This window comes from Camarhynchus parvulus, chromosome 4, assembly GCF_901933205.1.
Source record: "Camarhynchus parvulus chromosome 4, STF_HiC, whole genome shotgun sequence".
Classification (NCBI taxonomy): domain Eukaryota; kingdom Metazoa; phylum Chordata; class Aves; order Passeriformes; family Thraupidae; genus Camarhynchus; species Camarhynchus parvulus.
The window spans coordinates 27362654-27423601 of NC_044574.1; the positions used below are offsets into that span (position 1 = coordinate 27362654).

At 44.3% G+C, this 60948-nt stretch overlaps 1 protein-coding gene across 3 annotated transcripts; it reads left to right on the plus strand.

The window, feature by feature from the left end:
- The first annotated feature begins 10383 nt into the window (after positions 1 to 10383).
- PDGFRA (platelet derived growth factor receptor alpha) lies at positions 10384 to 46552 on the plus strand. Of its 3 annotated transcripts, none has more exons than XM_030946847.1 (23): positions 10384 to 10532; positions 19689 to 19749; positions 21054 to 21368; positions 24126 to 24389; positions 25063 to 25193; positions 26478 to 26649; positions 26752 to 26941; positions 27436 to 27551; positions 28024 to 28150; positions 28652 to 28845; positions 29297 to 29391; positions 29501 to 29633; positions 33692 to 33796; positions 34468 to 34578; positions 35316 to 35469; positions 36474 to 36640; positions 37796 to 37911; positions 38439 to 38561; positions 39141 to 39252; positions 40824 to 40923; positions 41045 to 41150; positions 41861 to 42096; positions 43169 to 46552. In XM_030946847.1, exons 2-23 carry the CDS (start codon positions 19701 to 19703, stop codon positions 43314 to 43316), a joined length of 3264 nt encoding a protein of 1087 aa, XP_030802707.1. In that variant the 5' UTR covers positions 10384 to 10532; positions 19689 to 19700; the 3' UTR covers positions 43317 to 46552. The 3 variants fall into 3 exon arrangements, with proteins under 3 accessions (XP_030802707.1, XP_030802706.1, XP_030802705.1); XM_030946846.1 differs by lacking the exon at positions 10384 to 10532 and adding an exon at positions 12219 to 12429; XM_030946845.1 differs by lacking the exon at positions 10384 to 10532 and adding an exon at positions 12219 to 12422.
- The last annotated feature ends 14396 nt before the right edge of the window (positions 46553 to 60948 follow it).

The following is a 60948-nucleotide window of genomic DNA, read 5'->3' on the forward strand; positions in this document are numbered from 1 at the left end:
AACAAGCTCAACTGGAGTATGGAGCTGAGATAACCTCAATGTTCAGTGTCAGCTCTCAAGCTGGGGAGAGTCACCATGCCACAGGGATGTTTCTCATTCTTGTGTCTCTTTCTCTCTCTTTTTTTCCCCCCTATATTCTTTGAGAGAAAAAAAAAAGACAAACTCAAAGAAATGTGGAAGATGGGAGCCTGGTACTGTTTTAAATATTTTTTCCCTAGGCTATGATTTGAATCTTCTTAATTTTGTCTAAAATGAAGAGATTTCTCAGAGAAAAAGAAAAAACTTCCATGAGAGTCTATTAAAAATTTCCAGCAAAAAGCAGTGATCTGTTTTGGCTTATTGAAGCTTTTTAATTTATGTTAACAACTGCCAGAAGCCCATTTGGAGGAGTGATTTTGCACTGTTCGCCAGAGAGGGATTTGGGATGGAAGATATCCTACTTGATGATAGAATATTTATCCTGTCCTGACAAACTACATTCAATGTTCTGAATTTCTTCCATAGTGATGCTGAAAAAGAGCCCCTGACATGAGGAGGTGTACATTTTGGTACAGGTTGTTGAGGTTTTTTAACCACCTTATAGTGAGCCCTAACCTTAACTAAGGTTTCAGGTACTGTGGCCAAGCAGAAAAACTTTTTATATACAATATGCCAAGGTATGGGTTATAGAGTCCCTGATTAGTTCTTATGTAGTTATTATAACAACATATTTTTTATGTTAGGGAAAGTGCAATGCTTGCAAAAATATTCTGTTGTATCTAATAAATTACATTTCAAGATGAAAAGCTACTATACTACCTCTGAGTAATGTTGCTCATTACTTAAATCCCTCAGCAACTTCAGAAAGTATTTAGTAAAATATTCAGTATGCTACAGCACATTTTTTACATTTTTTAAACTACTTTATACCAGAGTGGGCACTACTTTGTGAGAGGAGAGGGAAGCAGGAGGGCGATGGTTTACCTGTCTATAGCAGGCATAGGCATCCCAACAAATTTAAGACTTTTATTGACCGTGTTGTCCTCAAGATCAGGACCTCTACATTTTAATAGCTGTCTGGTGGCTACAGAAGCCTCTTTATCTGCACCCTTCCTCTACATGATAGCAGCAGATCCAGTGACTCCACCAGATGCAGTGCACAGCCTCTCTGAAGAGTGTCAGATGTTGCTAGCACAGTGCACTTCAAACCCAGAGAGCACCAGCCCAGCTGATCTGCAGGGAGTGAAGGACTGGCTTGGAAATATCTGCCAGGTCAGAAGCCAGAGCCAGAGAATTTCTGCACATTTTTGGGAGTATGTGTGCAAAGCAAATAGGTTGCCTGCTGCCTGTGAACAGAAAGCAGAACAATGAAAGACGCTATGAAGAGGAAGGAAAGAAGCAAAATCTGAAAGCAGCCCTTACAGGGCTATGGAATGATTTTAAAAAAACCCCTCTGAATCTGCTTTATGAAATCCACTCCCCTGCAGGATTGTGAGCTGTCATGTTAGTCTGGCTGCAGATAGGAGAGGATCTCCTGGCCCCATCACTCTGTGCACTGCCACCACAGGGCCTTGGGGCCCTTCTGTCCCACCAGCTCTGCACACACTGGAATCCTGTTGTGCTTCTTCCAGAGGCGCCTCTAAATCCCCAGGGGCAGGAGTCAATGTTGGATGGCATGCAAGAGCGCCTGCAATGCGTGTGCAGAGCCTGCTCCTCTGCTCTGAGAGCCTGAGGAATCTAAGTGAACGGTCAGCTTCTTGAGATTTAGGAAACAGTCTGGTATTTAGGCTAGAGTAAAAACAAATGTTGCCTGCAAGAGCAGATGAGGATGCTGTGTCTCACTTCCTGGAATTTAGGGCTGGCAAAGGCAGAATCCTTTTAATTCATATCATATCAAGGTCTTCTGCACATTCTTTCTGAATGGGAGATGCTGGAAGTGGAAAGTTGGCTCTGGTTTTTATTGTTTCCAAAACAAAATCTTTTTGGTGATATTCCTGACAGAAACACTAAAAACTTTTCCTAGAACCCCACCTCCAATATACTGATTTTCTGAGAGACGTCTAACAGATCCCTGTAGGTACAGCCTGTTACATAAGATGTCATCCTTACAGATTTTCTGATTTACCATTTCAGTTTTCTAAAAGTGAAAAACATCGCGGAGGATGACTACAAGTTCAAAGGAAAAAGACATCCTCTTGGTCCCATTCTTTTCTCACAGTAACTTTATGGATTTCAACCATTATCCCTCTGTTACATTAGTGAAGTTGCTGTAATCAGTGGGAAGTGACTGGTCTTTCTCCCTGTCCAACTAGCACTAACATGAGCTGATCCATTTCATTTACTTGGTTGAACCCAGTTGTCTGGACCATAACTCCAAAGGGTATTTCATGTGTTGGTACACATGGGCCCAAAGTTTTCTAAGCTAATATGAGCAGAAATAGTGGGTGGTCTGAACTTTCACCTTGGTAGCCTTGTAGCTGCTTTAGCGAATGCTAAGTGGATAATTAACATAAAATGCCAGCATGAGGGCACAGGCCTCTGCCTATGCTTTCTCCACAGGCCTAGCTGCCCTGTCTGCCCTGGATTTTCCCTGCTGGAGACATACTCGTGCCACTAATGTGGACCTAATCATCCAATCATCAGCAAAACCACTCTCCATCCAAATGGAGGATTTGAGGAGTGGCAGCAATGCATTTCAATATGCCTGGAGACCAGCACCTTAAAGACCAGGAGGTACCCTGCCTGTACCCTCTGCATGTGGCTGTACCCTCTTGCACTGTGGTCCTGATTCCAGGTCTCAGCATAATCCCTGACCTCAGGAGACCACAGACTGCATCCAGGTCTTTTCCAACAGAAAGCCTGCCCTCCGGTTTGTTACCCTCCTGTCCCTCTGGCCACATCTATGGGCTCAGATGTGGTGGGATGGATCCTTGGGTCTCCTCAGCAAATGTAGAGACACAGGTCCACAGGAGTTAGTCATTATGTTGCCATACCAATGAGACACATCCAAACTGACATCAGGATGACATCCTATTTCTCAGCACAGACTCCTTACCAATGCCACAGGGCTGCCATATTTTGCATTGATTACCTGCTCTCATAATGAAAGGGTTATTTTTTAATCCAAACAGGTTCAAAACCATCACCTCTGGCACTTTTTAACCTCTGTAGAGATCGGAAAGGTTTTCTCCCTGAAAGGCCACCTCACCACAAGACTACTTTTGGGTTTGACTTTTGTGGTGTGTCCTTTCTGTTGTGGTTTCTGGAGATGCTGCAGGAGTTGCAGAGCTGGTGAGGCCATGGAGCTGGGTAGAGGGAGCCCATGGTGCCTGTGCTTACAGACTATGCTAATTTTATTTTTGCTTCTGGGTGGGAAGCCAGCAGTTTGTTTCAATCCCAATTTGAATGTGTCTTTCTCAGAGTCTGGCTCTCTTCTTGTGTAACACTGCGACGCTGAGATATTCTGGGACACTTTTACTAACCATGGCAGAGATGCATTCCTGGAGACTAGAGTGAGGGTGTTTTTCAGTGCAGGGCCACATGTTTGAGTGATTCCAGCTGGGAAAACCACTCTCTCTGGTGGTCTGATGGAGCAGAGGTTTACTGACCTTCATAAAACTGTGCCACCCACTGCAGTGTGACTGCCTCCCCCCTGTCATACACATTCCCCTCGCACTGCACACCCCTGTGACCCGGGGCTTCACCCTTGCTTCTCCTGGGCTTGGGCAGGCAGAGCTGTTCAGAAACAATGATGGCAGAGACAAGGGAGGAAACAAAGCTACCCAAGAATGACAGCAGGTTTTACTCAGGCTCCAGTGGATGCTTTGAGGGATCCAACATAGTTTTTTGAAAGATGGTTTGTTACATCCTTAATTCCAAATAATCCTCACTGTTGAAATGGGAAGAAAACATCCTCCACTGTGATCCCGCTTCTCTCCTGCTCTTCAAAATAATTGAGGAATGATACTTACACAAGGTGACTGCCTACCCTAGCTCCTCTTGTCCCTTTATCTTCATTCAGATGCTAATGATGGTTTAAACCAACGTTTGTGATTCACAGGCCTAAAGCAAAGCTAGGCAGAAGGTCTGTAGACAGTAGGGGAGCCAGCTATTTTTAACTCTCCTCCTTCCCTAAGTCAATATTAGGATAAGCAGCAATGAAAAAGGCCAACACACGGAGAAAGAATTTGAAGCCAGGAGAGCTGCAGGAGCTGTCAGAGCAAGCAGCCTCACAGGGCAAAGGGCAGCAGAGGGACACTGGCAGGTGCTAAGTGGACTGGGGGACCATTTGTCTCCCCAAAAAAAAAAAAAAGCACTAGACTCCTCAGATATTTACAATGGCTTCTGTCCACTCCAACTGTCTAACTACCTATATATTTTAACCTCCCCTAAATAGAGTTGCGTGCCTCCAGCATCCCTGTTAATGGCAGAGGCTATGGTTATAGTTCTGAGTGCTGGTTTGATCAGCCCCCAGCTGTACAGCTGCTAATGTTTCTGGAGTAAAGAATTTCCTCAACCCTTCATCTTGTCAAGTTGACTAAATCCTACAATGTTTTGGAAAGGGATAATCTGAACAGGCTTCACAGATTCTTTCAGCCTACCAGAGACTCTGCTTGAAGCTTGCTTAGCAAGAGATTCCCAACCAAGTTTCATAGAGATGTGGATTTCAAGAATACCTTTTTCCTACAGTAGTATATAATGCATTGGGAGGAAAATAACTAAGAAAAGAAAAATATAAGTTTAGTGATGGAAATGATGGAAAGGAATTGTAACAATTTATTTGGATTTATGTTGGCTTTACAAATGTTTTCTCCTATGGCAAAGAGAGGGAGAGAATATTCTGTACTCTCTTGACAATAAGAGCATGCTTGTATTTCCTTAGACTATGAAATAAAAAACAGAGATGAAGTGACCTGTGCCTATTCCCTGTTCTTGGTGTCTGTGACTGATGGACAAAGAGAACTGTTCTGAACTGGGCATTTCTTTGTATCCTAACTGCTATTCCTTCAGCACTTGGCCTGTTAACAAGGCACAAAGGAAGCAATAAATGGATGGGAATAGGGGCCAGGTTGGTGAGGGGTTACCCCACAATTCCCTTTCTCTGAAAGAAATCTCAAATGTGTAAAATCAGAATGGGCTCCATCTTCCTGGCTCTTCCAGTGCGTGTTCTTTCACAGCTGCAGTCTGAGCTCTCCTCCTGTGTTTGCTTCCTGCAACCTCCCAAGGCACCCATGCAGGGCAGAGAAAGGATGGTGGATAAGCTCATTGCTACAGGAGGCTGTGTGACATGATGTGTTAGGGTGCTTCCTAATTCTACAAACTTGCTCAACAGGGAGATTAAAAGATTGCTCTGTGAAAGAGTCAACTTCACCATGGTGTCTTTGTTCACTGATTCAGCAAAAAAAGAAAGATGGCAAGGCCTGACATTCAGGTACTTGTGAAATAACAAAATAGATTTGACTCCTCCTACATGCCAACTCCACTTAAAAAGAGCAAAATACATTTTCCAAATATATATTCTTCATACCCTACAAGGAATAAAAGATAAATGACTCTTTCCCCTTCACCCCTTCTTTTCTACACACGCCAAAGAGAGATCTGATTAATCCATGTTCAAAAATCTGGGGCCAGTCAAGAGAATGACAAATGTCCTTGTGATTTCATTGGGACTGAAAGCCAGACCTACCAGAAATTGATCAGCATCTTCTCACCAATCAAATTATGGTGACATTTTCTGTGATGGGCATGGGCCTAACAAATACAGTGACAATGGACATAGAAACTGTTAAATGTCATCTCATTTTCTTACAGAAAATTGCGTAGCAATTTGTAGTATTTCAGCATTCCTCTAGGAACTCCTTGCAGAGGTTGCTTTCCAGAGATACTAAGGAACTAGACAATTGCTCCTTCTCAATATGTTGAGTTTAGCAGTCAGATAACAAGGTTTGCACCATAAAAAAAAACCCATGTTGATTAGGGTATAAATTCAGAATTATTTCAGTGCTTGTGTTGTGGCTAGAGCAGTGAAATTCATTACTTAACAGCAAGCAGAAACTTGCAACTGCCACAGCAGCATTTGTATCCTTTTAATGGAATTTGGTTTTGTTTGGACAATTTCCTGCAAAATTAAGTTTCTGTACATAACATTTTAGCACAGTTGCTTGTCAAGGGTTAACTTGGTCAGTGGAACCTAAGTGAAAGTTTAAAAATACTGCTGTCATAGAGAACAAATGCCTTCAAAGTGTCTATAGCATATGTTATTTAAAAGAGCACTGAAATAAAGTCCTGGTTTTAATTATTTTTCTTTGCAGAACTTCTCTAACTTTATTGCCAAAGAAAAGACTTCCAGAGCCAATTTTTAATCTTAATTATACCAGATTCAATCTGGAATATTTCCCTTGAAGTTAGAGTTACACCAGGTTTACACAAAGCAGAATCTGTCCCAGTTTCCACATTAGATTCTTTCTCAAAAGATAATGTAGATTAAGAAGCAAAATATCTGACTAAAAAAAAACCAGCAGTCTAAGGATCATAATGTAACTAAAATGCTGCTGTATCCTCTGTTCTTGAGCCACATCAGAGCTTTCCTGTCAAAGTCTGAAATGTAGCTTCACATGCATGGTTACGGGAACCTTTAGCTGCATTTCCCTCTCATCTCACTCTCTCATTTCTCTCTCCACAACCACCTTGCTCAAGAGAAGTGCATATAACTGAGTTCTCTGAAGGACTGTCGGCAACAAACAGGCAAGTGATCATGTAACTGAGGTAGAAAGTGCTCTCTGCAGAATTACATGAGGTACAGACTAAAACAAAGTGATCTTGGAGAAAAAGGCCAAATAGTCTTTTGGAGAAGTAAAAAAAGAGAGGAACTGTTTCCCTTGACATTTCAATGTTTCAGACTCTCCTGTGCCTGAACTAAAGAAAGGAAAATGAAGACATGGGCATTGGCCACTTCCTGGAATGGCTTGAGGTGTGATTGGTGCCTGTTTGATTTCTTCCGTCGCTGATTAGGGCCGTAGAACCTTGAGTACAGGAGACGTGCAGTGCTGCAAGAAGAATGATTTGTGCCTCCTGCTGGCATACCTCCAGCATAATCTTGGTAAATATGAGTAAAATGAGTGAACAAATTCAATGACTAAGAGGAATGGCTGCGTTCATTTCCAGGTCTGGAACATTTTGCTGATTGCGACAACTCCTTGCAGCTCTTGCAACTCCTAGTGGTGGCTCCACACAAACTTCAATTCTGCAAGCTCTTAGGAAGCATTAATGCATTTCCATCTTCTCAGTCCTTGGAATGGGGAAGATCCAAGTTCAGAAACACTCCATGCCATGGAAATAGAGGGGCAATATTTTGTTTGCAGGGGTATTTTGGAGCATGAAAGATCAGGCGAGGAGAAGGATCCTTTTAGAAACCTAATTGCAATTCATAAACCTTGGCTGTAGCTCCAGTATTTCCACAGCAAATCACCCCAAAGGTGTGTGTTAATCACTAAGTGTCAGAAGAAAACCTGTTGTGGGATGAAGCAGAAAAATGCCATCCCCTGCCTGCAGCATGGGCGGCTCCGGGTACTCAGTGAACAGAGACGTTTCTCTCCTGAGTCTGACACTTTATGATGCTCAGCCTGTCTTAGCTCTTCCATGGTAGGAATGTAGGGTGGACATGATCAGCCCAGGAGTACGTGGGCACCGACATTGACACAGATGCTGGCACATGCCCACTGTGTCACAGTGAGCATGGCTGCGACATCCAGGGTGGCCTCCACACCATCCAGCCCCCCGTGCAGAACTCAGGGCTGGGCTCCCAAGCACAGCAGCCCGAGGGGAGCAAAGCTGGTACTAATAGTGAATAGCTGCAGAAGGAAAGCAGCTTGGTCTGGCTGTGGTTTTGTCCTGCTGTAATCCATTAATTGCTGCAGCTCGAAAGAACAAAGGCAGGGATAACGGTCTCGGGAGTTACGAACCGAAGTCAAACCTGGGCTGAATCAGCAGACGATCCTTTGATTTCAGAGGGAAAACATCATTTGTGGCACGGGAGGAATTTATCGCTCTGCTTTGCTCGCAACACGCCACATCCCCCGAGCTGCGGAGCCGGGTGCGGGCTGGACCTGCGGGGCTGGACCTACAGGGCCGGAGCCATTGGGTTCCGGACGGCCCCTCTTGGCCATATTCTCCAGAGCCGGCCGGTCTCTGATGGAGCCCCGAGGCAGCCGCGGTGCCCCTGCCGGGCTCGGCGGCTGCTCCGGCGGGCTCCGGTGCCCTCTAGTGTCGCGGGGGCGGTGGCACTGCCCGGCGCCCTCGGCGGGCGGTGAAGGCGCCCCGGAGGTGCCCGCGGTGCGGCGGCGCTGCCTCCCCGCCCGTCGGTGCCGCGGCGGGGCCGGGGCTCTCTGCCCGGGGCCCGGGGCCCGGAGAGCGGAGCGCGGAGCCAGGCGGCGGCGAGGGGCCAGGCGGGGAGCAGCCCCTTTCCCCCTTGCTTTGCCTCGCCCCTAAATTTCGTTCAGGCTGCTTCTGGACCAGAGCGGGCTGTTTATCCTGTCGCAGTCAAAAAAGTCAGGGCGGGAGCAAAGGAAAAACAAAGTCTGTTTTTCAAAGAGTAAGGCTTCCACGGCTGTTTTGGCATCTTTTAACGTCGAGAGCCAAACGCAACAATGAAAGCAAAACAGCTCGACGTCGTGGCAGCAGCGGCCTCGGTGGGAAAACGACGGGCGCGGGGAGGGAGAACGACGGGTGCGGGGAACTACCTCAAACAGCCATGTGGCGAATAAAAATAAAGGCTAGGGAGGGCAGGCTGGGCAAAGTTAATTTCTTTTGTCTGGCTGCCTGTCCTCCCAGTGACACGGGATCCCTGCTATTCAGCGCCAAATTCTGTTGAACAAACAAAATGAGGGAATCTGTACTCGTGGAAAGATGGAAAGAAATAAAAATCTGAAAATCTGGTAGGACTGTAAACGTACACAAGACCCTCCCGCCGCCAGAACATTTTTCCCGGAGGGGTTCTGGCCCTTGGAGTTCCCGTGCTTAGCTCTCCTTCCAGGTGAGGCAGCCCTCACCGCTGTATTCCCTCCCTAGGCGATGGATGTGAACACAGATGTGAGGCCGCTCTGCTTTCTCCCTCTCTCGGGGGTTTGAGGGGTCTCTGCTAAGGGGTGCAGCTGCTCTTCACGCAGAGGTTCCTGCTTCAAAAGGTAAAAAGGGTGACTACCGCTCCGTGCTCCGCGGAACGTGGGTAACGATAATCAAACCCAGACAAGCCTTCCCATCCAGTCAAAAGGCTGCGGCCCCTCAGCGGGGGCTCCCGCGGAGCCCGGGCCGGGGCACCCCCTCTCCCGGGCCGGCCCGGTCCCGCCGGTGGCCACACAAGCCACCTATTATCTCGTTCAATAGGCTTATCCAGTTATCCGCTCCCCGGCTCACCCTTGGGAGAGAGCCGCAGGAAAGGATTTATTACTTGAAACAAATTGTGATTTCCCCAGGGATGGGGATGCTGAGCGGGGGGGGGGTGTGAAATGGCCTCGAAGGCTCCCAGCCCCCCTGGAAGCGTCCGAGAGCGGAGAGACCCGCCCCGCAATAAGCCGAGCCGTCGGTGCTCCCGCTGCCGGACTCTGAGGGCACCGCGGGCCCGGGGAGGGGGGCACACACCCCCGCCCAGCCCGGGGGGCAGGCTGGGAGCATAACCAGGCGAGAGCGGCTCTAGCCCGGGCGCCGCACTTTGTTTGAGACGTGCAGCTTCCATCTGTTACCACATAAACACAGCTAACGGGATGCTTTATGCTCCAGCCCTTCAGGGGAGGGGAAGGCGGGAGGACAGGGGAGAGGTAAAAAATCCCCCCACCCCCAGCCTGTCCTCTCGCTAACCCCACGTCCCCCTCGCCTCCCTGGACGGGACCCCCTGCACCACACGGGGCGGGAGGCAGAGCTCAGCAGCCATCCTGGAGAGTTTATTTTAACTACCACCTCCTCTGCGCGGGACCAATCCATAGGCACAGCGCAGAGGGATCGGCCCAGCGCCCAGAGCGGGCAGAGCCCAGCTCCCGCCGGCTCGGTGCTCCGGCCCTTAGTGTGGGCAAGGGAAAGCTACGTCGGGGAAAGCGCCACCGTTCCCCAGAAGGGTCCTTAAGCCGCGGAACACCTCCGTCCCTGTCTCCACAGAGCCGTCGGGCCCCCGCCAGGAGGGCCAGACTGGCCTAGCAGGCAGCCTCGCCAGTCGCCCAGTTCACAATTTTTATTTTTGGCTGGGTCTTGTGAGTTCCCACGTGGAAGCCGTTAACGACCTCTCGATAATGATCGTGACAAAGGCATTATTCAAATGAGGCAGGTAATTGCAACCAGAAGGCATCTCCTCCCCTTTCCTTTTGCTCCTTTCTTTTCGAAAGAGTAACTCTCGCATTACATCCCATCCTGATGATATTTCGCCAGGAATCACCCCGCACGTCGAACCACACACGCTCACGCCGGTACATCGCGGCCCGTGTCCTGCAGGATCGCCCCGGTGCACAGGCAGCTGATGCTCTTCTTCGAGGGGTTTAAATTTGCGAGAGCCCGCAGCTCTGATCCAAGTAATGATAAAGCATTTCCCTCCGCAAATTAAGGGGTTCAGGATGCTGGGTGCGCTCGCCCTCTCAGATGGAGAGTTCCAGGGTGCGGTGTGGGGGTTTTTTCTCCTGTGTTGTTTGTTTGTTTGGTTTAGTTTTTTGGGTTTTTTCTCTCCATGTTTTTTTGACTCACTGGGAGCCTGTTGTTTATTCACCAGCATTACGGTATCCTGTTAGCATTCCGACCAGGGGCTGCTCATAGATCTGACTCCGATGATTTCCTGGTGGAACATGTGGAAGCAATAGCGGGGTTGTGCACTCACCCGAGTCGAGGACGCGCTAGTGGAGGGCGTGCAAAGGGCCGGGAGCACCGCCGGGAGCCCTGAGAGCCCAGGCAGGGCTACCTCAGCCCGGAGCGCGCGTCCTTGGGAGTTGGTTCTCCTTTCTGCCTCTGTTCTCTTCGGGGCATCTTCGTTTCAGAGGTTGAACTCTCCCTCGCTTAGGAAAGGAAAAAAAAACACTGGGTCCTGGCTCTTGACTTCGAGAACAAACTTTTGTTTAATACTAAATGGGAGAAAGAGGTGCGGGTGGTGGTGATGCTGGGGAAGGAAGGAAAAGGGAGAAGCCCCGACCCAGGGGCAGCTGGGGGCCCGTGCCCTGCCCAGAAGGCAGGCGGCGGGCAGGGACCCGCTCGGCTCCGCTCGGCTCCGTTCCTGGGGCTGCAGTGCCCCCTCTCCCGCGGCCGCCGCATCGCCGCGCCCCGCTCGCCGCGCTCCGCACGAAGCCTGCAGCGAAAGGGCGGCGGGGGCAGCTCCCCGGCAGCCCCTCGGCCGCCCCTTATCGCCAGCGATAGCGACGGCCAACAAAGCAGAGATAGCCAGCGCTGGTTCCCCGGCGGGGATCAAAGCTCCGTCTGGAGCTGTTCAAACAGGACAGGCTCGGACGTGCGCTGCCCGCGCCTCCGCCGGCACCTCCGGCCCTGGCCGTGTCCCTGCCTTGGTTATTACTGGGCTCTGTTCGAGCAGGGCAAAGCGAAGGCAGAGACGAAGAGAATAGTGTTCTCGGTCCCGTCGGAGCTGCGGGTTTTGGGGAGGCTGACTCCTGGCGAAGGTTACCTTTCGTTGTGTCTTTCATTCATAAATGTTAGTGATTCGTCTCTCCCCCCGTCTCTCTGTGCCTCCTGGTCCTGGCTGGCTCACGGCCGTCCGTCCAGCTTTCTAGCCCGAACCCGAGCGCAGCGGTGTACAAAGGACACGAGGAAGTCGCGAATTCGTTTCCAAATCAAACTCCCCATCCATAAACCCACACTGTAAGCGTGGACATCGAGCCCGGCGCCCGAGCCACTGTCCTGGAGGGTCTGAGGAGGGAAGACTCATTCATGAAATTTGGGAGCACTCTGAGTTTTCATGAAAGTTTTTTGGGTCTTTTTTTTTTTTCTCCCTTTTTTTTTTTTTTAAATTTTCTCCCCCTGCAGTGCAAAACTCCCCGCTTCCCCCTTTCCTCCCCCTCGCCCCTGCCATATGGCCAGCCTCCCCCTTCCCTGCGAGGCTCCTGAAATCTGGAGGCAGAGACTGGCCCCCCTGCCTGCGTAAGAGCCTCCCGCCGGCGCGCCCGCCTCCGGCCGCGGGGCTGGGGGCGCCGGGCGAGCCAGCAGCTCTTATTCTGAAGGGAACGGAGGGGGGCTTCATTTCCTGACAGCTATTTACTTAAAGCAAATGATTAGTTTTGGAAGGATGGTCTATAACATTGAATCAATTACGGGACGCGGTTTGTGAGACCATTACAGTCGGATCGGGAGAGAGGGCGAGCGAGAGGGAAAGAGCGCGGCTGAGCAGGGAAAGTCACAAAAGACGTGGACATATTTTGGATGTTTTACAATCTGCAGGATTGGGGTTGCGGGTTGTAAAGGAGAAGGTAAGAGGTGCTGGGCATTTTCCCCACCTTTTTCTTCTTTTTTTTGTACCTTTTCTCCCGCGGTTTTTTCCTCGTTTATTTTATCAGGTTTTCTTTATTTATTTGTTGGGGGTTTTCTTATGTTGGTTTTTTTCTTTTTTTTTTTTTTTTTTCTTTTTTTTCTTTTCCCCCGATACTCTGAGCGGAGCAGAGGGGTTCCTCTCGCGGGGCGCAGGCGGCGGGCGCTGGTGACCCCGCGGAGGGGAGCGGGGGAGCAGCGCCGGCCGTCGGGGTGCGGCGGCGAGCAGCGCGGGCAGCGCTAATGACAAACACATTGGGACGGCGGCGGCCACCGCGCCGCATTCCTGCCGCGGGGGCGGGAGAGACCCGCCGGGGCTCCGCGGGCAGCGGCAGCGCCCGCCCCAGGGGGGGAAAGCGGGGACGCGCACCGACCAAGTAAGCGGCTCCGTCTCTTCTCGCATCCCTCTCTTCCTTCAGCCCGCTGCTCTCCCGTCCCTTCCCCCACCCTTTGTTTTTCACCACCTTCCCTCCTTTAGATCCCCTTTCTCACCTCGCTCCCCCTAACCCGGTAGCCTAAAATGCCCCGAGATCCCGAGCGGAGGCACGCACGCAACCCCCGAAAGGCGACCCGACCTCCATCCCTGTGCGCCCCGTCTTTTTTTTTATTTTATTTAAGTGTCTCGGTGAAAGGGAAGATGCTGAATTTAGACAGGCTGGTACCTGGAGCCTTTCCAGCCTGCAGCCCCTCTCTCGACGGGAATGCCAGCCCTGCCATATGCCCTGCCGGACTGTTGGACCCCACTGTCTCCTACCCCGGGAAGGGCAAAGTCTTCGCGGCCACCTTTTGGATTTTGTCAAGCGCAGAGTTGCTAACTTTCCAGCCTCTGCCAGGCTGGAGTCCCCTGGAAAAGTCCTAGGAGCAAGTAGGAAATGGCTTTTTGGCTGTCCGCGGCATTGCTCAACATTTTTGGACGCGGATCCCATAGTTCAGGAACCGTTCCAGAGAACAGGACTTGGACAGCTTTTTCTGGAGCCAGCAGCGACAGATCTAGCAAGGCAGCAGCAGTCCCAGGGCACAGCAGCCAGCCCCGGGGCTCGTCCGCACCCCGTCGGGGAGGCGGCTGCGGACCAGAGGCGGGAGCGATGCCCTGGCCCCCACCAGTGCTGGGGGCACGTTCCCAGCGCCCCTCGACGGTATTTTCGACGCGTCTCTTGCCAATGTTCGAGGTCCCTAGCGCTCCTGCGGGGCCCAAGTCCGCACGCCCGGAGAAGGCGGCGCATCGCCTCGGCCCTGATGGGAACCTACGAGCCCGTTCCCGGGCCTGCGGGCGCGTCGCTCCCTCTTGGTCCCACACCCACAGCTCCCGGGGGGCACAACCTCTGTCCCCCGGCGGGACTCCCGCCCTTCTCCAGACCCTGTGCCCTGGGGCTTTCATACTTCGCCTGACGGAGAGGGCTGGAGAAGAAGCGTCGTCTGGTAGCCCCAGCTCCGCAGGGAAACACGTCCGTCCTCCGCTCCTGTCCGTCTCCCCTGCCCCGCTTTTTCTTTTCCCCGGCCACCCCGCATTAAGAAAAAAAGAGTAGTCTCTCCAGCTTGGCAAAGGCTTTCCTATTGTTTCCCAGACAAACAGTGAAGTGGCTGGGAGCTGCCATCTCCGCTAGGTTTGCTCGGTGTCCCGGGCAGCCTTTGATGTGCAGCGGCTCCGGCCGTCGGGCTGCGCCGGGGGTGGGCGGACCGCGGGCAGCCGCGACAGCGCCTCTGTCCCGCTCCCCGGGGGCTGCGCCCGGGCTCCCCACGGGCCAGCAGGGTCTGTCGGGCGCCTGCAGCCTGATGGAGGCTGGAGGGTGTGAACGGAACTTCCCACCACCATCCATACCCCAGACCCGACCGGCTGCAGGCGGCCGCTCTCTCCCCGACGGGGCGCACCGGGGGAAGCGGGATGGCTTGTTACGTCTCGGCGTCTCCCAGGGCCGATGTAGGGCCCAGCTGGAGCCCCAGCTCGGCTGACTAAGCTCTGTGTCCTTAGATGGGACAAGACACAGGATCAAAGCAAGGAGACAGGCATCAAAGATTTCTCTGTCATCGTCTTATCAAAATCTGAGCTGTGGAGATCCGACTTTTAACTCTGTGTGTAGAAACGCTAGGAAAAGATCTCCCAGCAAGGGACTCCGGGTTTAGCTTCTAGTTAACAATGAGTGTTTTAGAATGGCCCTCAGCTAAACAGCGCTTTAGCCAACCTCAAAGCTTGAGGGAAAAAAAGTTTGCAGAAAAATGAGACCTCACAAAACACTGGGATTTAGGAGTCCACAAGCAAACCAGCTCTCTCAGCCTGCAGGCATTCTGCTGCTACTTTTAAATGAGATCCCTTGTTCTGGTACTCCTCTTCAGGCACTGAGGGCAGGAGGTGTGCCAGTCCAGCTGCCGTCGGGTGCTGGGGCCATCTTTGCTGTTACTAGTTTGTTGATGTATGGGAAATCTTCATGTGGCTCTGAGCGTAATACATAGGTATTAGGTTTCAAGAAAGCAGGAAGTAATAAATATTTGAATAAAATACCTCTCTTCTCTACTACAGCATTGGTCTAGGATTGAAGTAAAGTATATATAGACAGAAAGTCTTGCCTAGCCCAGACCTCACAGATTATTTCCAGCTATACTCGTTGGTCAAAAAAGGAGGCTGAAATCTGTAACTTTATATAATTCTTACCTTGCTTGCTTCTTCATTTCATCGTGACTACAATCGTACCTACTTTTGTACATGAACTCTAAAATTTTTAATAGAAGATGTTTCCTTTTTTTACCTTTGAAGACTTAAGGACAAAGGAATGACTTCTGAGAGGTGATTTTTCCCAGTGGTGGTGAGAATTGCTGATAATTTAAAAAAAAACCGAACAAGAAAGCAAATGATCCTTTCTCTCCCTGATGCCTTGCCCTCCTGCTTGACTCATCTCTTTCAAGCCTATGAAGCTTTGTGTGGGTGCCCAAGGGAAAAGCTTGCACTAGCTAGACTTCCTAGCTCTTGTGGTCAACTGAGATGGATATTTTTTTCCACACAATGCTCCTCAGCACTTAAGCTGTGATTTGAGGTGTTCTTTGATTTGATTCTGAGAACCTAAGGAAGATGTATTACTTGGAAGTGTTAGCTGGTTTGTTTGTTTGTTTGTTTGTTTGTTTTCCCCCTGTTTTCTGGGACAGTCTGGAAAACCCTCCTTAGATCAAATGGAAAATTTAGGCTTTGCAATTCCCCCACCACCCTTAGCTCCTAGACTGAGGGACTCTGTCCTGGAGGGTTAGGCTGAAGAATTGGTATTGACTAGAAGGCTCATTGGGAGGCAGCCTCACTGTGTCCTGCAGAGCACTAAGTACTCAGCAGGAGACCAGCACTGGGCTACCCTTGGTGCATGGCTATTCCTTGGGTTTTTCTTGAGGCATAGTTTTTCTATGTACAGGCTATGCTGGATTCAAGTATTTGTAAAGGGCCATGGAACAAGCCTCATTTTGGGAGAATATTTATGCCAGTCTTTTTCATTGAAGAGGTTTGAGCCTCTCCCCAGCAAAACCATCAGACCCACATGTTAGCGCTGCAGGGCAGCACTGCTCTTGTGGAGAGCTGAGTTTGCAGTTTGGGAACTGAGGACCAAGAAATGTTTCAGAAGGTCCTGTCTGAACATTTACATTCAGCTGGTGACATATACCACAAGAAAGAAATATCTTTTCTTGGGCTGGCCTTAGCTCTTCCTGGAAAAGATCAACTTTCCCAGAAGGACAGACTGCCACTCTGACAAAATCACGACTGAAATTACCCAGCCCTCTCACAACAAGGATAATCATATCATTACGTGCCAAGATTTACAATCCAAATACTCTCCTATCACTTATGTAAATACAGAGAAAATGGGACCAGTGTTGGTGTGTTGTTGGGGTTTGGATTTTTTTGTTGTTTGTTTGTTTGTTTGTTTGTTTGCGTTTTTGTTTCTGGTTGTTGTTGTTGGGTTTTTGTTTTGTTGGTTTTGTTTCATTTCGTTTTGGGTTTTTAATCACGTGAAATTAAAAACGCAGGGATTTTGAATTTTGAGTTGATCGGGGAGACCCAGTTTAGGCGGCTCAGCTGGAGACCAGCGCAGCCTTTTGCGGACCAGGGATGTGTCCGGCTAGCGCGGATCAACATTGCCATCCTGCGGCCGCCACTGCGAACTTCAGTGGCTGGGCGGGAATCAGCCCTGCAGTCCCCGGCTCTCGGGAGATGATGGGCTGTTCTCTGTCTTGAAAGAGATCTTCGGTTGATTCACATCAGTATGAAAATAACATTTACCCTTGGCTCTTCTCGGTGCCGCTCCGTTCTTTCTCTTTAGGTCGTGTAGAGCACTCATCTAGGAATATCGTAATTTTCTAAGCATGTATTTCCATTGAGTTTCTGAACATTGATTTTACCTTGTCTTTTGTGGCACAGTCAATGAAACCTTTCTTTATAGGAAGCCAGTGCTTGGAAGTTAGTGTTTGGAAAATTGACTCCTGACTGATAACAGCTCTTCAGAATTAGTTTTCTGATTTTTTTTTTTTAACCACAAAAGTGACAAGAGAGATGCCAGAATTTCAGTCAGAACCTTTCAAAATCCATGTAAATTCAATGACTGTCCAACCCAGGGCAAACCCCTGCAAAGAGTTTGGCAAATCTGCCAGGGCATTACCTTGCTTTTACTATACACACCCGTGCTTCTATTTTAGCTAGCAATGTCCTAAGTATGCGAGAAAACAAGGTTTGCTCAAACTCACATTGTATGGGTCATGCTAATACTGGGTTTCAGCTTGCATAAACCTACTGGCTTCAGCAAGGCTGCACCAAGTTATGGATTGATAGACCAGTGTTAGGAACTGAACCTGAGGTATTTATCCAGGGCTGAGATTTGGATAACTGGGGACAAAGACAACTGGTCTGCCATAAGGAAGGTAAAGGAGCTAAAAAGGTGTATGTGATTGTAAATATAGAAACCCAGGATAGGTGTACCTGCTTGGTGTTGGGAATGAGTAAACTCTCTTGCCCATAAGTGTGAAATGGTGCCTGTGTTAAACCTTGAGCCCGGCATGGATGAGTGAGGGTATGCTGGTGATGGCACCGGCATTCTTAAGTCAAATGCGTGATGTAACTGAATCCAAACAGGTTTTGAGTATGAGTGATGTGAATCCTTAGTACATTATCCTGTCTTTCACATCGAAGAAGTGTTGCTCTGGGTCTTGATGAGATTAACGGGTCATTGGGTAAAGATCAAAGCTCTGGGTTGCGAAAGAAGAGCCAGATGGAGAAAGCAAATTTAGTTAAGTCCTTGTGTTTTCAAACTGCAATGCTACATTGAGACACTCATTGATTTCCGTGTCAGCCCAGCCAAGACAGCAAGTTCAAAGCAGCACTTTGGAAATGCCATCACCTGTATTTCTGTTGTTGGGCTTCAGTCCTCACTTGCACACACAACTCTGCAACAAATCCACTTCAGCAGAGCTTCTGGTGTGCAAGAGATGAACTAGCTTTGTTTTTCCTCCTCCTTTGCTGCATCACTTGCACTGAATAGTCTGGCAAAACAACACAGGAGGGGGGAGAGAGTTGCCTTTCAGTCAGAAAAGGGAGGGAACTTGGCAGAAGTGGGGCAACATTGTCTTGTGGAGTCAGATCAATAAAGCAGACCATGGTGAGTCTTTAAAGAGTTACAGAGCATTACTTTATTAGAAAAAAATGCAGGGTATAAATGTGATAAAAATGAGTAAAAAGGCTGAAATTGAGGGAACTATTTGATATCCAAGAGTCTGTTATTGATGGGAGACAGACACATAAACACATGGCAATTATTGCTAATTGAAGAAGCAGACAAGATGCCTTGTCTCTGCTGGAACATTGTTAGCTGGATTTCTGAAGGTGTTTGTACATGTTTTTGAGGCAGGTACTCTTCTAATCCTTCTTCTGAGACTTTTATGTTTGAATATAAAATTCTTTTGCTCTACAAAGGGGTGCTGCCTGCTCCACCCATTGCAGGAGAAAAGCAGGACTAGATCAGAAACACTCCTTGGCGTGTTGTAAGAATTTAGTTCCCATATGGCACTGCCACAGTTGTAATAACTAGATGCACCTATGTGCTTTCATATCTCAGCAGCAGGAACTGAATACCAGAGGATTAATAGAAACTCCCCAGAACCTTTGAAAAACAGTCCCTGTCTTGGCACACCATCCTTTATTTTATTCCTTCATCAGTGTTTCAAATTACGGGCTCTTCTGTGCAGTGGTTTTTTTCTCTATATTGGATATGGGCCAAATCCAGTTGCTGTTAAAAGTCACCAACAAAGCATCTGTTGGTTTCAACGGGAGTAGGGATTGCAGGATCTTCTCCTTTAGAAATTACCTAGCATGCTGCTTGAGGGTTTTATGTAGAAATGTCATTACAAGGCACAAAAATTACATAGATGCTGATTGCTATTGTTGCCTCTATAAGACAGATGCTTTAGGATTTTATGTTTGAAAGCTGAAATAATTGCATGTGATCTATGACTCTCTGCACTGTTGGGGAGAATAGATGCTCCATGAATGGCACTGCTGGCCTACAGTCTGTAATGGATTTATTTCATTAGAAAATTTCAGCATGTGTTTTAAATAGTGTGTCTCTCGATCAAGGGAATTCCTGCTAAATAAGCAATAAGCACTATTGTATTACATTGTGTTCTGTAAGCTATATATACACATATGTACAATGGCAAAACAAAAATATCACTCAGGATTGTACTACTTGTAATAAGATTGGCTTTAAAAATGTACTTTTTCTCCCATAAAAGCTGCTTGCAGCTGAAAGGTCAGAACTTACTGCATGAAGATGTTGCATCTTCATTGGTGCTTGTGAGGATGCTGCCTCTGTGCAGGGGCGTTTCTGTGGGCTCAGTCCCGGAGGCTACAGTGGGAGCAGAGCAGCCTGCAGGCTGTTGGAGAGGGGATGCACCAGGACTTGGTTCCCTACACCAGGACTTGGCTCCTTACACTGCCAGTGGGGGGAAGGGGTCGTGGTGTCTCATCTGGCTGTGATCAGTCTGTGGCCACACGCACCTTTGGCAGTAGGTGGCATGAGTCTCGCTGGGCTGTGGCTGTGAATTGGGGTCCCTGGGCCACTCCTCTTCGTGGCGCTGTGTGGAGTGATGGGAAGCTGCACTTGGGTGCTGCAGAAGAGGGGTTCTGCTAAGTCTTATGCAGTTGTCAGTCCATTAATTGTCTCTCTCTTGCCTTCTTTCTGTTTCAGCTGTTGGCAGCTATGGGTACTTACCCACAGGCATTCCTGATCCTGGGATGTTTTCTCACAGGTAATGTTCCTCAATCCTCTAAGCTTCCCCATCCCTAATTCCTCGTCAATCCGTGTTTAAACTCACTTTCATTCTGCCCACAATAACAAATGCCACATGCTTGCCGGCTGGTCACAGGCCTGGTTTTTCTGCTTTTCCCCCCGGCAGGCTATGACAAGCCCTACTGAGAAGGCAGTACTTTCACTGGCCCCTATCGGCCGCCCTGTCTCTCCTGGGCTGCCGCAGCGTCCCACTGAGCGGTGTGAGTGCGCGGGCACAGCGCTCTGCCCGGGATCCCGGCCGGGCTGCCTGGGTGGGCTCCCTGCATCCTGCCCCGCCCAGCATCCCGGCTTTGCTGCACCGGTGGGGATGGCAGGGCAGGGCTGGCTGGCCCACAGGGTGCCAAATATAGAAAGGGCCCCTAGAGCATGGTAACTCTGGGCAGGAGTGGAAAATTATCTCAAAGACAGTCTGGATTCCTGGTGCTGGTTTATTGCAGAGAGTGCCGATTTCACTCAGTGGGCCTAGGTGCTTGTTATTGTACAGGTCATTTGGTAGACTGGAACCACAAACATATTTCCTTGGTGAGTTCCTTGTTTTGTATCCTCTAATTTTCCTTCTGACAGCTGGACCTGCACCAACCCACCTGCAAATTACCTAGACTTGCAAATCTGAGCCTGTAACTGGAGATTGCATCTGAAAACCAGTTCCATCTACAACATCTAGTTCAGTGAATTGCAGTTTTATTTGGCTATAAGCCTTCTGTACATTTTGGCTAGAGGCAGACCTGATGTACAAGCTCTTGCTCTGGCCCTTTGTAGAAACCGAAGTCAAATGTAAAATGCAGGTTTTAGTCTTGGGAAGTGGTTTCCAAATTTCAGCTGTGAGCTTGCTTGAAAGCTGACAGGACTGCTGGTTTTGTGACCAGGGCTGTAAGAAGGTGTGAAATGCCTGTGACCCAGCAGCCATTGACCCATTCCTCCAGGTGTGGAATTCACTGGTCTGCAGTAGAGCTGTGTACAACTTAGGGCTGGAAAGCTGTGGTGTGGATTGGGAGCTATCTCTAACTTCACCTCTGTCTGTCTTTCGCCTCTTGATTTGACAAACAGAAGTGAGCAAGCAAACACTTAACATTTCGAAGGAAAGCCATTTGCTATTCCTCCGGCAAAGCTTTGGCTTTTAACCAGGGCAAATTTCCTGGGACATCAGCAGGTCTGAAGCAGTCAGAAAAGAAAGCTGCTCTGGACCCTCTCTGCTTCCTTTCACATCCCTGTGCTGAGGCTGTTTTGTGTATTGACGTGCTGTTTATTTGTGTCTTTTTGCAGGACCATTCCTAACCTTCTGCCAGCTTCCTCTGCCAACTATTGTTCCCAATAGGAATGAAATGGTGGTACAGCTATATTCCAATTTCACACTCAAATGCTCTGGAGACAGCGAAGTGAGCTGGCAGTACCCAGTGACCGAGGGAAACCACAGGATAGACATCAGACACGAAGAGAACAACAGTGGCCTCTTCGTGACAGTGCTCGAAGTAGGGAATGCCTCGGCCGCCCATACAGGCCTGTATGTCTGCTACTACAACCACACACAGGTGGAGGATGGTGAGGTGGAAGGCAAGGACATCTACATCTACGTGCCTGGTAAGTGGGGGATGCCACAGCTGTGCCTGGAGCTTGGGGTGGGAGAGGTGAACCATGGATGTTCAGAAGAAGTGTGTTTCTGGTGGCAATTTACTATCCGAGGAGGAGAAATAACCCCAGGGTTAAATCATGTGTAAATCAAGTCCAGCCCCTGTAAATCCACAGATGTTCTTCTTTCTTTCTATTGGTTTTCAGTTTTTGATAAGAGTTTGGGTTCTCAAGAAGAGTGATGAACTCAGAACTTTAGAGCTGAGGTCTTCTGACCACCAGGGGACAGGAAGGCAGACCTTGGTGGCCAGGTCAGCTCATCTGTGGGAGTGTGTCCAGCCTTCAGGTTTGCCTGGCTCCCAGGTGGGGATTAACAGAAATTCCGGGCTTTTCAGGGGGCACTCGGGTGGATATCCTGGGGTGTGTACTGACCAAACCAGTGTATGTACTGACCAAACCAAAGTATGATACTAAAGCTGCTGCCAGATGAGGAAGGCCACGTCCTGTTCTTAACCTGAATTAGGCTTTAACTGAGAACTGCAAAAAGCTCATGTGTGGACAGGGCCTGGGAAGTGTAAAGCAATGGAGATGTCCTAGAGGTGACTGTCAGAGGGAGGGGAAAGAAGTGTTCTTGCTGGCCAGTCTGACACAAGATTAAACACATGGTGCTACTGTGCAGTGCCCTGTAATTTTCAAGGCAAACACAGCCTTCCCAGGCCCTGCATTGCATTTCTCTTTAGTGGTGCAAAGCTGTTGGACTCAGAAGAAATGGCATCCCTTCTTTTTGGAAGTGCCTATTTCCAGCTCTGCCCTCCCACTCCCTTGTTCTGACTGGAAATCAGCTTAAAGGCTTTTCACAATCTCTATGGGATGAGAATCTTTATTGTCATAGCTGAGATAGGCACCAAAGGCTGAGCCACGACTGGCTGCTCCTGTAAAGCCCTGTCTGGATGTTTCCTCAGCATTGGCTGGGCTTCAGGGGTGAGGGTCACAACTGCAGGGCCAGAAGAGATCAAGCCACTGGATTTGCAACAAACATATTGAACAGGGAACAAAAGAGTGGAGAAGACATTGCAAATCATCCTGTGAAACTGCAGCGTATTCTGAAGGAGTGACATCTGCAATGGCAAGGAAGATTCTGGAAGGGCAAAAAGCCAGGAGGCAATAACAGGACTTGTTTTAAAGGCTATTTTGCAGCGGCATTAAGTTTTTGCTGTTGACAGTGTATGATTCAAGAACAGTGATTCTTCCAAGACTTTCCATTTTCCACAACAAATGTAAAGTGTTTGCCTTCGTTCTTGAAGCAAGATGTTTCTGCAGAGCAGGATACTGCCAGCTTTGGCACATATATCTCAACATCCAAGCAGCTCTAACCAAGTTACCAGAAGATGTTGTTAATGTTAAGCAGTCATGCAACTCACCCGGTGGAGGAATATAAAGGCAAGAGCTGGAAGATTTCTTCAAGAGGACTTTTTGGTTTGGTTTTCGAAAGCCTCTAGACATCAGCCTACCAGATTTGCAGGGCAGAGACACCCTGTAATTTTTTCCACTTGCTAACCATCAAGATGTCATAAACGCAGAAACTTATCCTTTTCTCCAAATTATAGAGAATGTCTCTGTTTCCACTATAAACTTTGTCTTTACAATTGTTTTTCCTGCAATGAATTAGGAGGGCAATGGGTAGCACCAACCCACTTTAGCCAGGGAGGATTACATTGGGACTTCACACAATATCCTATTTTCACTAACAGCACATAGAAAACCAAACTAGGTGAATCTTGTTTCTGTTTTAAATTACAGTGGGAAAATGAATACATGGAGTTGGCAGCATTTTTGGGATGGAGCGCTGTGTTTGGAATATAGCCACAAAGAGCCTGCCAGTGCAGCAGAAAGTCTATTGTTGGAGGGATTTGGATTTCTATTTATTAAATTTTATTATAAAGCTTTGCACAGAAGCTTCAGGCTAGCAGGGATTATTTGTTTATTCTGAATGGCCAAATGGAGATGATTTGAGGGCTATGCTTTTTATGCATAATGTTATGCAATTATGTTTTAAACTCAGACTTTGGATTGGCTGGATAGGAAAGTTGGCATGTATTTTGTTGACTTTAAAAGAAATAAAACTACCAGGTCCTTGTTTGCTTTTTTTCCTAGTTGAATACTGTATTTTGAAAACCACATGCTGTGACCATAATTAACTATGTCTCATAAGTGTAATGTTGGACATGTTAGAAATACATGAAGATAAGTACCTTGAACTATTTTTGATGAAATGTGGCTTTAGTGGTGTTCAACATAAACAACATGAGACTGACTTCAACTTGTTTTTTTTTTACTTGGAAAGTGTTTGGAATTTTTATTTTATTTTATTTTATTTTTATTTTACCCCCTGCTTATATATTGGTTAGGAGACAGCTACTCATAAAAAAAGGTGAAAAAAATCTGACTTAAAATCATGTGAGTTTTGGATAATAACAGTTAACATTTTGAGGGGAGAATCTTTTGTATTTTTCATTTTGCATCCTGAATTGTCACAAAGGAACCTAAGCCCTTTCCTGTTTTGTCCTTAGGAGAAATGTTTCATTACATGTCACATCAAGTAGCTAAAATGAGATTCCACATGAAATTAGCAAACCTTACCTGCAATATCTGAAACACTGAGAGAATGAACTGTGCACGTTTCACTTATAAGTGGTCATTGATATGCAATGCTTGTACATGGACTTGCTGCAAACAAGACAGTGTAAGATTGCCTCTTGTTTTTCACAGACCCAGACATGCCTTTTGTTCCTTCTATACCAGAAGACCAGTTCATCCTGGTAGAAGAAGGTGATCCTGCAGTTATCCCTTGTCGGACAAGTGACTCAGAGGCTCAAGTGACTTTAGTTAACAGTTTAGACAAGTCTGTGCATGCTTTATATGACGCCAAACAAGGCTTCATAGGGAATTTTCCTGCAGGCTCATACACGTGCAAAACAATGGTTAAAGGTGTGGAGTTCAAGTCTGATGAGTTCCTCATCTATATTATAAGAGGTATTTATTTATATTCATTTTTAAAAAACAAAAAAGTGCTTGTGTTCTTTCTTCACACTGTTAGAGCACCAGCATCATGGGTTTATATCAGATATTTCTCCAATGATGAGCTCCTTGCTCCTCTGGCAGTACTGTCAGCTACTTAGTTGCAAGTTTACTTACAATTTTGATGAGAATAAGGTGTCCCTAACTTTATCAAAAAATGTTTTGTAGTCCATATATTTTCAATTTATTTGCTGCTGAAACACAACTTAAAAGGCTGGTGTGTCCCAGTGGCCTTGAATTGTAGAACTCTGGGTAGCCTGAAAAACATATTAATTTAATTATTTTGAAAACATTTTTCCTGGCCATCAAGGAATTCTCAAAGACAGTCACTGATTAGCAAAATGGGAAATTGCTTTTATACCCAAAGCCTTTTTACAGGGGGATTTGAGATAGGAACCTCTAATTGAAATTTTATTTGTAGATCATTTCTTTGTGAGATTGAACTGCCTATGCAGTTCATGCTTTAAATACAAATAGTTTATATTAGTATGGATCAGCAGTACTTTTAATGAATTTTCAAGGTGATTCCTCAGTAGAGGAATTGAAATAGAAATCTTCCTCTGAAACTGCACCATGTGAAAATTGTAATCTTTTAAAAATTAAATGAGATCTCTCTCTGTTCTTGTAGCTACTTCACAGCTGCCTGTTGAAATTGAAGCTCTTAAAACTGTCTACAAAACAGGAGAGACTATCGTAGTAACTTGTGTGGTCTTTGACAATGAGGTGGTTAATTTACAGTGGAATTACCCTGGGAAAGTGGTAAATATCTCTCTTTCTTCTTTTTTTTTTGTTTTCACAACATTTCTAGTTATTTATTTGGCAAGAAAGTGAGGTTGTAAAATATTCTTCTCTTATCTGAATGAGGGCTGCTGAGGAGAGAAAACCAAGTAAGTTCTTTTAATTTTAGGTTACCATAAAAGCAAGTCAGTCCCAAAAGGTAAATTTGCTGCTAGTAACTAAGCAAAGCATGAGAAGAAGGTGATGTATGGCTGAGGAAGTAATGCTGTGTCTCAGGTCTTGTGCTGCTGCTGCTGCAAAAAAAAGAAATGTTGTGAAAATTGAAAGATCTAGGTATGTTGGGCATCTGAGTAGAGCTCTGCTGCTGAACCTCTAAAACAGCTCTCTTAAATCCTGGTCCTTGGGATAATAAAGGACAATGAAGAATCAAGTCTATAACCTTACAGATGTAAACTGAAATGATTCTTACAGTCACTGAATTTACTAATGAGAAACATCTAGTAAGAAAATCTTGTAGAATCCTGAATTTTTTTAAACTGGTTTAACATCCTTTTGCAGCGAACTTTTATTCAGTGGAACTTGGCTAGGGCCAGTCCCAGGATATTTCAGAGTATCCAATGTAAAAAGTCTGGTTGCTGAAGGAACAATGTAATTGAAGTGTACCTAGTTGTTACTCAAAATTCCACTTTTTATTTAGGTTAAGAGCCAAAGAGGAAAAATTATTTGAGCAAGTTTTGTCTTGTTTTCCATCTTACACATCAGTATAGTCTCTGCTATATGCTGCCTTTGAAAACTAGCCTCAGCACATTTTTGTACCAGCCCCTCATGATAACATGGTGTGTCATTTTCACCATCCCTTTACTCTCAGGAGTTTTCTCCTTGTCAATAAATTATTCTTGTTTTGAGAGTAGGCAGTACATAGCATCTATTAACTGGTTACTTTTTGTCTGGGGAAGGGGATAAAAATTCATCTTACTTCATGGACATTGAACAAAGGGAACTCAAGTGACTTTTACATCTGAGGAAAAGGTAGTGCATAAAGAGTAAATTTCTCTGTCAAGTTGCTTACCCAAATTTTCAAAGGTATTTTATTTTTTGTGTTTTTTTCAAAACACAAAAGGGTGTATTTTTATAGGCATAGCTTTTTTGTTGTGGCTGGAAAAGGCATCCTTATCTGAGTAAACAAGTTTCTGCGCATATAGAATTTAGATCTTTCCTCTCACTTCAGGGGTATCAAAGAACCTCATTGATGTGCTTTCAACTCAGTTACTTAAGCGAGTTTTTTTTTCCTTCTCCAAACTACAGAAAGAAAAAGGTCTGATAAAACTTGATGATATCAAAGTGCCATCACAGAAGCTGGTTTACACCCTGACCATTCCTGAAGCATCGGTGAAAGACACAGGGGATTATGAATGTACTGCTCGGCATGCAACCAAGGAGGTTAAGGAAAATAAGAAAGTAGCCATTACAGTTCATGGTATGGTCTGATTTCAGTGTCTAAAATTATCAAGACATTGGAAAACACAATTCTTGAAAAATGCTGCATAGTGTTGTTTACACAAGGCTTTTGCATTTACAGACAAAGGCTTTGTTCACCTGGAGCCTCAGTTCAGCCCTCGGGAAGCTGTCAACTTGCATGAAGTCAAAAACTTTATTGTTGATGTGCAGGCTTACCCAGCACCAAAAATGTACTGGTTGAAGGATAATGTGACTCTGATTGAAAATCTTACAGAGATTCTCACTACTTCAGTAAGAGTCCAGGAAACAAGGTAAAAAACCTTCTGACCCTTACTTTGCCATGCTGACTTAAGTTCCTCTCCCATGAAACTGGGCGCTATCCTGCTCACTTTTTACACCTCAGTTTGTTGCTTCTTCCTCAATGGCATTTTAAAATAGTTTATTTGTTTTCTAAAGGGCAATGCCTAATTTACATCTTCTTACTACCTTCATAACATCAACCTCCTCAAGGTTCTTGGGCAAGAAACTTCTTCACTCTCTTTAACATGTCCCACACCAATAATTTCTGGCTATTTCCAGTAAAATCAGGGCTTTGTCAGGCCCCTGCAGAAAGTAACTAAGGCCACCTCTTTCTCAGTTGTATGTTGATAGTTATTTACCACTTGAGTAATGTCTTTGTTAAAGGCGTGCTAGAAATGCTAAATGTCACTATGTTATAATTGCAACATACCCAGATTACGTGTTGCCTTAAAATGATTTTTAATGCCTGCTTTAAAAATACAAACAAAAACTTGCATTTCTGCAGCTTTCAGAGTATTTTAAAATTGATACGGGCCAAGGAGGAAGACAGTGGATACTATACTTTGGTTGCAGAGAATGAAGATGAGATTAAAAGATACACCTTCTCACTGCTAATACAAGGTAAGCAGCCCCAAAGCCTTGCCCACCAGAACTCCTGCCACACAGCAAGGACTTGATCCCCTTACACACTGCATTGCCTGGAGTACGGATACATGAAAGGCACGACCCAGGCTGAGTAGAGGAGTGCGTGTTAGTCTCTGGAGCTTCTCTAGCCTGATCCTGGCTTTCACTTCTGCACTGGCCTTGAGCCAAAAAGAAACTTTATCCACCCTGCTAAGTAATTCCAGCTGACAGTAGGATGATAGCTCATTTAACATGACATGAAGACGTGGCACAACTGCAGCACTCCCTTCTCATTGCTGTAGCCTAGAATCCACTCTGTGCTACAGGAGATAAGCACCTCCTTCTTGAGTCTGTGTCTGTAGCTCTTGCTAAGGTGTTGGCCAAACAACACCTGTCCTACTTTGAAATTTGAAGCTTTATTTTTGTAATCACTGACAAATATTTTAACAAACTCCTGACTCCTTCCCAGTTCCAGCTCTGATCTCAGCCCTCGTGGATGATCACCATGGCTCTGCAGGTGGACAGACAGTGAGATGCTTGGCAGAGGGGACCCCACTTCCCGATGTGGAATGGCTGGTTTGCAAGGACATTAAAAAGTAAGAGGAGTGGGTGTTTTCTTACCTGAAATATGGCCTATATCCTCACTTATCTTAACATAATTAGTTACTGTACCATGTTTTCCTCATCAAGAGCCAGTAAGTTTCAGAGAATTCTTATTTATTTTTAGAGGCATGTTGTTTGTATTTCAAGAGAGGTTGTCAGTGCCCTTCTTTTTACATCCTATAGGACATGAAACAGTGCATCAATTCAGTTTTGTCTCATAAAAGCTTTCTGTTCAGTAAGCCGGCTCCAAGGATTTCACAGTCCAGGTTTCAGTAAGGATTTTGAGAAGTAGCTGTCCCTCCATTCAGGGAGTACTTTTATTTTGAAGGAAGAAAGGTGCAGGTTTTTCAGAGATGCAATCTAAAGACCCTTCTGGCCCTTAAATGTGTTACTGTCAGAAGAAATTTGCAGGGAAAGGTAATTCTTGTTCTGTTCACTCTTATTTATCTGTATGTACATCCAATGCCCATTTCTCCCATTGCTCCTCTCTGCAGGTGCAACAATGACACCTCATGGACCCTTTTGACTAACAATATCTCTGATATACATATGGAAGCCCGCCTGGATGAGAAAAATATGGTGGAAAGCCAGGTGACCTTCCAGAAGGTAGATGAAACCCTGGCTGTGCGATGTGTGGCAAGGAATGACCTCGGTGCTGTTACTCGAGAACTGAAGCTTGTGGCTCCCAGTGAGTTTGCTTTGTCCTTCTGTGCAATTGCAACAGCCAGTTTGGCACTGCTCTAACTCCCCCCAGTTCAGTCCTAATGGATAAAAATACGAATTGTTGTAGAAAATGAATTAAAGCGGATTTTTTTCACCCCAATATTTCAGGGGATGGGCCTTTTACAGGTCTTTATGGTGCATCTGCTTTTTGCTTATTATGTGGTTCCATAATTCATTTTATCATTTTATTAGTACTGGTTATGGAACATTCTTCTAGACAATCTGCATTTGGTTTTGAAACAAGATGGCAGAGCAGCTCTGGGCTTGGAAAGACTTTACAGTCACCAGCCTCAGGAACTGCTCCTGCCACTTCTGCAGGACACAAGAACTGCAATGAGAGGGGAGGTGGGTGTCTTATGTGTGTGATATTCCTCATGGCTCATGAAGAAAATATGGTCTATCTTTTTACTCCACAGCCTTGAGATCAGAGCTAACTGTGGCTGCTGCTGTCTTAGTGCTGTTAGTGATTGTGATAATTTCACTGATTGTCCTGGTCATCATATGGAAACAGGTATGTAGGGAAGTATTTTGGTTTGGGTGCTGAGCCCTGCTGGGTTTTGATCTGCTCTAAAGTCAGGTCCAGGACTAATGTTTGGTTTTGCATTCAATGTGCTCTGCAGAAGCCCAGATATGAGATCAGATGGAGAGTCATTGAGTCCATCAGCCCTGATGGCCATGAGTATATTTATGTGGACCCAATGCAACTGCCTTATGACTCCAGATGGGAGTTTCCTCGAGATGGGTTAGTGCTTGGTAAGTTTTCTGTGAGGGACTGGCCCTACCCTTCTCTGGGGAGAAAGACATTCAGTGACCATTCTGAGGTGTCTGCAGGATTTGCAATGGAAGTTATGGCCACAAAGTCCAGAGTCTCTGTCTGCCTGTTCTCATCAGTTCTCCTTCCTGGTCCTCTTCTACAGTGGTATCAGCCCTGAGATCCCTGTGTTGGTGTCTCCTGTGCCTGTGTTCCTTTTTTGCTCCTGTGTGCAGTGTCCACCCCTACGTGACTTCGGGGAGTCTCTCAGTGTTAAACACCCTTTTCAACCCTCTAACCTTCTGCTAAGGCATCCACAAGAAGGACATAATTATTTTTTGTTTGCAAGACATTTATATACTTATGTGCAGAGACCAAGAAAATCTGCAAGTAGTCATGTAGTTTTATTAAAAATATTTTTAAAATTATTAATCCATGCCATGCACGTATCAGTGCTGAGTAACTGCATATTTTTGTGGCTACTGTCCTTCTTTCTTCTTCCTTCCCCTTCTGCTTTCTTGCTTTGCTATTCCTCATTGGAATTCATGCACAATTCAGTTGCAATTATTTCTTCAAGGCTGGCCCAACCTCTCATTTATATAAATTGAAAGTGTAATGACTATAGAAAATTTTAATGCTCTATCAAGATAGTACTTTAAACATACAAGGCTTCCCTCCCTTGGAGATATCTGTGAACCAAATTGTATTGCAAAACACAGGAGAAGAAGATGAAATGTGTCTTTTGTTTGATGTATTTCAAGAAACATACTCCCCCGGTGTATTTCTTCACCATCACAGAGAAAGAGTTAATTCTTGAAAGAAGCAAGAGAAAAATTTCCAGTTCAGGAACAATATCCTTTAATTAAATTCATGTTGCTAATTGAAGACTAGAGGAGGGTGAATGTTTTATGGAATTATTTTATTACAACCCAGACTTTAATTATATGCCTAAATAGGATTTGTCAGATCTGAGTTGTTAAAGACCACCACTGTGACTTTGCCTCCCTCTGACTCATGAGCACAGCCTGCTTCAAACCCTTCTTGTTTACAAGTGTATTCAGAATAGTCAGTAACTTTCAAACCCAGTGCTCCACATCCTTCTGTCAATCTGGGTTGCACACCTACTTGACACACTCACCTGCTGGCACTTTTGCCATATTAAATTCTTGTTGGTAAGGGGGGACCCTCTTTTTGTTTCTAGAGATGACAATTCTGATTTGTATGGATTTTCTCTTATCTAACTGGGAGATGACAGCAAAGCAATTACATCTTTAGTTCAGAGAGGCTCTGAAGCAGGTCACAAACCCATTTTGGCTCTGCCAGATGAGTATTTTCCATCCTAGCTGTGTAGGCCAGCTGGCATTTGTTTTTTCTAGCCAGTAGTGCCTGGAGTGCAGTGCTGTGTTAAAGGCCAACTCTGAACATTGGCTGGATGGAGCTTCAATTGATAAATTTGGGTTACACTGCAAATTTCCCCTTGCAATCACTGATCCACAGTATATGCAGTGCACTGCTCTTTAAAGGGCTCCTGAACCAGTGCAAGTCCAGGAGACGTGTGCCAGAAGGAACAATGCAGTAATGCCATGAGCTGTTTGAACACCGCTGCATGTCCTGGCTCTGCTGAGAACTGGTGAGGTCCCAGCAGGACCTGGACCTCCTCATCTGGCTGACAGAGCTGAGAGCAGCACCTCCTGAGGCATGGGGTCCGAGTGCTGCTGCTCAGGATACCAGGGTGGCTGTACAGAGACAGGAGAACTGCTCTCATCGCTTCCCAGCAAGCCACTTATTTGTCCTGGTGACCTTAATAAAATTAAGTGCTGGTCTGAGACAGAATCTGGCCCATGCCTATTTGAAAAAGGCAAGTTAAGATTCAGGTCACACAACAGTCAGAGACGTGATATCTAATTTCATGAGTCTAGAAACTGGGTGTAGATTATAAAGCTTGACACTTGTTTGGCTTTTAATATAGTCCAAGAGACTTATGGTTTCATTTGGGGTGGGTTGATTATCTCAGGCCAATTTTAGAAAAAGAAGCATCCAGTTGAGATGGCTGCATCTGGAACAAATTCATACACCCCACCCTTGTATCCTCTGAGCAGAAAAGCAGCACCTCTCTGGCAGGCACAGCAGACAAGCTCTGTGGATGGGTACAGAGGCTGAATTAGCTGCTGTTCCTCCACTAGTCTGAGGAATCTTGAGCTGCCGCTGTGTCTGCACAGTCCCTCTGTGGTGGTGAAGCAGCACTGCTCCTTCAGTGAGCAGATCACAGCAGTGCCTTTATACTGAAGAGTAAACTCACACTGTAATTTTGAGCCTCAATGAAGCACTCACCAAGAATATGATGGCATTACAGATGCTTCCAGTTCTTGGGCAGTAAGCTCCCACCTGGCTCCAAATTTCAAATGCAAAAGACGTGGGGCTTGGGCTACATCTGCCGAGAGGGTTGAACAGGGGAAATAGCAGTGGTGGCTCCCTGCCATTCCGGAAGCGCTCTCACTGCCTCCACATGCACCCCAGCCCAGCAGAGGTGATGGAGAGGGAGATGTGTGCCTCATGCTCAGCTGACAATATGGTTTTGGGGAGGAATGGCTTGTGAAGACAAGAAGATCAAGGAGCATCAGCAAATGCCATCACATTCTGAAGGGCTGCATCCTGCCATATGGCTTCCAGACCTTCAGCCTGAAAAGTTTCAGGGGCCAAATTTCAAACTCAGGTTGTTTGAATTAGTCTAAAATTTAGTGTGAAGCTTTCTCACATCCTGATTGGGAAGGATAACCTTTGGAGCACGGGAATCTTGAAAAGAAATCACATAGCTTCTGTGTGCATGACAAACTATGCTGTCATAATCTTGGAGAGGTTCACCAGTGTTAACTCAGCTAAGCATTCTTTAACCATTTCTTGTGCTTGTTAATGATGTAGATATTGTTTGGTTGGAATTTTCTTTTGAAAGCATGTGTACAATAAAAATGGGGGCAGTAGCTGGAGGATAACAGAAACATATGGCATTGCATGCCAGATAACACCTTCAGAAGTGTAAAAGGTGACAAGTTCAAACTGCAAATGAATGAATGTCAAAGACAAAATGCTGTGTATCTCCATAGTAAAAGTTACTACTCATTCTTTCTGTGCTTCAAGTTAAAAAGTAACAAAAAACCAAAGTGACAGCTTGTCAGGCATGTGATTATATTCGGTCATCTGGACCTCATACACAGGCTTGTTCACTAAGTGTTCTCTTGATGAACTTGGCTTTCAATGCAGGAGCTATGAAATACAGCATTTTGGAGTATGTTTGTGTAGTTAATATTTCTCTAAAATCTCAATCTGTACAAAATTCTTCTGAAGACTGTATCCATATTAGTAGACAGGATATATTGATCCCAAATTTTTGTCTAAATTGATTTGTGGCAAGAGTAAAGGGTCTATAAACATAAACTGTTTCATTACAGCACTTAGAAATTTGCAATACAATTTATTCCAGCAGATGAAGCACACTTGTACATTAGACTTCAGAGAAATTTCCCCTCATATGTGATCAATATGTATTTCAGCTTCTTGCAGATCTGAAATGGTGCTGCCTGTCTGTTTCTGAATGGGCTGTTGATGTGCTTTAGTCCATTTTATTGCTGGATGTATCCAGCATTATATAAAAGACCAAAACTACAGCTGAGGGACCAAATTAAGATTTGTAAGTCAGGAACACACCTGTATTTTAAACAGGTGTTGTCTGAGGCAAAGAGGTCAGCTTAAGCCTAGGACAATCCATGCTGTGAGAGGATAAAGTGAAGATGGCAGAGCAGAGGAAGGGATGAATTAGCTGAGCTTCCAGGTGCAGGTGTACTCTTGGTGTTTGCTGGCATTTTTTTAAGAATTGTACTTAATGGTAGCACTTCATATCTGCTTTTTTCTGCTTGAAAACAACAATAATAGCAATAATACCGGTGCTCTGGTTAAGGGAATGTGCCCTTTCCATACAAGAATCAACTTGTAGAGGAATGGAGATAGGAAAGGAGCTGAATTGCTGTTACTTTCTGAAATTAATAATGTTCTCCCTTGTGTTCAGGTCGGATCCTTGGTTCGGGTGCATTTGGAAAAGTGGTTGAAGGGACTGCATATGGATTGAGCCGCTCTCAACCAGTGATGAAAGTAGCTGTGAAAATGCTGAAACGTAAGTTGTCATGGTTCCATTTCCCAAGCCAGACAAGGCAGGTTCCCACAGGGTTATTCAAACATTGCTTGTTATAATTCTTTGTATCTGAAGTTGAAAATGAATGGTGAAATGACGGGATTTTCAAATTATACATTAGATTGCTTGATGGCATTTCAAGCCTGAAGGTACCCAGGCTTTTGAAAACATCCAAAGTTTAGGTTTAGCTGAACAGCTACAATAATTCAGCAAATACTGAGAAAGATAAAGTAACCATGAATGTCTGTGAACAAATGAGGGCTGTACAACAAGGGGAAATAGGCAGGTCTTGTATAAGTTCACTGAAGATTTCCTGCTTCATGAGAACTGAGAATCTGATGCAGTGATTCTGTAGGAGCCATAGGGAGCTTGCTTGTGTTGAATGAGCAGCTTGTCATGAGTGCTGCTGTGCCATGTGGCAATACACTACACCTCTGGAGAGGGACAAGCAGACTCAGTCAGCTACTGAGCTGCATCAAGGGAGTCCCTTATTAATCATTTGCAGCTCCTCTCCAAGTCTTAAGAAAAAACATGTATCAAGTAAGGGACATGGTGGCAGCAATACTACAATGAGGCAAGCAAGGAGAATTTTTTTGTAAATATGAAAAAGGTGACTGCGCCCATCAGGTGGCTAATATGTTTTTTCTCTACAGCTACAGCTAGATCCAGTGAAAAACAGGCACTCATGTCTGAACTGAAGATAATGACACATCTTGGTCCCCACCTGAATATTGTGAATCTGCTTGGAGCTTGTACAAAATCAGGTGAGTTTGGCTGACAAAATAAAGGTTTGCTGTGGGATCATAATTCAGTATTTAACAAGCACATTGGTGCCTAAAGATTTTTAGCTTTTTATCTAATCTTCATGTCTTTGCAGCTTTGTAGATTGTTAAATGCCTAAGTATAACTTCTAGTACTTTTCCAGCTTTCTTCCCACAATGAACAAATGTTTATTGATGCATTCCTTAAATATTATGTAGTCTTGCCTGTTAATTTACTGAGGACCTTTTGTTTTGCACCATGTAATCATAGACACAAGAAAGATAGGGTAGGAGATTGGGGGGAGAGTTCCAATGGGGCAGAACCCAGGGTGGAGGTTACCTAACCAACTGCTCCTCAAATTGGACAATATTGGCTAGATATTCTAATTGCCCTATTTTATAAAACTGAATAAATTTAATTCAGAGCAATTTTTTTTTTTTTTGCCATACTGCGTATCTGAAGGCTTTTATATTATCATTCTAATGTTGTTTGGAAAAGTTTGTGTTCTATTTCCAGGCATTGACACAGCTTTCAAATAGAGGATTTTACCAATAAATATAAATGAATATAGGTTGTCAGAAAACTTTTTGATATTTGGTTATATTTGCAGTCAAAACTTAGTAGATAGAGATGCATTAACTCATAACACTGTTTTCTACTATGTTTGGAGTCTTTTTGTATTTGTTTCTGTTTTTCAAAACCCCACTCATCGATGTATAATTTTGCTTTATTTTAACAGGTCCCATTTACATCATTACTGAATACTGTTTTTATGGAGATCTGGTGAACTACCTGCATAAGAATAGGGACAATTTCCTGAACAGACACCCCGAAAAGCCTAAAAAAGACTTGGATATCTTTGGGATGAACCCCGTTGATGAAAGCACAAGAAGGTGGGAAAAAATGAAAAAAAGAAATCAGTGACCTGCAACTTAAGGGTTTAAGCCATTATAAACCCTTTTTGCATTATTCTCATTCATTGGTTTAAACTTCTCCCTAATTTTTCTTGTTAGACTTTTATTTGTGACATTTCATAGGTCTGGGAAGATTCCACAGTTTTTATTCAATCTCCCTGACAGGTGTCCTAGATTTGTGTTTCCTGCATGTAGACACGCTTGCAGTCTGAGGACCCCTGTGGTTTCTCCATAGATATCCAAGCGCATCTACCTGTCTCCTGGTTTCCATGCCTGGGGAATTTCCAGTGTCTAAAACTCTTTCCCTTCAAACAACCTGGCAGAGCCTGTTCTCCAAACTCAAGTTCTCTCCTTTATCTACCAATGGCTTAGCCAGTCTTGGTAGTGTACTAATTGCTAATATTCATCCCAGAACTTTTTCCAGATGGTGGTTGAGGAAGCTTGTCATCATATATTCAGCAATAATGTAATGCTATGAAATGAGCCAGGATTTAAAAAGTGAACAAAGATTCATTCAAAAAATCACTCAGAGAAATAGATCAACTGCCTTGATAGCTGAGTAAGCCAGTACATTCATCTGGGCATGGGTTTGTTCAGCAGGACTGGATTCGATGCAAACTGTCTCTGTGAATAAATTACACCTATCATCTGAAATACCTTGAGCTAAAAGCCCTAGGTGATGATACTCGAGTTCAGTATTGGGAAATAAGGCATGGTTACATACCTGACTGTTGGCAAAAGCCTGAGTTTGGGGTGCTTGTGTTTGACTACAGTAATACACAGTAACATGTATTAATAAGTGATGGTTATGTTGTACACATGATATCTGGTAATGATCTTTATATATGTATATTTCCTAACAAGAAGCCAGCTGTTGGATCACACATCAATACAATGGTACACCTTAAATGAATGGTTAGATATGCACATGCTCTGACAGGGAAGTCACTACCTGATACACTTGTGTATTTTCCCAATTTCAGTTATGTGATACTGTCATTTGAAAACACTGGAGAATACATGGACATGAAACAAGCTGATACCACTCAGTATGTGCCAATGCTGGAAAGGAAGGAGGGCTCTAAATACTCTGATATCCAGAGATCTGTGTACGATCGGCCTGCTTCATATAAGAAGAAATCCATGTCAGGTAATGTAGAACTGTCCCTTCAGCATATATCATTGATACAAATGACTCTTGTGTAAACAGGTATCTGATTTTTGTCCTCTAAATGCACACAAACTGTTTAGCTCTGTTCAGCAAGAGTGTGAGCATAAGCTGTAAGCTAAAAGCTTGTGGTTGTGTTCTTCCATCCTGCTCTGGGGGTAGGAGAGCATGTTGCTCGGGAAGAAGGGGTCCCATTGTGTGTTTGTTTCTGTGCTGAAGCACTGAGCAGTTGTGCTCTGCAATGGGGCTGTAGGCACTCTCAGGAGGCAGTGATTTTATCAGACTTGTAGTTTGAAGGATTTTGAGCAATAGCAATGACCAATAATAATAGTAGTTTTTATTGTACGGTTTCCACTTACATTTCACATTAACTGACACTTACCAAATGCAAAACACTCCCAAATATTTTCCTGGATTATGTAATGAAGATAATGAATGCATCCTATTTCCTGCCCCTGTTCTCAGAACCCAAACGTGCTTTTGTTTAAAAACAGACACCACCACTTCTGCCTCCAGGCCTCAGAAATGGAACCATATCCAGTCCCAGATTTACATGGCAGACTTATGTACTCATGCTCTAGGACAGTCAGGAAAAACGAATCACTGAATTTTGACTGGTTTTCTTCCAGCATTTTTCATAAAATAAATAAGAACTGTTGCCATGAATTCCTGACCCTTTTTGCTGGTATTGGATGAGTCCCAGCGAATACTTCCTGGGAAACAACAGTGTTCAGCAAATGTAAATGGCTAAGAATGTACATGCATGCACAAAACCCTAATGAAGGCATCACCTCTAAATAAATATTTTTGTACCACACAATGAGTAAACAACCCATGTGACAGTCCAGTAATGTCCAGCAACAATTCTTTCTCTCTTTTTCCTGCTGTTCCCAGGGGGAAAAAATTACAGACAGGAGAAAACCCCTAACCTGCTATTTAATGCTGGCTGTTTTAAAAAATGCAGTATGTGTCAGTGACTGATGCAGACATTAAAAGTGGTAATAGTTACTATGAAAAGGCTGTCTTGGTCATGGTACTCTGCTAAAATTATCAGCTCGGAATCATGATAGGTAGGGGAAGGTGGATGCTCCTTTCACACTTCACAGCAAAATCACATCTTTCTTCTTTTTTTGATAGAATCAGAAGTCAAAAACCTTCTTTCAGATGACAGTTCAGAGGGCCTCAGCTTATTGGATTTGCTGAGCTTCACCTACCAGGTTGCACGGGGAATGGAATTCTTGGCTTCTAAAAATGTAAGAAAATAAAAAAGTAAGCGAAATGGAATAAGGTGTAAAAATGTCTTCTGCAGCTATGGTTTTAAATTTAGATTTTGAGCATATGACACAATATAGTATTATTTTTGGAGATATAGACAGCTTTCTCACTTACCTGGAAATGGAGATCACCATGGTGGGGAAAAATAAAAGCAGCAGTCACTTGTCTTCCCCTGCTTCATCCTGTGACATTGATGGAGTCAGGATACCAGAGATGGTGGAGGGTCAAAGCAGAGTCTGGGTGAAGGGTCCATGCAGTCACAAACCAGCATGGTCAGAAGCACAGGTGTATCATTAGTACATGAGGGATAGAATGGGAAAGGGGGATCTCCCTTTTGCCTCCTCCCCCCTAAAAGGCATCCATATGAGACCTCGCTGGTCCTGTCAGCAGGTGCTTGTTCAGAAGGTCTTGTTAGGACTTCACCTAGAAAGCCAACCCTTTTGTAAGGGCAGTGGCCCTCATAGAAAAAGCATGTGCTTGAACAACTTCATTTTTCTCCACACAGTGTGTGCACCGTGACTTGGCCGCTCGTAATGTCCTCCTGGCTCAAGGAAAAATTGTGAAGATCTGTGACTTTGGGCTGGCTAGAGACATCATGCATGATTCCAACTATGTCTCCAAGGGCAGTGTATGTACTTAATCTCTGGAGCTCTGCTTTAACTGAAATGAAAATTGTCAGTTCTAAATGCTATTTCATGTTCTTGCCATTCAGTGTTGATTACAGTAACTGACCATTGGGATGAATGCGCCTCAGAACAATTTATCTTCAGATCATTAATTCCTGTAACTTTTCTAACTCTGTTTTAAAGGGAAAAAGTACACGTTCAGTACTTCACAGTCTGATATTTTTAACTGGCAGGTTTTGTGACTGGATAAATTATTAAGTAACTGTCAAACAATGACATATCAGACCTAGTTCAGCAGTGCCAGATTTTACATCATACCTTCAATCATTTACTACCTGGTCATTTGCCAGTAATGAAATGAATACAGCTATGGTTTAACTAGTTTTTGTGGGGAGCAACAAGTAGCATTGCTTATAATCCTGGTACCTCTGTATTAAATTGAATTAAAAATAAACTAGCAAGGTTAACATTGCTTTTCTTATAGAGGGATGTTATTCCTGGCTATCAAACAACAATTGCAATAGTAATAATTTATTTAATGACTAATCTGTGTGTTTGGGCTTTCTTTCTTTTTATCACAGACTTTCCTCCCAGTAAAATGGATGGCACCTGAAAGCATTTTTGACAACCTGTACACAACATTAAGTGATGTCTGGTCTTATGGCATTCTGCTGTGGGAAATATTTTCTCTTGGTATGTATTGTAAATATTTTCCTATGTGTAGTGATTAAGTTTTTTCAATTCAAACTGTTCTACACTAAGTATTTCAAATTCTGCATGTGAAAATATATGCATGAAATCCACTGTTAGCTGTTCTTCTGTATGGGATTTCAGATATCAGTGTTAGGTGTGAAGTGAAATGCCCATACTCTCCCAAAGTTCTGTTTTGTTTTGGTATGGATTTTTTAGTTCCTTTGTTTGAGGGTTTTGCTTTTTTGGTTTTGTTTGTTTGTTTTTGCTGTAAAACTAAAAGAACTGCGTGAAAATCTTTTGTGGAAAAGTATTGGCGTGCCACAACAGGATTGATTTTCTGTCTAATATGAGAAGGAACATGCTTCTCCCTTGCAATGGGGTGCCTGGGGCTGCAGCCCAGCTCAGCAGCTGCTTTGGAACACTCTCTTCATACACGTTTCAAAAGAGCTTGTCTTAGTCCCATTACAGAATGAAAATAAATGTCAATCTTCTGGGACACTGACTTCTCATTTCCAGGTCAACACTGTTCACACAGTTGGTTTATGGCAGTGTAAAGTGGTTATGACAATATATAGCAGTTCCAGACAATGCACAGCTCCCAGCTGGGAGCAGCCTGGCTCTCTCCTCAGCCTCATTAATTAATTAGCCTCCTGGACGGGTGGTTGGCCTGCTCCAGCGAGCCTGCATTGCCCAGATTTACTGCCAGCAGAATTACTCATGCCTGTGTGGTACCTACTGCTGCCCCACGGCAACCCCAAGCCTAATGTTATTTGCTAGAACAAGTTGTCACATAACTGCTTCTCAGAAAACAACAGTTGCACCACTATTTATGGTATTGATTCCTGTAATCTCTGGGCATCATAGGCTCCTGTAAATAGCCATTCCCTGATATCCCTGGGAGGCATTGGACAGCTCAGGAACTGAAGCACTAAACTTCACTGCTCTACCTGTAAAGAAGCTTTTGAAGCTTATTTTTAGGTGAAAATCCTGCTTTTGAGAGGTCAGAGATTTCTGAAGTAATATTATAGTACGCCTCCTCCATCTGAGAAAATTGTTCCTTTTTGGAAAGCAAAATATATCCTCAGCAGTGTTTGTTAAAAAGGTCAATTATATCTTGCTACCATGTTGACTTCAGCTTGAATTACTCTTTTACACATCAGCAGCAACTGAGCATGAGGGCAATGATGACTCTGTGTTGCAGCCCCAAATTATCAGTTACCTGTGCTAGCTTGGGCCAAGCCCAAACTTTTTGACAACCCATGCCAAATTCAGGCTGATGGCCTGATCCAGGTATCATCCAATCTCTGTTCCCAATACATTCTATAAACACTGTAAAGGCATTTTTTTTCTAACTAGTACCGACTTCAAACTTTCCTAGCCAGTGTTTCGCATTACGGCTTAATGTCATCAAGACAATAGCTCTGATGTGAAATGCTGGCTAGGAAAGAATCATTCTGATGTCATATTAAATTGTAGTGTTAACACTTCTTAACATGAACAAGACAGTATTTGGGAACTCTGTATGGATATTTAGGTATAGAGTAGTACTTTTGCTTCTCTTTTATCTGCAGGTGGCACACCTTATCCTGGCATGATGGTCGATTCTACTTTCTACAATAAGATCAAGAGTGGATACCGAATGGCCAAACCCGATCATGCCACCAATGAAGTGTATGTGTGCATTTGGCTTTTCCACACCTGCCCAGTCTCCAGAGAATTCTGGCTTTAGTCTCTGTTTGATCAGTTATGTTCCTCTACCAGGTGGTTAAACTGGTTTCCTTCCTATCTGCAGGTATGAGATTATGGTGAAGTGCTGGAACAGTGAACCAGAGAAAAGACCTTCTTTCTACCATTTGAGTGAAATTGTGGAGAGCTTGCTGCCTGGAGAGTACAAAAAGGTTTGCTCTTTGTAATTTTCTCTGTGTTTTCTGCATACTGCTTCAGAGGGAATTATAAGCATTGTTCCAGCCATGAGAGCCATGAGCACTGAACTGGCACATTCTAAGCTATGTGAATTATGTGATTAGCATCGGGACATTGCATGTTTGGTTTCCTCAGTCAAACTTGCTGAGAGAAGCAGTTCTGCAGTATTAACTGGGAAGCAGAACCCTTTATGTCTAATTAAATCCCAACAACTCAATTTTTCTACTGGAGAACTAGTTCTATAAATTTTCATGGGATTTTGTAGGCTGTGAAATAATTATATAAAAGGGACTTCTTGGCCCATGTGTATAATCTCCCTGTCTCCTTCTTTGGATCCTGACACCAGCAAGTTTTCCCCTCACAATTCTGATAGCTCTTGACTATTTGTGCTTTCCCCATCATTCAGTGTTTCATTTTTCTGACCTACCTTAACTCCCTTTTCTTTACCTTTCTTTCACATCTACTTGTCTGCTTTGGGCTGCCGCAAAGCTTTGCTCCTGCATCATCTAAAACTTACATGTCACTTCTCCCTTTAAAGCAATTGAACATTCTGGACTTCTCTATCCAGTATTGCTGGCTCATAGGGCAGAATATTTGCTAGGCTAATGAATCACAGCCGCCCATCTGAAGAAAGGCAGCCTTAGTGAATAGCATCTAATGAGGGGGTTGAAATTAATATTTTCAGAGCTATGAGAAGATTCATCTGGACTTCCTGAAAAGTGATCACCCAGCTGTCACACGCATGAGAGGGGACTGTGACAATGCTTACATTGGTGTAACTTACAAGAATGAAGACAAGCTAAAGGACAGGGAGAGTGGATTTGACGAGCAGAGGCTGAGTGCTGACAGTGGATACATCATTCCCCTGCCTGACATTGACCCTGTTTCTGAAGATGAGCTTGGCAAAAGGAACAGACACAGGTAGGTGCAGTTTACAGATCCCTTAGCCCATAGTCACCACCTAGGGTCATGGTCGGCAGTGTCCATTTACACTTTCCAGCATTGTACTCTGCAAATGGTTTCCCTAGCTCTGTTCAAACTACTTACTGGGGGAGTCACATATAAATATGGTAGTATGACTGCCCACAGTGTCTTCAATGGGAAAAAGTTAACTTTGCCTGTTTTGTGGGTGCCAGGGTAAGGCGACTTCTGGTAGGGGGCTTCCATATGTTTTTGGGACTCCTTTAATAGCTTGGTCAAGTCACAGTGGCTGTCTTGTGGATCTGTGGGCACAATTTGCATCACATCTTGCCTCCTTGGAGCTTCATATGAGATCTCAAAGGATTGATTTGTTTGTATGAGACAAATTCTAAAATCTGGGAGAAGTTGTTGATAATATCTTCTATGATCTAGGTCTATATATCTTCTAGTTTTCTATGAAAGCAGGGTGTCCAGAACTTTTTACTTCTTTCTTGTCAATTTGCATGACCAATGCCACTACAACACAGCACTGTCTGACCCTAAGTGTGAATGGTGCAGGTTTAATTCAGCCCTTAATTCATACTGTATAGATTCAGCAACCTAGAAATACCTTTTTTCTTTTTTTTTTTTTTTTTTTTTTGGTGTATTTTTGTGCTTTATTCAAGTGAGGGGAAAAAAAGTCCCTAAAAGTACTATCAAAATTAAGACATATCCTCTCTCTCTGTTATTCTTATCTTACTGTCTGTTATTGCCATCTGATTTTCACCTGACCTCTCCAGATTTACCTAAGTGACCTATAGTGACGGTAGCGTCATAAAACTACTTCTCCAACAAGTATCTGTCTGAGAGTGCTTGGAGGAACATAAGAACAGCATGGTCCTTTGAATTCCAAGGTGGTTCTCTACTTTTGATATACAAGATATGTCATGAAACTAGTGGTGATAGTCACCTGAGATTGCACCGTGGGTCAGAAAGCATCTGGGGAGGTAGTGTTCAGTTCTGCTAGAGACTGCAGTGTTTACTCAACCACAGTCACCACATACCTTATCTCTGAGATATCTGTCTCTTCCAGTTCACAGACATCTGAAGAAAGTGCCATTGAAACTGGTTCCAGTAGCTCTACCTTCATCAAGAGAGAGGACGAGACCATTGAGGACATTGACATGATGGACGACATTGGCATCGACTCCTCAGACCTGGTGGAGGACAGCTTCCTGTAACCCACGGACACCCGCCAGCTCTGCACACAGGGAACCTTCCCCAGCTGTCTACAGACTTCTGCGCCACAGAGAAAACCACTTTATTGCAACGTCAAGGATGTGAAGAGGAGGTGGATTTGTAGAAAGGAACGCCCAGAAATGGGCACAGGACTCAGCCTGAGTATAAATGAAAGAGACATGTTGAAGATGGATTTTTTTAGTGTTGCTTCTTGCAGTACTTCACTAGCATCTCGGTGTTGTTTGCCATTCCAACTGGTAGGAGGATGAAGGGAAAGGCCACAAACAGACCAGTTTTGTGTTTCAAGGGCATTCATATAACTTTGATGGATCAATTTTCCACTGCAGCAATACTTCACCATTGTAATTATGTAAATAACTGTCTACTCAAGGATCTTTTGAGGTGCACATTGAACATATGCCATGGATTTTAGAAGAGGTCATTCCTGAATTCTGTGTACTTCCTCCCTCAATCTCAATGTCAGCTGCTGTTGAACTATCATGTGAATTGAAGAACATGCAAAAACCACTTTTGGACCAAAAAGGTCTAAAACCACAAGGGACTGACCGGTACTATAAAACATGTTACTTTCCACCATTAAAGCAAGTAAAGGGGAATAATAATGATAATAATAATGATAATTAAAATTCAGTCTATAATAGGTGTTAGAAACCTAGTAAGTCTTTATTAACTATAGAAGGTAGCTGTTTTCAAAATAATACTACTACTGTTTTCAGTAACACTAAATGTATATTTTACAATCCATTGTCCTTCAGTAAAAGCACAATATCAAAACACTTTTTTAAGTGCAGGGGAGAAATTTCCAGCCCAAAAAATTTTATGACATTTTTTTTCTTTTTTTTGATCTACACAGAATGGTAATTGTTCTGGTTAGCTAAAACTACTTTATCATGGAGAAAAAAATTTAGATTTTTTTCTTTCATGAGCTGAGTAGCTTTTCTAAGCAGATGTACTAGAAGCAATTAGTTTTCCTCTGATTAAGTGAGGTCCTAAAAGTTTCAATTAAAAAAAAATTATACCAGATTTCCAAGATGCTGGAGAATGGAAGATTATGATAAACCACCAGCAATACCCCATTATTAGTGTTTCATGGTACTCAAAAGAAATCTTATCCTGAAGTTAGCTGTGAAGAATTGATTTGATATTTAAACTATTCAAGAAACAAAGACATTTCTCCTAGCCTGAAACGCAACTTCAAATAAGCAGAAATAAATACGCAGAAAATATTCTTGTCTTAGTTTTCAAGTTTAAACAGGAGAAGAAATCTCTACTATCTTTGCAGACTGTAACTACAAAAGGTAAATGCTTCTAGGAGTGTTTTTTTGGAAAAAGGTGCATGAAAATGAATCTGCTCTCAGCCTGCAATTGTTGATTTTTGACACCACTTATATGAACAAAGTATTATGATTACTGCTATCACTGTACAATGTGTTATTGAGAAATTATGCTTTGGAAGACTTACATGTGAAAAAAATTATATCACTGCCAAGGGCTCCATCCTTTCTGGTACTCAGCTTTCAAACTTTGCCTTAATTCAGTGCAATGAGCACCTTGTGGGATACGCCCAGCCTCTGTTACAATACAACCAATGCAAATGCGGTGCAAACTCATTCCTGTGTTGCAGTATTTTCCTAGGAAGTGTGAAAGAGTGACTGACAGAACATGCTCGATGTCAAACTACAGTTTACCCTCAAATGGCCCTACAAAAAGCTTCGTAAGTCCCCTTGACTTCACTTGTGGACAGCTACAGATCAAACAAAAGCAAACGCAATTTTGGCAGTGTTATAGTGTGGGACACTGCACAGGCAAATAATTCTGGGTCTGGGTTTCAAGCTGTCACCTGGCTGAGGCCATGCACAAGATCACAGCAAATGTGAAAACAGGACCTGAAGCGAGCCCCCACATTTTCAACCCCGATGGAAGCTGACAATCAGAAGGAATGGTGATTGATGGTGCATCCTCTACTTCTTGCATTCCACAGATCAAGAACAAGTGTCTTCCTGGGACCATGCTTTTGCCAAACATGTCACTGAGCTCTGTATGGGGACAACTGTGAAACATAGACCCTTGATATAGCCAGGACAGATGAGATGGTGTGAAATCTCCCTCCAGTTATGAACTATGAATTGAGGAAACACAAATTGTCTATGGATATTTCAGATATCTGAATGGCCACTTGAGATGACATGTGCCTTAATTTGCATGCGTAGTCTTTACAACTGCACATTCAAATTAGGCAAGCAATTTCACCTGCATTTTTTGCACATGGCCTAGTGTTCTTCAGGGTTTGAAAATCAGCCCCAGCATGTTTTATTATATCAGTTACTGGAATCTAAGGACATTTTCGTGCAGCTTTGCCTTCCCCTCACCAGCCTCGTTCTGTATCTCACAGTGCATCTCAGGCTAGACTCAGCCAGTGAATCAGAGCCAGCTCACTTTCTGGTAATGTTAATTCTCCATCCTGGCATGGTTATTGTTCAGATCAATTGCATCCCTGGCAGAGGTCTAGCCAAACCCAGCTCACTGCAGGCTTGGAATCAGACAAGCTGGCCTAGAAACTGGAATGAGAAGAAGAGGAAGAGAGAGGATTTACTAGAGAGGGAGAAGTGTGAAAGGATGAAAATGAATTGCTTAGTTTCACAATATTATCAGTATTACAGACTTTTTTTTTATGGCTTACTTTTTGAGAAGCCACTGGAAGAGATATTCCCAAACCTTTTGCTACAGTAATTGTATAATGACAATCAGTGTTATCCTACAAAATGCAGCTTTTGATTTGGAATGGCCAACCAATTCCTTACAGCGTGGTCTGCAACTTGTACAAAATGGTCCTATTATGTGATGAAGGACGTGAGATATGATGATGTTATACATCAATATGTATATAAGTATTTTTATATAGACTTCTAGAATACTGCCAAAACATTTATGACAGCTATATCACTGCCTTTGTTTATATTTTTTTTACTGTGATATATTCCACAGGCACGTTAACTGTTGCACTTTGAATGTCCAAAAGTTATATTTTAGAATAATAAAAAAGGAAGTGTTTCCAAAATGATGGCTGTTGTGAAATGTTTGAAGAAGGGCAAACTGGCCTGAGTGATGGTAGGCACAAAATGTATTTCAAAAATGCCCCTGTTGATATTTTGTCTTTGAAAAAATCTTGTAAATGAAGATCTTTATATTTCAATAAATGATATATAATTTAAGGATATGTGAGGGCTCTATACTCACTTATTGAAAGATGGTTATAAAAAATCAGTCTTGCTCAGGGATTTTTTCCCTCAAGAGGTCTTTGAGCTGTCTGTGAAGCCATCAATCAGTAATGACAACTCTGTCTCCTAGCCCTTCCACTAGGCACAGTGAGGGAGTGCTGGCAGCAAATGACCAGGATACCAAGTGACATCTGTGGGCAGTCATATTATCTCCCAAAATACAGCAGGTATGGTGCTCCAGCACTGGGTGGGTGAGTGGGTGGGCACTGGGCTCCCTGCCCAAGATGAAACCCTTGGCCTTGGCACCATGTGTGCTGGGGGGTTGATGCCTGCTGCTCTGCCCACACTCAGGAAAGGGCCCTGGCTACAGGGTTTTTGAACTTGTGTTGAACTCAACACCATTGTGAATCACACTAAATTTTTAGTATGGTTCTGTGCTCCCACAGAATCAATTTTACACAGCATATGTAACTGAATGTGAATTTGAGAAGATTTGCAAGATTTCAACCTGAAATTGGAATTAAACTTGGCAGCTGCACTTCCTGCACGAAAGGCTGTCTTGGTTTTCCAGTGGGAGCCAGGCAAGACTGGCTGTGGGAATGCCCTGTGAATGGGTAGGTTAGCAACCTGCTGTCCTTGGGGTGGTCACTGTTCTTACTGGGAACTTGCTGGGAGATGAACTCTCCATCTAACATATCCCCCTCCTCATTCAAATGGGGTGCAGCATCCTGGGCCCTCGCCTTGGATACGAGTTACAGTAGGTCGTGTCTCCTTTGTGTGTCCTCACTGAAAGGAGTCTTTATCCTGCAGCCCTGCACAGACACACACCGCTTCCTGCCACCACAGGGGCACAGGAAAGAGCCCTGGAAGTGCTTGTGCCCTTACATCCTGCTGGGCTGTGCACCTGCTCTTCTGGCAGCTCAGCAGCTGTGTGAGACACAAGGGCCAATGGACTCGTCATTTCTGCTGTGTGGGGGTACCAAAATCCCTCTCTACGCAAGAGCCTGGCTACAGAGCATCCTCCCAAGCACAGGGCATGGCTGTGTGTGCCTGTGAGCATATCTGTCCATGCTCGGGAGCATGGATGGCGAGTTTCTCACCTTCTTGCTGAAGCAGACCCATTTTGGGCAAAATTCTAGCTCCTTGGTCCACCAGACTGGGGGTCTGACGTGAGTTCCACACATCAGCTTGTTCCCTGTCTCAAGGCCTCAGCAAGTGTTTGGCTGGAAATGTACTGAGGGCATGCAATGGCACAAGGCAGAGGCAGTCTGCCCAGGAAACAGGAGCTGTGAGAGAGCAGCACCGTGCCAGGAGCTGAGAAGGGCAGGCTTCTGGCCAGGAGGATAGGAAGGGAATTACTTTCGGTTATGCAGGTAAAAAGATTTTTGGTTAAGCTGTGTTGCTATGAGTGGAAAAAGCAGCAGGTTCACAAGCCAGGAAGAAGTTATCCAGCCCCCTTGAGATGCCCCCCATGGCATCTCATGCAGAGGCATGGTGCCTCTGCAGCTGTCTCAGCAAGATTGCTGTGTCCCGTCAAGTTATCCCCATTGTTAGAGGCTGTGTGGTATGGGAGCTGTGTGCTGGCGTAACCCCCAGGAAAAATGAAAGAGAAACAAAGAAAAGACTTTGTAGGCTCAAAAACAAAGAAGAGAGAATCCACCTCATGGGTCTGGGCTAGCTCATGAAGCCAGCAGCTGAAGCAGAGTCCATACTCTGCTGGAGTCCCATCGCTGCTGCCTTCAGCAGGGTGAGGGAAGGCTCAGCACTCATGGGCTTGTCCTCCTGACCCCATCTCTGTCCTGCACCCTTGGCACAGCAGCTGGTGTGAGACCAAATCAGAGTGTGTGGCAGAGAGGGCACCAACCCCTTCCTCTGCTGGCATTGGTGTTCAATGCTTTTCAAAGGGAAAACCTAGCTTCCAAGCCCAATTCACTCCCATCCAAAGAACTGGACCTAAGGATTAGAACTGCCTCTAAAAATTCCAGTGTTTCCTTTCATTTGTTAATAATAACTTTACTGAAATAAAACTCCAATTTTTTCTTTTTCAAGTTGGCCACAAGATGGAAGCAACAGACAAAAATATGTGAAATTGTTCTTTTCCTCATCCTTTCTCTGTTTTTGCTTGCACAGCAGCACAGATGTATTGCCACTGCAGAGGCAGAGCAGCTGGAGCTCTAAAAGCAATAGGAGGAACACAGTGTCCATCAGCTCCAGCTGTTTTTTTTGGAAGAATTTTGAACCTATTGTGATAATGGTAGTTTTTTACAGAATGAGACTGGCAACTGCATTGCTATCCCTAATAGCACTCTGCCTATTGCCTCAAAAAATTTACCTCTTGTGGAGAGAGAGGGAGGGATTTAAAATAAAATATGATTTAAAATGAGGCAAGAAGTGATACCTTAGATATCCTAATATCACCTGAGATTATGTCTTTTTCTCTGCATTCATTCTTTTGTTGCTTTAGTGCTATGCTGGTGCTAGATGGGGACCTAAAAGCACTGCTGAGCTGAGGGCCAGGTTCATGTGCCTTTGTGAGACTGAAAAAAAAATAGGTGGGACCAGCCTAATGTATGTACCAAGACCCCCAAAATGTAACTCCCAGAAAGCATGGGGTGTGGAGGTTAGCTCGAGTTTGAAGCTATTCCCCGCAGCAATCTGATGTATCTGACTTTGCTGTATCCACCCTGCCATTAGCTCTGCTGGCCTCTGGCAGCAGAAGCATTGCCTGCTTCAGCATTTCTCCATAAAAGTGATCCAAGCTTTGTAAGAAGAGGGATGTAATTTATTAGACCACCTTATAAATGTGAAAAAAATGAGAAGAAGCTCACATCAGGTACTCGAGCCCTTGAGGTGGGGCTTGGGTAGCTAAACCTGGGTTGGGTTTTCAAGCTCTACTAATTGGTCTCATAAAAGCCTTCTTTTGCATATTACTGCTGGGTGGCTGAGACAACAGCCCTTGTGTTGCCAGCAGAAGCATGTGCCAGCTCATACCCAAGTCTAAGAAAGGCCATTCAAAGGCAGCTCTAAGCTTTGAAATTGCAGCCACCTTGTCTAAGGTAAGCCAAGCATGTGTGGGTTCCCAGGGAGAGCTCTGCAAAAAAGCATATATAGGTGTAATTGTATTTATACCAAGTGCATTTGTGATCTTGTTGATTGAGTGCTTTTAAAGGTAGAGTTCTGCTTTTTTTTTATAATCTATTTGACATGCAAAATGATGGGTGTTTGGTAGGCAAAAATGCTACTATACTGATGTGGGAACAATGTCAGTGCTCTAAAGCTAATGTTCAATTATACAAAAATAGAGTCTACTCTAGTCATTTAACCTGGCATGCTGTATGATACAAACCAGAGGGTTTTCCCAAATTAATTCCCATTTGAATCAGAGCCTGCCATCTAGAAAAAAATACGCAGGCTTTTCTCATCTCTGTGAATCCTTGTGTAAATATCAGGTTTTGCAGCTGCTTACATATGAGACAAGTGTTCTTAGTTCAACACTGGGCATGCACCAAACCAAGACTTATATTTTCACACTGTTTGCTCAGAGGAGCTCAGAAACCCTATCATTTCTAGTCTGATGGGCTGGATGAGCAGGGAAGTGGGATTTCATCAGCATATTTTAGTTGCTTTTAGTGTAGTTCCTGGTGTCTGCCTGCAACAGTCCTGGTTACGTGTGTGCAACACTGATGCTCTGTGTATGAAGAGGGAACTCCTTTGGCTAGAAGTTTGTGGAGGTGGACTGGCCTGAAGGAGAAAAGATGCCTGTAGGAAAAAAAATTAGCATAACACTTCTATTCAGTAAAAACATGCAGGTGAATTTAGTTAAATGTGTTTTCCCACTCTGTCACAAGACCTTTCCATGCTTCTTTGAGCTGTGTCTCCCTGTTGTTGGCTCAGAGAGATTGCTCAGTGAAGAGCAGGAGGGGTGCCACTGCCAAGCCCTCCTGGGCTGGGTCAGAGCTGCTTGCACTTGGTTTTCATGGATGCAAAAGCAGGAATGTATAGAGGACCCTCCATAGCATTTCCAACTACAGTGCAATGTAGCAACACGGAGGCTTTGACGCTGCCTTTGGTTGAAGTACAGGGGACAGCTGTGGGCAGGTCAGGAGACACTCTCTCCTGACTGCAAGGCTTGGCACAAGTAGTGAGACAATGCTGGGACATGACACAGTCTGGTTTTCCTGCTGTCTTGCCAAGACTGCGCCATTTGATCAAGGGTGCATTTGACTTGGCCCTTTTCTCCTGTGCCTACCCTTTTCAGCTTCCCCCTGGATGAGCGCTGGGAGCTCTGCTGCATCTCTGCTCCACTTCAAACTTGGACAACACCAGCTGCTGCCAAGGGCCAGAGTTGAAGGGGTCCAGTGCCACTTTGAGCTGCTCTTGAGAGCTGGCATTGCTAATGCATTTCCACAGCTCCTCCCTGGATCCTCGGCTGTTCCCCTGGCAGTGAGAAACCCTGAGAATTAAATACCGTGAAAAAGCGTTGTTGAAAATGTTCAAGAGAAACTGCATTTCAAGAGAAAATGCATTTGAAAATGTCAGCATACTGTAAGAGAAGAAGAAAAAAATGGTGCGAATATATGTTGCTTTACTGTCAAAAACTGAGCAGCCCAAACCTGTCCTGAGCTGCCAAAAATTAAAAACTTTATTTTTTGGCTTGAATATTTTGGTACTCAGACTTCTTCCTGAAAATCCCATTTATGCTATGGACTAAAAAGCAAGCTACTGGGTTTTTTTGACCTGGTTGAAATCCACTTTTACCCCCTCCCTCCTGAGGTTCCAAATAAATGCTGGCAGAGGATAGAGGATAGAAGATAGAGAACTGTGTCTGCTGGGTTGCTGCTCAAACTGTGGATAAGGGATACCCAGGCATGAAAGATGCATTTTGTTCCCCTGCTCTGCCCTGTGGCAGTTGGCTCTGGGAGCCAGTGAGAACCTCCTTTTCCAAGGGGGTCCCTGACACAAGGGCTCAAATGTGTGAGCAGAACGCAGTGGCTTGTGTATTTGGGCACATGTCTGACTGCTGCTGCTCCCTGCCCACAGGCACCTCACCTTTATGGCTCAGGAGTAATGGGAAAGAGGGCTCTGAGCCCCCACCACAGCCTTACAACTTCACACTGGTCAGAGATGCTGCCAGTGCTGCCTGGGTTTTGCCAGCTGTGTGGATGGGGATCATAAAAGACGTGCCAACCTGCCAGCATATTAATCCTGAGACCATCTCAGCCAGGGAGCTCTGCTGTGCCAGCACTCAATTTTGTCACAATGCTGCTCAGGTTATCTTCCTCTCCCTCACCAAGGAGAGAGAGCAGGAGGCTCGTGAGAGCACTGAGTCAGTAGAAAAGAATTTTCTTACACGTTTGCTGAGCAGTGGTGATGGAGTTCCTGGCAAACCTGCCTCCCAGTCTTCTCTCTCCAATACTATATATCTGATTACAGCAGCCTTCTATCATGCTGTCCTCAGGGTCCTGATGAGGTCCCTCAGCCACACACACTGCTGTCCCTACTGCTGAGACCTGTCTGACTCATGGTGTGGCAGGAAAGTAGCTCTGTTCCAGAGACCTCTCCAATAACAGGATCTGCTGCTGGTGAGGGAGGTAGAAGGACCCCAGTACAGTTGTAGATGGTGGGAGGGGGAGCCATACCATGTAAGCACTAGACAGGATAAACACCATAATATGGCACATCCTAGAGTGCTAGCAGGGATTAAACCCTGTCACCTTGCCCAGGACAAAGCACCTCTGTCCTCTTCCCACAGGAGCATTGGGCAAGACTCCGGTCAAGACCAGTAAGTCAAAAGTGTGACACTCCTGGATCACCAAGAGGGACAATTAAGGATTTAGCCTTGAGGTTATCACCAGAACACCTTCACAAAACCTTAAAAGAAACTACTGCATTGAAGGAGGCTCCTTTAGGGCTCAGAGAATGTTGTGATTCTGGCATGGATTTCTTACTTCTAGATGTGCTTACCATCACTCGAGACACCCTTGCTGAGTTTTGTGCATTGACACCTCTCTTCTTGGGAGTAGTCTGAGACCTTTTTTGGCACTGTCAGGAGAACAGAGGCATGGGTAACCTAAAACAAAGGGAGTAGACCGCTGTCTCGTTTTACTCCAGCCAAACAGCTGCCAGGAGGTGATGGCAGTGATAGTTCCATTACTGCCCTACTGCTGAGGGCAGCCTGGGCTGGATTTGAACAGCTGACAACTGGTCCTCCTGTCAACTCCCCAAATCACCCATTCTTCATTTTACCTTGAGTTTTATGTCCAGTAGCCATGCAGCAGCTAAAACACTGTCAGATTATGATTTTTATGTCATTATATTGTTGTACCTGACGTGATGTCATGAGATTGGATTGTTTATATTTATATATACTTAACTATGCCTTCTCTCTCTTTGAATAGACAAGCACTCCAAATTTTGGGAATGTTTGCAAGTTCCTAATTTTTTAATGAATCGGGGAAAAAGAAGATATTAAAAATAGTTTAAAAAATTAAACAAATTTTAAAATAGCAATGAATAAAGTAAATTAAAAAATCAATTATTATCTATCTCACATGACCCACAGCCTAAGCTGAGATAAAATCTTTTTAGTACAGCAGGCACATCTTGAAGACATACCATTTTTGCTAACCATCTGAATTCTTCTGGCTTTAGTAGCTCTGTCACTGGAAGCACTCAAAGTCTAGACACAAGTACTAATACTTCAGAATAAAGGTGAATTTCATTTATTACAGAAATTGTACATCTTTCAAACTTTTCATTACATTGTCATGACTACATCAAAAATGGCTTGTTGAAATGCAGTTTTAGCTTATCAACCTTTGCATGTGATCTTACTTGTCAGTAATTCTGTATAATAAATTCTGCTAATTATGTGAATGTACAGGTATATATCTGCACTAAAGGGCCACAGCTTCTCAGGAGAGAACATTTTTCATGAAAATGCAGTTATTGTTGTGGATGGAGTAATGAAAGCAAAGGATGTTAGGTAATGAGAAGGTTCTGAGAGAGCTGGAGGAGCAGGGGCTACCTGGGCAGTGGCTGTGCTTGCTTATGTCCTATCCCAATATAATCCCCCCACTTCAGGTTTCAGCAAGCTCAGCTCTTTTAGCAAACAAATTGGCAGAAATATTCCTTAGCATGCAACAAGCAGAAAGTGGCAACTGATAAATACTTGTCTTTCCTGCTTCCCTCTCTCCCTCCTAATTCTGCAAACATACAATTATGGAAGTCACAAACTAACAATACCGTTGTCCTTTCCTGTCCTTCCTCTCCCTTAAGGCCACATCACCCCCATGATATGTCTGTGGTCAGTACTTTGGAAAATCACTTTGACTCCTTCTTCTCTCCCTGCAGGTGCTGTGAGTCATTTGCCTGAGCCTTGCTCTGGAGGACACAAATGCTTTGCTCAGTGCTCACTGAGGTACTTTGCTCCACACTCACTGCAATACTTTGAATCACATATTGGCCTTGGGTTTAAAACCTACAGGTTTTGAAGGCCCATACATGTGAGTAACTGTGCAGGAACTCACTGGGATTGCATCTTTAAAAATATGTATTTTGATACAAGACATGCCAAATGGAGAAGCAGAGAAAAGGAGAGAAACCAAATTATCAAAATGATAAATGGACAATATGCACCAGTGTCCCAATATCCTCTCCAGTTCCTCAATTCATGACTCTTCAATCCTTTGTAAATTAAAGCATATTTTCATCTCTGCTTCCAAAATATTATCAAAGGGTTATTAAAAAAGTCCTCATATGCTGTTTTATCCCTATTCATCTTCTAGTACAAGTCTGGAAATATTCCTACTGGCATAGAAAGATTTTGACTGAAAGCCTGTCTTGATTACATAGTGGGCAATCTGCTCCTTTCTGGCTGACCTTATTAACCCTGATTGGTGCCTAGGAGGCAAAATTATTATGGTGCTCAAGAAAAAACCTGAAACACTGCTGCACCAAATAACAGGAGCCATAAGCTGATCCTCCAAGGCAGGATTTAAAATCAAGACAAAACATGCTGGGTTCTTTCAGTTCCACTTGATGGACTGTCAGGTTTGTGCTTGTTTCACGTGATGCTGTTTATCTTCAACGATGAGAGTTAGCAACGCACAAACGAAAGTGAAAAATCTGTGATTCCAGCAGGTGATTCCAATCTGTGATTCCATCACAAAGACACGGCAAAGGAATCTGGTATAGCCCATCACCAGTCCCACTCTCCTGCCAGAAGTCCACAGGAGCTCACAGATCACAGGGCTTCTCCAGAAATTCTCTCTGTGGGAAGACTACCAGCATTCTGTTGATTAAGTAGAGTTGTGTACTTGGTTACATGGTTTGTCAGGGAAAAAAAATTCTTTCTCTTGTCTTTTTCAATGTGCAAGTAACTTTTAAAAAATGAGAATCCCGGAATCTGCTCAATAGTTCTAGAATTTGCCTGTTGAGCTTTAATAACTAGCAGCAGTCTGAATAAAACTGAAAGAAAGTTCAGGAGCTATACTGAATAGGATATTCAGGCACTGCCTTCAGTCTCAGATATTCACACCCATGAAGCAGAACTGTAAGAAAGCCATGATTAATTTCTATTTATCTCTCCCATTTCCAAAAAGTCAGGTTTATACTTCTGTGCAGTCATTAGCATGTAATAACATAGATAGCTATATTCCCTTATCAAAGGGAGTTGTTAGTCTGCTTTTCATCTTCTGCAGGTTGAGATGGCTGTGTGTACACAGCCACAGGTGTACGTGCACGCTCTGGTTTGGATCTGACACTTCCTCTTTCATCCCATCCATTCCAAGCCAGGCAGTGATGAGTGTTTTGTATCTCTGAAGTCCATTTCCCTCAGCTGCTCCTTGTCATTTCCTAGCAGGATTTGTCTGTGTATGTGAAGGCACAGCTGGAGAGGGGTGATGTTTGGCCTTTTTTTTCCTACAGCTGCTGTGTGTGTGTTGAAGCTGTCAAGGAGGCTTCTTGGTCACAATGAGGAACAGTAGAGGACTGTGACCTTGGAGTCTTCTCAGGACACAAATCAGCTCCCTGGTTTTAATTTGGTACTTCCTGGGGTTTTCGATGTATAATTATTTTCCCTTTTTGGTTCTTGGAATATAAATTAATGAGAAATGGGGAACTGAGAAAAAAAGCTGAGTGTCTTGGGTTAATGAGAAGAGTCAGGAAAAGAGCAGAGACAAGTCCACAGCTAGGGAAGGTGTTAGAGATTAAATGAAGCAAAGTTAAACCTGGCTCAAAGTTTGCAGCAAAGGAGCAGCTGTACATGAGGAAAGGCCAGTAACCGAGGCAAAGGTGGTGTTTATACAGAGGCTGTGAAACCAAGGGCAGGTACTAATAGACTTCCTTCAATCTGTATTACACCAAAGCTCTCATTCAACAACAGCATTAAAAGGCACTGAAAGCTGAATTTAAAATGTCCTTTTCTAGACTGATTTCACAAAAACTCACATTCCAGCTATGACTGACAGTCAATTTACCAACAGAATGAGGGCTAGGTCCTCTAAGAAGAGCACATCTTACCGTGTAAATCTCTACCATTTTTTGTTAAGTGTGCTGTCAAAATGATACCTGCATATTTCCTAAAATGAGCTAAATGTAGCTTGAGGATTACACCTGTCTTTGCCAATTTCTATCATTAAACAATTTCCTGTCTCCAGTTTTGTGCTTTATTTCCTGCTGATGTCTAAAGGATGCGCACTGACAGCTGAAGAAAGCAACTGTTGTGAAACACTGGCACTGCCTGTGGGGCCGTGATCAGCAGCAAGGCTGACTGGTGAGCCTGGGTGAGATGTTTGCTTTTGTTTTGATCAATCATTTAGCGTGAGAAAAATGTGGCTTTGGCAGATCTGGCACTATTCACTAATTGGGCTGAATGTACAGATTGACTAAAGCACAAGCTTATGGTTTGGGTGATCCAAGTTCATCTCCACCATCTGCTTCAAGCCTCGTCTTCCTGCAGCCCTTGCTGAGCAGGCTCTGGGCTGAGCAGAGCTGGCAGGTGCAGAGTCTCTCTCAATGAAGCTGTTACACTTTGCATACAAAGATTAAATATTTATTTGTGCTGATGGTCCTCTGTGTCGCAGCTCCCACCTGGGTGCCCCTATCACTGCACTGTAAACTCCCTCTGGAGCAATTCATGTTCAATGTAACCTGCAAAACGAGACCACACCAAGGGGAGAGGTGGCTAAAACCTTCCAGTGCTGTGTAACAGTTTGCAAGGATAAGACAGTCTCCTGGGGAAGGGATGCAGTTATGAATCTCCTTGTACAGAGGAAAGCAGGGCAGAACTGGGTTTTCCTTCTCTCTGAATATGCGTCAAGCTTGAGGCTCTGTGGAGTTTCCCTTTGGGTGTGGAAACTTCTCCAGTCTCTGAGCTGTGCAAAGGACCATGAAAAGTGCTCAAGAAGCCTGAGCCTGCAGGCAACATTTTAAATCCTTTGTACTAGCATCCTCACCTGGCAACTTTGGGGAAATTCAGCTAATCAGAAGAGCTGGAAACAAGTGGAGAGATGCTGGAGTAAAGGGCTGCCACACTCTGTAGAAGAATTAAAAGTAAGACTAGCTGCATTCTCTTTTGGCATTTATCGATTCAGGTGAGATGCATTCAAGTATTTCTGAGGTCTAAAAATTGTCCCAATCAACAACACAACTGCAGAACTGATTCTTTCCTTCAAAATTTCACAGGCTATAGTACATAAATATAGTTCAGACACAAATATGTTTTTAGATTGAGTGTTCTTTCAAATCTTTTTTTCTCTCTTCTGAGAGTGCCAAGTAGCACCAGTTTGGAAGCAATTTCTGAAATGTGGACATCTGTCTTCTAGGATCTGTACTGAAAACACCATCCTTTTTCATATGGCTTACCAAACAAGCCATTCATTAGTAACTAGTTTTCATTTTAATGACTTTGGGTCTGATTATTGGTTGTAACTCCTGAACTTTGTGCCACTGTCAGTGGGGCTTGCATGAGCATACATCTGGGTGTAGAATTGAACCTGTCCCTCTTTCTGGTCAGACTAATTCTTTTCATGTGATGTTTCACAGGTCTTCATTGATCTCCAGAGCACTTCTAATGTCTGAGAAAGAAAATTTGCAGAAGAACAAATATGCCATAAAATTACTCTAAAAGTAACATTTAATCTCCTGTTTGAGATGTTAATTTATAGAAGGAAATATTTTGGAATATACCCAGAATCTTGTAATTAAGTGACTTGCTGTTTTCTTGAGGTGCTTAAGCAATCTTCTTAGCTGAGAAAGTATGTGTTCTACACCCAGGTCTTTTAGCAGTAGTTGAAAGGTATTTCACATCAGTCCGCACGTAAGAAAAAGTATTTCATCAGTCTGTAGTAAGGTATAAACAACCTCAGGAAGTTTGGAATATGTTATTAAAACTGTTCTCTAGTATCCTTCTTAGAGGGTGTTTTGGCATCTCATCCTTTAATGTAAACTTATTATGTAAGTCACTTGTTGGCTCGCCTCTGGTCCGTCCCATGATCTCTTATTAGAAAATCACCTTGTTTTGTAAGTGGGGTATGGAAAGAGAGACTGCTGTGTGCTGCTATTCATTTAATGATTCATCTGACTTGCTTTCCCCCTCTTGTAGATCCCCTCTGTATCTGCATTTCAATCTATCTGTGTCTCAGGCATTTCTTCAGACTTTCTCTTTCCCATGTTTTGGGCACATCTGCACTCAAAGATGTCCAGTTTGCCTTTGGTCACTGCCCTGAGCATGGTGTCAGGGATGTGCTGGCCCTCAGGCCCTGCCGCAGCCAGGGGAGAGGCTGTGGCACTCAGTGCACACAAAAGCCAGCGTTAGAATGTAAAGGACACTGAGGAGGAGCCCCTTTGCTCTCCTGTTGTCGAGCTGGAGCTGAGCCTCCCCAGAAGATGGCTCCCTCTAAGGCCCATACACCATCCCATAGCAGGCATACTGCCACATTCAGGCTTTGCAAAGAGAGGTGATGGGGTCCCTAAACCTCTGCAGAAACCAAGAGATGTTTAAACCTCTTTAAAAAAGGAAATGGGGCACCCAGGTATTTGTGTTTCCAGTTTCCAGTCAGTGCCTTTCCCTCTTACCTCACATTTGATGTATTAAACTAAAGGATGCCACAGACATATCCTGTACCTAGAGGATTTTGAAGATCAACCAAAATATCATTCTTTGAAAAAACTTTGAGGCCCTGTAGCTGTGGATGCAACAAGAGCTGTTCATTAGTGTTAAGGAGGTATAACTATATGTGGTCACGGGAAAATATGAAACATGTATATGAAATATTTACAGCACTGAACAAGGAAAAGCATCAGGTTAGTTTTCTTTGACAGCATCTCTTGAAATTAATAGGTCAATGTGTTCCTAGGATGACATCTGATACCTCAGAGTCTTCAAAAATCTTCAGGGCTGTAATCACCTGTCTCTTTAAAAAAAGACCCTTGACCCCATCCTTTTATTGGTCAAGCTCCTCATGCTAAATAAAGTTCGTAAATCACCCTGCAAATCAAGTAACAGACCTGAAAACAACTGAGCAATGGGGGCTGCTGAGCACCACCAAAGAAAAGTCAGCTTGAGCTCGTGGTGAGGTTATCTGAGCTGCCCAGAAGCCCCAGGATCAGTATGAGCTCAGCCCCCCAGGGCTCCCTGCAGTGCCTGTTGGACCCTCAAGAACCACTGGCACCGGGGCCACACGTGCCGCGGCTCACCGGGCACCAGGGGTGGAAGGAGGAGGAGGATGAAGACAGGGGCGAAGCAATACTGCAGAAATATTCCTGCAGTTTCTAAGGCACTACCAAAATTTGACTCCATGCTCATGAAGGAGTATCTGGAAGAAATACTTTGGTGGCAATGAGTCCAAAAAAACCCCCATTAAGTGGACACTGCCAGTGTTTGCAGATAGTTTTTCCAAAATTTCTTTGGAGGTGGAACCAACCCTGAATATTTCTTTGCTCTTCTTTATACAAAGGAATGTTTAAGACACCATTTTGAAAAGGTTATCAAGTGGCTGCAAGGTGATATATTAGGGACTTTTTTAACAGAGCTGTGAGGTGAGGGAGGAGCAGCAGGATCAGAGAAACCCAAACCTTGCAGTGGCAGGATGGTGTGGGTGGCTGCAGTGGCCAGGAGGGAGGGCACCAGCCTTCCTGTGGGAAGTGGAGAAAGCCTAGGAGAATGTGCTCACAGAGGGAGAAAATACACAGCAGCTGGTTACCTAGTCTGTCCTTGTGGCAAGTTGAAGCCATCAGTAGAAGCTGCTATGGTTGTTATACACTATAGTTATGCTATATAACAATAGTTACACCTATTGTCCCTCAGGAATTAATGTGTTAATGATGCCTTATCTATTAATAAGTACTATGATTTAGGTAACACAGAATCCTGTTCATTCTTTGTCTCTACATTTTACTTCCTCTAAAAAAGGCAGGTCTGTATCTACTTATTTGCTTATCTGAATTTCTTTTGCTGCTTTTGCTACTACTGCTATAAATTTCCTAGGAAACCACCCTGCAAAACCACGGTAGGAATTCAAAATTCCTTCAAGGTCACTCACATCAGAGGTTTTGTTCAAAGCTTTTAAAATTGCTAGCCTGGTGCTGAGTCAAACATATTTTTCTTGACTTGGTTTTTATTAAAGTCCTGAGCTACAAATCTTACTCAGGCAAAACTTTATTTTTGCCAGGGCTTTGGCTCCTGTTGTGTCCTGGCTTTGCTTGCTTTAGTAGAAATCAACTTGCGTGATACCCTGGCCTACACATATAGTTGGACAGTAACCTTCTTTGACCAAGGCATCCTCGCTCATCCTGTGCAGGCAGATATGGTTATCACAACAGATATGGACATAACAGTGAGGGAGGGTTTGGACAAACCACTTGGACACAGCCATTTCCTGAACCTCAGGCACAGCTGGGTAAGGCCATCGTGAAGACCCATCCGTTCTTCTGGGACAGCAGTCAGATCTTTGCAAAATATTCCCCCGCAACTTGAAATGTTCTTTCAGGGAGCAGAAGAGTGAGGTGAGGCAGTAGTAACTGAGTAGGAAATGAAGGTGGCCTGTTCATGCAGCACAGATATTCCCAGGAGCTCCACTGGCTCCTGGAACTGCTCTGGATGTGGGGCTGGGCTCTGCGACTGCATGGAAAGAGCAGAGTATCTGGCTTGACTCTCAGATTGGTGTTTACAAGGCAGGCAGAGGAAAAATGGATGTTTGACTTGAAATGTTATGGAAATCGTTCAAAAATAATGCCTGCAGAAGGCAGTTCTCAGAGTCTATTTCTGTTCATGAAAGGCATGCACCAGAACCAGAAATTCTGCAAATCCATTTCCTTTTGTTTTATCACTGCTAAGTTCATGAACTAAAAGAGGAGTCTGAGCAATTTGACTCAGTTTCCAAGGGGAATTATT

Bases quoted from the DNA above. Each gene is read 5' to 3' on its own strand.
- PDGFRA (XM_030946847.1), top strand. From the start codon at position 19,701: ATGGGTACTTACCCACAGGCATTCCTGATCCTGGGATGTTTTCTCACA. The intron at 19,750-21,053 runs GTAATGTTCCTC...GTCTTTTTGCAG, and splicing joins CCTGGGATGTTTTCTCACAG to GACCATTCCTAACCTTCTGC. The intron at 28,151-28,651 runs GTAAGAGGAGTG...TCCTCTCTGCAG, and splicing joins GTTTGCAAGGACATTAAAAA to GTGCAACAATGACACCTCAT.